Source organism: Crinia signifera, chromosome 5 (assembly GCF_055691185.1).
Source record: "Crinia signifera chromosome 5, ASM5569118v1, whole genome shotgun sequence".
Lineage (NCBI taxonomy): Eukaryota > Metazoa > Chordata > Amphibia > Anura > Myobatrachidae > Crinia > Crinia signifera.
The window spans coordinates 150,900,415-150,972,503 of record NC_139221.1 but is presented as its reverse complement, the minus strand read 5'-3'; the positions used below and the strand labels follow the sequence as shown (position 1 = coordinate 150,972,503).

At 43.3% G+C, this 72,089-nt stretch overlaps 1 protein-coding gene across 2 annotated transcripts; it reads right to left on the bottom strand.

The window, feature by feature from the left end:
- Window positions 1–35,224: 35,224 nt before the first annotated feature.
- MED10 (mediator complex subunit 10) lies at window positions 35,225–49,657 on the bottom strand. Of its 2 annotated transcripts, none has more exons than XM_083188119.1 (4): window positions 49,536–49,657; window positions 42,324–42,407; window positions 38,616–38,718; window positions 35,225–35,818 (listed from the first exon to the last, which is right to left on the bottom strand). In XM_083188119.1, exons 1-4 carry the CDS (start codon window positions 49,589–49,591, stop codon window positions 35,720–35,722), a joined length of 342 nt encoding a protein of 113 aa, XP_083044245.1. In that variant the 5' UTR covers window positions 49,592–49,657; the 3' UTR covers window positions 35,225–35,719. The 2 variants fall into 2 exon arrangements, with proteins under 2 accessions (XP_083044245.1, XP_083044244.1); XM_083188118.1 differs by lacking the exon at window positions 49,536–49,657 and adding an exon at window positions 48,925–49,379.
- Window positions 49,658–72,089: the final 22,432 nt, after the last annotated feature.

Here is a 72,089-nt window from a genome sequence, read left to right as displayed (position 1 = left end):
TTGCAGTGTAAAAATAAAGCAGTCAGTATTATTTTCCCTGCACAGAAACAAAATAACTCACCCAAATGTAACTCTCTGCACATGTTACATCTGCCCCCTGCAGTGCACATGGTTTTGTCCATCTAAGAAAGATTTTGTCAGAAAGATTGAACCAAAATAACCCCCATAGTCTCTCTCTCTCCCTGACACTTCCTCTCTGACAATCTCTCTAATCAAGACTACATTGCTTTCTCTGTGTCTCTCTCTGCAGCTCTCTCCTTCTCTATGGGCAAGATGTATCAAATGGAAAATGCGGTAAAACCCTGGTTTTACTGCATTTTCCAATGTATCAAAAATGATACCGCACTGAAGGGTATTGCCACCTTTGGGTGGCGATACTCTATAGAAGCCTATGGGCTTCTTTTTGCCGATGCCGACGTAAACCCGCCACCTCGCCGACCCCCCCCCCCCTCTGGCTTACCTTTCTGAAGGGTCCTCCTGGACCCCGGAAGGTAAGCCCTGCCTCCCCCTAGTGAAGCAGCCGGACATCCTTCCGGCTGCAGGGGGGAGGAGGAAGTGCCGGGGACAGCATGCATAGCTGCCCCCTGGCGTGAGGGGAGAGCGTGGCGGCAGGGAGGTGACGGAGACCCCCCGCACACCACAGTACAGGTATCGCGGGGGGCCTCCGTCACCGCACCGCGATGCCAGCCGCATATGTTAGTACATATGCGGCAGCATCGTGGCGGGAGGGTGGCAATGTATTTTAATACATCCCGCCCTAACTCCTTGACACTACCTCTCTGTGACAGTCTCTCACTTCCTGCCACTGTCTCTCCTGGTATTTCAATACTGTATTTTGCTATGTGGCCCACCAAGTTCTAGTTATGCTCCTGTCTGCAGTTACCTATGTGCAGTACATGTCTCAACCAGCAGTCTACACTAATTGCAGAATACACATACAATTAATGTGTTATACTATAGAGTACATACAGAGTGAAATTTACTAAGAATACGATTTTTCGTATTCATATTCTTAATACAAATGAATACAAATGCATACAACTGTTATAGCCGTATGCAAATTTGTATTCCAGAGGGGAAGTTACAAAGCAGTCAAATACAACTACTTTGTATTTTCTGATGGCGTATGCATTAGTATTTAGTGGCCGTATATACGGCCGCTAAATACGAATTTGTATAGGCAGCCTGCATGGATTAGTCAGATCAGTGCAGGCTGCAGTGTAAAAAAAATAAGATAAATAATTAGATAATTAAAAAAAAACTGTGTGGGGACCACCCATGGCCTTAACAAGCACCAGGCCCAAGGGCTTGCTGGGACTCATAGTTCCACAGCAAAATACATTTTTTTTTTCTATTTTTACACCATTTATTAGCCCGGTACCCACCACACAGGGCTACCAGGGACAGTCCCAGGCTTCAACCTGGGCATGTAAATTCTGGTGGGAGGGTACCCTTCATTGGGGGTCCCCACTCCCGCAGGACCCCTGCCCAGGCTGACCGGTCAGGGGGATAATGTTTTGTCTTATATAATAAGTGTCCCCCCGCTGTGACATTACCCTGCTGGCTGGTTGGGCCTGGTGCTGGTTCTTAAAATACGGGGGACCCCTATTCATTTTGTCCCCTGTATTTTGGAACCAGGACCGGCCCTTGGGCCTGGTTTAAAAAAATAAGAGGAACCCTTACTCGATTGTTTCCCTGATTTTTCCCTGATGGATCTGACTGATCCATGCAGGGTTACTCCTACTCGATTGTTTCCCTGATGGATCTGACTGATCCATGCAGGGTTACTCCTACTCGATTGTTTCCCTGATGGATCTGACTGATACATGCAGGGTTCTGCCAAATACTCCAGGAAAATGAAGTGTATTTTCCTGGCATACTTGGCCGGCAATTAGCAGCCTTTTCCCGCTTTTTACCGGCCGTATTTTCAATACGGCCACTTAGTAAATTAGGAATCACCATTCTTTTGAATGGTGATTCCTATTTGGATTCTGTCGATGGCATATACATTCATATTTGTAAATTCAAATACGAAAGTGCCATTTATACGAATCCCTAAATACGAATTCTTAAAAATTAGGTGTCATTTTGTATATGAATATACCTATTTTTTATGATTGTAGCTTAATAAGTTTCCCTGCCAAAATACCGACAAGGTCAAAATACTGACATTTAAAATCCCCACAAGGTCAAAATACCGACATATAGAATGTAGACAGGTGAAAAAGTCTATATGACTTTCAGTCGACAGGTCGCGAGGGTTTTTTCAGTTTTTTTATCCGACATGTGCCGACAGGTGTTATTTCATGCCCTACCATCCACTAGGGCGTGGGGGGAGAATAAAATAGTTTGCGAATGAAGCGAGCGATGTGAGGGGCTGCAGTTGACTTCCAATTGTTTCCCTGTCGACTGTGTTGACATTCGGGTAAAAAACTGGAAAAAAAAACCATGTCGACCTCACGACCTGTCGACCGAAAGTCATTTTGACTTTTTCACCTGTCTACACTCTATATGTCGGTATTTTGACCATGTTGGGATTTAAAATGTCGATATTTTGACCTTGTCAGGATTTTGACCTTGTTGGGATTTTGACCGTCGGTCAATAGCTGTTGGTATTTTGACTGTAGGGATTTTGACCGTCGGTATTTCATACCGAATCCAAGAGAACAGCACAGTAATGTTCTCAAAGCAGCTGCTGCTGTTTTGTTTTTTTATAAGTTTTTTACTGAAATACTGATTGTGGTACTAGAGATAGTTTTCCTGTGGTCATATTGCTTTGTTTCTTTGATAATATCCCATTTTATAACAACTATGAATTTTTTACCCAGTAGTGTCCCTGTAAAATTTCATTGCATTGTGCTGCAAATAATATGACTCTTGACAGCTGTATTATTTCTGAACAAGTAACTGAAATATCAGAAGTTTTTCATTATAAATTTTAAAGGTGAGAGCAAAATATTAAGCAATCTTTTTTTTTTTTTAAATACAGATATCAAAACCTGCTTGATTTGGGAAGCAATCTTTTCTGCATTAAGCACTTGGAAAAGCAGTAATTAGCAAGAATATAAAGCTTTAAATGGATGTGTTTTACAGTATTGTATTATGTGTATTAATTCATTGTATTGAAGCAATTTTGCATTTTATAAAAATAAAAAAACACATTATATATATTTTATATATATAATGTACACTACTGTTCAAAAGTTTGGGGTCACTTAGAAATGTCCTTATTTTTTAAAGAAAAGCACTGTTTTTTTTAAAATCAAGATAACATTACATTAATCAGAAATACATCTATACATTGTTAATGTGGTAAATGACTATACTAGCTGCAAACATCTGGTTTTTAAAGAAATATCTACATACTGTAGGTGTACAGAGGCCCATTTCTAGCAACCATCATTCCAGTGTTGTAATGGTAAATTGTCTTTATGAATCACATTAGAAGGCTAATGGATGATTACAAAACCCTTAAAAAACCTTGTGCAATTATGCTAGTACAGCTGAAAATGTGACATGCTATAAAACTGGCCTTCCTTTGAGCATGTTTAGTATCTGGAGAACAGTGGCGTAACTATAGCTCCGCAGCCCCCGCGGTGGCGGGGAGGCGCAGAGAAAGTTTGGGCACCGACAGTGGCGGATTCAGGGGGGGGCACCTGGGCACGTGCCCCCCTGTCACCAGGGCTTTCCAATGAGCCCAGCCCCGTGTCTCTAGCCCCCCGGGAACCAGAGATATCGCCTGGCAAACCTGTAACGTTTTTTCCCCATAGGAAATTCCGACCCCCACCCGGTTCCGACGGCTGCCAGTTCCCGCGCTGGCATTACAGAAGCTTGTGGTTGATATCATTCAATTCCAAATCGCTGGGCCTTCAATATGATACCAGGCTGGTCCAAATCGGTCAATCGGTTCCAGAGATATTGCGTGTAAACCGATGTTTTTATTTTTGAAATGTAATTTCATGGCTGTTCATGATTTTGAGGACCAAAATCATTCAAAGCCCACTCAAAAGTTCTTCAATATAATACTTGTCTCATGTAAATGGGTCAGTTGGTTCCGAAGATATAGCCGGTTAAATGAGATAACTGTTAAAGGGGGGAGGGGTGGTTTTTTCTCCCCCTCACACCAGAAAATGCAGGGACTAGGCTGGTGTAAAAGGGGCCAACCTGGGAATGCATTTTCTGGTGTGAAAGGGGTATTATTTCAAATAGCCGGGACCTGCAGTGCTCTGAATACAGCCAGGCTCTTCCACTGTCAGTGGCTATCACTTCTGCCTGGCAGCGGCTGTCCCCATTTACCACGAGCATGTATTCCCCCTTGGCAATGAGCATGTAATCCCACATGGCAACGAGCATGGAACCTCTGGCAATGAGCATGGAACCCTTGGCAATGAGCATGTAGAGAAGCAGCACTTATGTAGCATAATTTTAAATAGGCATTATGGTGTTTGGCATAACACATAATGGACATAATGGCGTGTAACTTAACGTGTAATGGATATTATGGTGTAAATGTTTAATGCGCGCCTTTGGTGGACAATGTCCCTCTTTATGAAGTGTATTGTGAATTTTGGCTTAATCTGTGTGGCATTATGTGAATTCTGGCTCAATCCATGTGGCATTATGTGAATTTTGTCTCAATCCGTGTGGCATTATGTGAATTTTGGCTCAATCCGTGTAACATTATGTGAATTTTTTCCCAATCCGTGTAGCATTATGTAAATTTTGGCTCAATCCATGTGGCATTATGTGAATTTTGGCTCAATCCATGTGGCATTATGTGAATTTTGGCTCAATCCGTATGGCATTTTATGCATTTGGCTCAATCCGTGTGGCATCATGTGAATTTTGACACAATCCATTTGGCATTATGTAAATTTTGGCTCAATCCGTGTGTGTTATTATGTAAATTTTGGCTCAATCCTTGTGGCATTATGTGAATTTTGGCTCAATCCGTATGGCATTTTATGCATTTGGCTCAATCCGTGTGGCATCATGTGAATTTTGACACAATCCATTTGGCATTATGTAAATTTTGGCTCAATCCGTGTGTGTTATTATGTAAATTTTGGCTCAATCCATGTGGCATTATTTGAATTTTGGCTCAATCCATGTGGCATTATGTCAATTTTGGCTCATTCCATTTGGCATCATGTGTAAGGGGCAAGTATAATGGGGTCTAGTATTTTGTTGCATAATGTGTAGAAGTTGTATACGGTGTTGACGCGACCCCTGTTGAGTGGCCACACCCCCTTTTCTGGAGCGCGCCTTTGGCGGGCGCACAACTACATCCTTCACTTTTGTCACCATGGTGGGCCTGCGTACTTTAAATGCCAGGGCCTATTTTTAATTCCATTCCCACCCTCTCCTGCCGCTCTCTTAGCATGTACACTGGCACCACTAACACCGCCCCTCCCCCACCCAAACCCTTTTTTATCATGGTGCCCCCCCTGTCATTTTATCCTGGATCCGCCCCTGGGCACCGAGGGTCTGCGGGGCTATAGTTACCCGCTGCTGTCTCTGCCGGTACCTGCCTGCCGTGCCCGGTCCCATCACGGTCCCGTCTCTCGCAGCGCTGGCTAGTGGCTCCTGCTGCTATAATGAAAACGGACACCTAGAAAATGGCTGCCCCCATACTGCAGACAGTTTTCTGTCTGCAGTATGGGGGCAGCCATTTTCTAAGAGACTTTTCATTATAGAAGCAGGAGCCACTAGCCAGCGCTGGGAGAGACGGGACCGTGACGGCACCGGGCACGGCGGGCAGGTACCGGCAGAGACAGCAGCGGGGGGGGCGCCAAGGGGAGGGGGAGTGGGGGCACCCAAAAATTTGCGGCGGGGGACGCAAAATAGGTAGTTACGCCACTGCTGGAGCATCACATTTGTGGGTTCAATTATACTCTCAAAATGGCCATAAAAAGAGAACTTTCATGTGAAACTCCACAGTCTATTCTTGTTCTCAAAGCAAGGCTATTCCATGTGAGAAGTTGCCAAGAAACTGAATATTTGCTACAATGGAAGTGGGAGGCCCCGGTGCACAACTGAGCAAGAAGACAAGTACATTAGGGGGGGGGATGCTCTTACATCCACTCCCCCTTACCGCCGCCCATTGCCGGCTACCACAAACATAATTATCGCATATGATCTAACATATGCGATAATTATCACAAAAGACAGAGGATGTACAGTCCAGGCAGGAGCAGGTCACAGGTCCGGGTAGCACAGCTCTGCACTGCCCAGACACAGGTGAGGGGGGGTCGGTGCAGGACAGAGGTGGGTCGGTGCGGGTGGCGAGGGTTTGCGTTAGAAGCCCATAGGCTTCTATGGGGCATCACCAGATTTTTCTGGTGATGCCCCCCGCCGCGGTAAACCGGCGGGATATTCTTAGAGCATCCCAAAATGCGGTAAAAACCAGATAACGGGGTTTTTACCGCATTTTTTGTTTAGAGAATCTCCCCCTTAGTCTCTAGTTTGCAAAATAGATGCTTCACAAGTCATTAACTGACAGCTTCATTAAATGGTACCTGCAAAATGTCAGTGTCAACGTCTACAGTGAAGAGGCGACTCCGGGATGCTAGCCTTCTAGGAAAAAGGGTTAGAAAAAGGAGTGCTAAGGGTTTAAACTAAGGTGAACTTGTGGTGGTAAAATTAATAAGATAAATGGGAGGGAATGGTTACAGAGCCGGCCTTAGGCATAGGCCAACTAGGCAATTGCCTAGGGCATTTGGAATGCCTGGGGGCAGCAGCAGCTTCTGCTGATTAAAATCATATGCAGCACGCCTATATTCTGTGTGTGAGTGAGGCTGTATCTGCATATGAAATAGTGTATTCATGGAAATCACTGTAACATAGCATTCTGTATGCAGGTACAGCCACAGTCGCTCACAGAATATAGGCATGCCACATATTATTTTAATCATTGGAAGCTCCTTGTGTGTGCTGGTCATAACAATGCAAATAAGACAAATTTTCAGCAAAAAAGGCACCCAACGTTAGCAGAACTGGCCAGGAGCTGCATGGCCTATTGAGGCAAGATGCATGAGGAAACATCTGTATCCAAGCAGAGGCAGAGGTCACAGTGTTAGTGGCTGTGCGAGTGCTGTCTGCGGGTGGGTTGGTTGTGCAATAGTGTTCGGCATATGTGTAAAGGGCATTATGTGTGTCATGTGTATAAGGGCATTAATAATGTGCAGCATATGTGTAAGGGACATTATGTGTGTCATTATGTGTATGAAGGGCATTATTAAAGTTTGGCATAATGTGTAAGGGCATTATTTTTATATGGACATTTATAATGTCATGTGTAAGGGGCATTACTGTGTGGTATTATCAGGGGTGCCGAGAGAAAGGGGTAGGGGGTACAAATTACCCAGGCCAAAGTCTGATGGAAGGGCCCAGTGGGGGCCTCGGCCTCCTCCCCTAAGGGTATAATGTGAATAATGTGACGAGTAATGTATATAAGGTAAAGTGGTACTACTGTGTGATGTAATGTGAATAAGGGACACCATCGCATGATATAATGTGAATAAAGTTGCACTACTGTGTGGCATAATTTGAATTGGGGGTACTATTGTGTGGCCATGCCCCTTCCCAGCAAGAATACACCCCTGTTTGGGCTGTGCACCGAATGTGTGCACTGTTTCTATCTAAAATATTGCGGGTAGGAGCACCAAAATGATGACTGCTATGATGAGGATTGATGGTGCTGGGAAAGGGGAGCAGGGTCAGAGGCGGAACTAGTGGCGGTGCCAGGGGGCACCAGCCAAAATCTTGCCTAGGGCATCAGTTAAGCTAGGGTCGGCTCTGAATGGTTATATGGTTATATAAAAAATATATTAAGTGGTACCTGTAAAGAATAAAAATGGTTAATATCAATGTTTACACCCTTTTGGGGAAGAATTGTTTTTTGTATTATGGATGGTGATCAGTCCGGTGTAACTGTCCCTATCTTACACTGGTATCTGTGATTGGTAACTTCTTTGGGTGGAAGGCAGACTTTGGTCCAACTTGGCTTGTAGTTGTTGTGCTGGGAGGGCTTCTAAGCGCAGAGACCGGCTGGACCACGCTTGCACGTGGCAGCCGCTGCGCCGATGCTCTGTCTTTGCCAAGGAAACCGGAAGTGGCCGGAAGTTGCGCTGCTGCCGCAGAATGACTCGGAGACGGGTGTGGGTGACAGCTTGCCGGGTGATCTTTGTTTGATCCAACGCGTTTGTGCGTCATGCGCACTTTTTCAAGGATATTTCAATGTGCCAGCATTGTGGGTATTTGTAGGGAAAACTTTATTAGTAAAATGGAAGTTCTATTCCAGAAATTGGGTAAAATCGGTGGGAAGCACATGTTATGTCAGTTGCATTCTCATGGTTCAATATATATAATCGATGAAAAATGTATATCCTGACATTTATACTTTCATGGCTTCAAATATATTAAATATCTGTCATTATTTCGTGACTTTGAAATAAAAATATATGTATAAAACAGGTGCCACTTATAAAAATGCATTTAATTCTATTTCTATTTTAAGACTTAATGGCTCTAAGGTTTTCATGTTGTAGATCCATTTTGTTTCAGCTTTGCTTAGCTCTTTTAGAAAATCACCGCCCCGCCAGTTTTCACTTATCTTCTGAATTGCTATGCATTTTAGTCCAGTCAGATTTTTATTATGTTTTTCCAAAAAGTGATTGGAGACGCTGTGAGTTGTTAATCCTTTAATGATATTATAAATGTGTTCTGCGAACCTGATTTTAACATTTCTTTTTGTTTGAACGATGTATTGCAATCAGGGCTAGTGCAAGGCACCGGAGAGCCCCAGGCGAGTCGGGGTGGGGGCGTCCCGGTGCCGGGGGGAGGGAGGGGGTGGTACCTGTGTATAAAAATTGCTGCCCCGGCGTCCCTGCAGTGCTGGGGCGGTCAGGGGTGTCCGTGCCATAGGGGTACCTGCGGCGCCGTCATGTGTATAAAGCTGGCTGCGGCCGGCGGGGTCCCTGTAGTGAATAGCAAATAACTAGCGCTTCCCGCGCCGCCGCATGCATAGCGCTAGTTATTTGCTATTCACTACAGGGACCCCGCCGGCCGCAGCCAGCTTTATACACATGACGGCGCCGCAGGTACCCCTACGGCACGGACACCCCTGACCGCCCTAGCACTGCAGGGACGCCGGGGCAGAAATTTTTTTACACAGTTCGCTGGGGGTGAGGGGCGAACGGCCGCCCTCCAGGTGATGGTGCCCTAGGCAAATGCCTAGAGCTGCCTAGTGGTGGCGCCGGCCCTGATTGCAATCCGCAATGACATTCTAGCAAGTAAATAACTCCTTCAGTATTGCATGAGAGATGTTCTTGAATTTTGAAGTTTTTATTGTTTGATTTGAACTTAAACTCTGTTATTGGCATTGTGGATCCTTTATTATTTTTACATGCCTTACAGTTTACGCAACTGAAGAAGCCTTTGCTGTGGGCATTATTGGAATCTATGTCGGTTTTGGTGAAACTGGAAACAAGTTGTTGCTTGATATTCTTTGCTCTATGGTAGATGATTTTTGGTCTTGTTGGCAATATTGCTAATAGAGTTTCATCTAATTTGAGTACATGCCAATGTTTTTGCATGAAGTTTTCTATGATTTTGAAATGACTGGTGTATTTTGTGAAGAAGGTGAAGTTGTTATCTTGATTCTTTTTCTTGGTATTGTATGTTAGCAGGTATTTTCTTTCAATTCTCTTGATGTCTTCTAGTTGTTTTTGTAGCAGATCTTCTTTATATCCTTTCATTAGGAACTGGTTCTTCATTGTTTCACTTTGAGTTTGGAACACCTGGTCATCTGTGCAGTTTCTCTTTATTCTTTGGAACTGCCCTATGGGGATGTTTTTAATCCATTTGTTATGGTGATTACTTGTCGAGGGCAGGATGTTATTACCACTCACTTCTTTGATATGGGTTCTTGTTTTCAGGAGTTGGTCTTCTGTGAAGATTTTTAGATCTAGGTAAATTACCTGTTCTTTACTGTAGGTTGTGGTGAATTCTAGGTTTAACTGGTTAGAGTTGATTTAGGTGATGAATGATTGGAGCTGTTCTTCTGTTCCTTGCCAAAGAAAAAACATGTCTATATAGCGGTACCATTTTACAAGGTGGTTACTGTGTGGGTTTGGGGACCATATATAGTCATCTTCCTATTTTGCTATGAAAAGATTAGCGTAGCTTGGGGCTAATGGAGTCCCCATAGCGATTCCTCACCTTTGTAAGTAGAAAGTTCCATCATGCCAGAAATAGTTATGTGTGAGAATGAAGTTGATATTTTCCATGATGAAGTTGATTTGTGCGTTATTGAGAGTTGAGTTTATGGAGAGGTAGTGTCGTGTGTGCTCGCATCCATTTTCGTGCTCGATACACGTGTAGAGTGATTTGAGAGTGTAGAGTGATCGGCTGTGCACATTATATATTCTTCTTTCCATTCAATTTGGTCCAGGACTTGCAGTATGCTGGTTGTGTCCTTCAGGTAACTTCTTTGTTGAGTTACCAATTCTTGTAAAAAGAAGTCTGTGTATGTGGAGAGGTTTGAGCTGATAGAATTTATGCCCGAGATTATTGGCCTTCCTGGGGGGTTGGTGAAATTCTTGTGCACTTTTGGCAGGAAATAAAAAGTTGGAATTTTGGGATGTTTTTGGAAGATGTAGTTAAATTCTTTCTGGGTTAAGATGTTCAGTTTTTGCTGTGTCTGGAGCTGGGGGATGCAGCTGCCAAACTCCCTGCTGACTCTCATGACCAGTGCTGGGGGAAGGGGGAGCTGCCAATTCCAGTTTCCCACCCCTCCCTGTGTTGCTGGGTCTCTCGCACAGTGCTGGAGCTGGCACTGGTGGAGGAATGGAGGAGTCACATTGTGAGAGGAAGAGCCACCAAGGTCATCCCCCCCACTCCGCCTACCCCCCTGCTGAGTCTCTCTATCAGCACTGGAGCTGGCCCAGGAAACGAAGTGATGTGTTGCTGGGTCTCATGGTCAGTGCCAGTGGACGTGGAGCTGCCAAGTTCAGTCATATGTCAGTGCTACAGCCGGCGGACAGTGACAATGCACGGGGGGGGGTCTTCTGCTGACATCATGCAATGGCGGTAGGAAAGGTGGAGGAGACCACAGCCACTGATGGGGGCCTTACCTTAAAAAAAAAACATAAATTTGAAGAGGGTGAAGGGGATTTTCTGCAGGGCATCCCCCCCCCCCCCCCCCCCCAAGCCCCCTGGCCTGCTGAACCCTCTATAGTTGCAATACTGGTCTTTCTAGTCTCTAGTAGATTTAATATATTAGATCATAAGCATTCCATATGCGGATTATGATTAATTAACTACAGTATAATGTACATGATGTGCTGTTGCCGCAGGGTTTTAATAACAACAACATTTGAAGTCACACCCTTCAATGGCTTAAATCAGCCCCACTTTGCACAAAAGTGTTCTGAGCCATATGAGGCAAGTAACATTTTTTCTTAGTCGCTGTAATGTGCACCAATGGGCACACCCAGGAAACGCTGGGCCTCCCCATACGCCTGCCCCATCTGTCCCAATGATTGCGAATAGCTCAGCAACTATGGAATTCGCAGAAGCCAGGGGGCTGCACATGTGCATAATACTGCATGTGCAGTCCCAAAAATATCAGGACTCGCAAAATTGCAAGTCATCGTGAATCAAACCCTATGTGTGGCCCAATAATTATCTAATAAAACTCTGTGAGATAATTTAATGGAATGTTAGCAAATCTTGTGGGAAGATGACAGCTACCTACATGTGTTTAACATCTATGGCCAGCAATATGTAATTTAATACAGGTCGAGTCTACCATATCCGGAGATCTCTTATCCAAAATATTCCAAAAACTGTGTTTTTTTTAGAATATTTCGGATTTTTTTTTGTGTTTTTTTCCCCTCTGCCCCTGTTTTCATACTTAGCAAGTCCCCCGGCCTTCTGGATCTTCTTCAGCGGTCCCAGGAGTACATTGCGCGAGTGTGCAGGCGTGGCGATGACATCACCAGCCTGCCCGTGAACTCGCGCAATGCACTCCTGGGACAGCAGAAGAGGATCCTTAAGGCCTCCGTGGACGCAGGGTGACAATGTGGATGTAGTGGGACCATCGGGGCACCACCAGGTAAGTATTAAAATAACAAAATTATTCCAAAAAATGTAAATATCCCTTATCCAAAATTATCATGGTACCGAACATTTCGGATAAGGATATTCGAACTGTAGTTGTATCTGTTAAACCTCTGGTTTCAGTGACTCCTAGGGTGTAGGTGGCCCATTAGGAACAATGGGGGAGTTGTATTAAGCCTGGTAAAGTGTTAAATTTGTCATAAAGCCATTCAGCTGTGTTTGAAAAATGACAGCTAGGAGTTGATTGGCTGGTGTGTTATCACCACTTCTATCTATCCAAGCTTAATACATCTGCTCCATTGTTTTATAAAACAGGGAGACCAGGAGGATCTAGGTTGTGCTTTTCAGTGTGACTTGTCACATCAATATCAGCGACAGCTGGGGCCTCTCTCTCCCTCTTACTTATCAATATACAGTCAGGCAGTCTTGCGTGCATACAATGGATGAAAGGGGAAATGTTGAAAAGTCAGACAAAAGATAAGTCCTGTAGTACTGGCCTCTAGAAAATAGGGTCTATGAACACAAATAGACTCTTGATTTTATAAGGGTCATCGGTGTGCTTTGTGTTGTATAATACTGCTATCTGCACTGATTACCAACCATTAATGGGCTCTGTATTGTATAGCAGTCACCATTTGGCATTGACTCACGATTGCTTAGTGGACACCAAAATTGCCTGTGCATTGTATAATGCTCATCAGATTGGGCTCTTTTTGTATTGTGATAACTAGAATTCGTTCTGCTTTCTATATTGGCCATTGTGTTCCTGACAGATGGCACAAATTTCATTTGACTATATTACTTTGAAACAGCAATTTCATACATCTTATGAACTGTGCAAAACTATGCTGCCACAATACGGCAAACCATGGCAACAGAATTTGGCCAAGCTAATATTGATGTGTTGCAAAAGTCTCCATTATTTAAAGCTTTTATCTTGATTTCTCAGCTCATTGTCTTCTGTTTAAGTGACTTAAAGAAGGAAATTTGGGTTCAGCAGTCCTTTCTCAGGTTTAATATAGTACATTACACAATTATTTACCACATTATACTAATCAGCTTTGTTAACTGTCAAGTGTAATATCTTAACCAATGGATATTAAGTTTAACAGTTTCATTTATTTCAAGTATCTTGCTTCCTAGACTCTACAAAAAAAATCCTTTTATATTATTTAATAAGTAGATATCTATCATTCATTGTCACAGGAAAAACTAATAAAAATGACTATAAAATATGTATTGTTTAGGAATAACTGTAGATGAACAATATAACATGGACCAAAAAGATTAAGTGTAATATGCGCCAAGGTATGTAACACAGGCGCTTACTGTATAAATTAATTCCCATATAGCGCACTCCTCTAGTTTTATGAGGTGTCAGCTAAGTCCAAAACACAGTGGTGGGCTGTTTGAGGGTAAAAACAATGTTACGGGCATTGTCCAACACCACAAATCCCCAGGAGAGTCTAAGTGGGGTAAGCCACTGCGAGATGATTTCCCTCAGTTTCTCTAAGAGGTAGTCGATGCTGTGCCTCTTATTAAAACCGGTGATGCACAGCGTAGCCTGCTTTGGAAGGAGCTGGTGTGCAGGAGATGCTGTTGCTGCTGTGGAAGGCGATGCATCTACCCAGTGGGCTGTCACAGTCAAATAGTCCTTAGTTTGCCCTGAACCACTTGTCCACATCTCCGTGGTTAAGTGGTCAGCGGGTACAACTGCGTTTTTCAGGGCACCGAGGACACTTTTTCAGACGTCTATGTACATCTTCGGGATCACCTGCCTAGTGAAGTGGAATCTAGATGGGATTTGGTACCAGGGACACAATACCTCCATCAACCATCTAAATCCCACTCCACTGATGCCGAATGCACATCTAACACCAAAATAGCTGTCAAGGCCGCAGTTATCCGCTTTGCCATCGGATGACTGCTGTCATACTTTGTCCTCATGGCAAATGACTGTTGGGTGGTCAATTGCTTAGTGAAAGACAGCAGTGTTACGACTTCCCCTCTGGGATGATGACTGACTCCCAGCAGCAACAGCCGCAGCAGTAGAAGGCATTCCACTGCAGGATCCTCCAGAGGAATCCCGGATGGAAGAGGATTCAGTTATGACAGTGACATGGCCTGCAGGACTACCTCCGATCCAGATGGAGGAGGAAATTGACAAGGAATGACATGCTGGTGTGGTTTTCAGGAGCTTGAATACAACTGGATCAAGGGATTTAGGTGTCCCTTGACTGCTTACGGTGACTTAAACTCACTTCTGGTGAAACATGCGAGGATGTCCCTAGGTGACCAACGTCCCTATGCCTGCTTATTCCAGCTTTATATAATCTACATATGGCGAGACAGTTGTTGTCCGGATCTGGATACATATTATTCCAGACCAAAGAGGTGGATTTTTGGGTCTTCTGCCCAGGCATGATGATGGCCTTTTGCAACCCACGGACAACAACTGTCTTGCCCGGTGCCTCATTTTAAGAAAACCACATCACTATCAGCAGCACCCTCCTCCTCAACTTCCTCCTCAGTGCCAGGCACATCAATTTACTCCTCCTGGTGTTCAACATTGACAACTTCAAAATCCGGAACTGGTCTGTGGGTAATCCTTCCATCATATGCAGAGGGCATGCTGCAAATGGTGGAAGGAGCCACCTCTTCCCGTACAGTGATGGGAAGGTCAGGCTTCGCAACCACCAACACCCTTGGACTCTCCTTGGGGATTTGTGATACCGTGTCTTTAGAAGGCTGAGTTGTTTGCTGTCTTTTTGTTGACAGCTTAACTCTCTTTACATTTCTAGGGGGGGGAGAGGAGGATGAGGGCTGTGATCGTTGTGTGAAGCTGGACCACTAGTCAAGAACATATGTCAGGCCCTTAGCCGTTCCTTGCCACTCCGTGTGGTAAATGGTATATTGGCAAGCTTACGTTTATCATCCAAGGATTTACATTAATTTTTTTCTTAAACGTACTCAACTTTGCCTTTTTGGTTTTCACAAGCCCTCGACAATAACATTGGGCATTGGCAGACGACGTTGATTGCATTTCATCATCATGTTCTATGTCTTGACTAGTGGTGCAGCACCGATTATTTTTCAGTACCGGCGTGCACACAGGTGAGGTGAGACTTGTAGTACCTTGTCCCAGCTAACAGTCACACAGCAGCAGACACAGAAAAATTTAAAAGGATTATTATTAAGGAATTTAAGTCAGTATCCCTTATTGTCTAAAAAAATTAGATTGATTATTTTGCAGCACTGATTATTTTGCAGTACCGGAGTGCACACAGGTGAGGTGAGACTTGTACTACCATGTCCCAGCTAAGAGTCACACAGCAGGAGACACAGAAAAATTGAAAAGGATTTTAAGGAAATTAAGTCATTAACCATTATTGTCCAAAACAAATAGATTGCACATAGATGAGGTGAGACTTGTAGTACCCTGTCCCAGCTTACATACACAGGTACTAATCTATTACAAAGGTAGATTGACCAAAAGTGACAGCAGCTGGCGAAGAGTAATTATGCCCTAACCCAGCCCATTATGATCATTTTGGTCACATGTGACGTGTCAATAGCCCAAATCGAGACAGTGTGTACGGTGGTACAATCTTTTTCTTGCGACTATTTGGACGGGAGTACATCAGACGTCGCAAGTAAAATTGTACAGGTGTGTACGCACGTGTCGGCTGTTGTTTGTGGACGGTCCGACGGGAGTACGGTCGGCCGAACGGTTGCCAGAAATAGGGATTGTATAGATGTGTACCCAGCTTTAGCCGCATGGTTGCACATCTTCCTCACTCGTGAGTATAATCCCGGCGGTGGGGTTAACTCACATAGCTCCACGCCGGTTTGAGTTAACCACCTCATTAAATCATCAGCCTGATGCCCAATTAACATTAATTACCCTTCTATGGAACTTTGCTGCGGACTTAAGATAGGTAAAGTTACAGTTTTTGATATGGACATTATCTCCATTCATCTATACCATATCAGTAAATTAACAATCTCACCCTTATCCATAAATTGTGCTCCACGCTTGTCATTGGACATACCATCTACCAACAAATGCGGGGAAGAGCTAAATTGGACCATATTCATTTGTTTTGTTAATTTTTGGTGAATATCCTTCTTATGGACTTTGATTATGGTTTCTCAGGAAGTGATACCAGTTGAATTTTTTAGATTGTGTGGTATTACTAATTGTTTTTTATATAAACATTTTTACTTTATTTGAATGCAATTAAACTGTTATTGTTATTATTTTGAATTAAAAACGTATTGTGTGAACAATTCAGTGCGCTCTCTAAATTATTCTGAATAATTGTTATATTGTTTTTTCACTACGGATCAAGATGTCCTCAATTTGGGAGCTGCCCTATAACACTAGCTTTGTTAATAATAATTTTAAATTATAATCATTTTGCGCCTGATTAATTTGGTTTGAGACTTGTAGTACCCTCTCCCCGCTTACACACACACAGCAGCAGACACAGAACATTTTTTAAAGGATTATTAATAAGTCAGTATTAACCACTATTCTAAAATAAAAATGATATTTTGCAGTGTGCACCGACGTGTGTCCTGCACAGGTGAGGTGAGACTTGTAGTACCCTGTTTCAGCTTAGTCACACAGCAGCAGACACAGAAAAATTGAAAAGGATTATTATTAAGGAATTTGGTGGTAGGGACTGGGAGTGGGACTGGAGGACAGGTAAATCAATCTATATGAGGCACAGGCCATGTCTAGGGTCTTTGGTGTTATGGTCACATTATCAAGTAGTGGTTTTACTTCGGCCTGCCTAGCCGTGTAATCTGTGTGGGTGTTTACAGGGACTGGTGTATTCTCTCTAGTGTGCGCTTTCACTTACATTACAGCCAATTTCTTAGGCAATTGAAAGGCAACAAACAATGAGGGTTATTCTGGTTGATGCACAAGGCTGTGAACTTGCAGCCTTGCAAGTCCACCAAACTCCACACGGCGAATGCCCCCCCCCCCCCCCCCCCCCATCGAAAGACGTGGAAGAAGCACGCATATAAAAGTGACTTTCAAGTTACTTACAGATGCGTGCACACATGGAGGGAAATGGGCAGGCGGCTGACATCCGGTGATGTCAGCTGCCAGCCCCACACAACCGCGTCACGGCCTCATTACTATGAGAATGCCCAGCGTTCTCATGGGTATGCCCAGGAAACACTGGGCTTTCCCATATGGTAATGGGGCAGCCCGCCGCTCCCCGCCCGTTCTGTTGAGTGCATGCACCCGGCGAACAAAAAAGTTTGCCATGGGTGCACGCAACCTGCGTATACACATGTGCAGAAATGTGCATGCGCACTAAAGAAACATCGTCCCCGTGCGAACGCAGACTAGCTGCATGCAGACCAGAATAAGGGCCAATTCTCTTATACGATCTGCACTTCTATAGCCCTGATCAATCATACATGACTCCAGATCTGCATCTAAAATCTGTGTACATAATATTAAGTTACTTCAAAAAAAAATTGTCAGTGTGTTTCTTTATTTTTCTTTTCTCAGTACTGTCAGTTACTTGTACGTGGAGAAATATCATCAGTTCTCCAGTCGTTTGACTCTTGCAGTGATTAAAGACTCAGGAGTCAATATTACAGAATCTTAAAGTGACATAACGGGGTGTCAGCAGCGCTATTTCATATCTAGTAAGTTTAGCAGCAGACAAATGCTTAGTGCTGAAGCACTAACAATGTATTGCTTCAACACATTGAAAACTTTAACCTGTACGTCATACAACAAATGTAAATTTACTGGATGCAGAAGGTATCCACTGTCTGCAGTATGTGAGACAGTCTAAAAAGGCCCTAAGCTGTTTGCATATGTGTTAGCAGGGAGCTAGCTGGTTTGACAGATACAGTACTGTAACCTGCATGGATGAGACAAGGTTGTTTACTCACAACTGGCCACACGTAACAATACGTAAAAGATGACACACAAATGATGTACCTAGAGTATGGTACAGAGATGTAGGTAATATTACTGATCTCGTAACAATACGAAGGATGGTATAAGTAGTGAATCTGATACTCCACCAGAGATAACAAAGATGAAATAATCACCCTGATGTATACAGATCCCTACTAAATAAATGTGTGGTGTTTTACACAGTATATAATCTGGAACACACCAGATGGAGTAGTGTGTTACCAGGTTTTGATGAGACCGACTGGAGGTACCAGAACCGACTGTGTCGGCAGAACCACCAGCTCGACTGAATCGCTCAGCTGCAGGTTTACCTGTACTGACACTAAGGAGTAATGGCAGGGAGAACACACCACTCCAAAGCTCACATACAGGTAAAGGCTGGAACTCTCTGCAGCTGTTACAATTCAGTGTTCTAGTCTCAGGCTGAAAATCCCTCTCAGAGAACAGACTAGCAGGATTAGTCTAACAATTTGTACACAGATAAACTGGCTGACTAGCTGACTAAAGTCTCACAAATTGCTTCTCTAATACTGCTAACTGACTGACTAGACAAGATTTCAACTAAGTACAGGCTGACTAATTAATCACACAGGAATAATCACACAGGATAAGGCTGACTGACTACAGACAATTCTGACACCTAAGTGAAAGCAGGAAATATCAGCAGCACCTGTTTGCAGCAAAAGCCTCCCTGAAATACACTGCTACATTTCCTGGTCTGATGTCAGAGCAGGATGGTGGCCTGACCAGACCAAAGTTAGCTCCAGCATTGTGGTTGCATCTGGGTTGCCATAGCAACCTGATGTGACTGCCGACGGCAGCTAACAATATGTGTAAAACATCAGCGTTTTTCTCTCCTCTTGGTGATGTTTGGTTGGGTGCAATTTGCAATGGTCAAGTAAATTCTTGTTTGTACAGGTCGCAATTTGGACACCTTGCAATTCTTGCTGTGTAAAAAGTCCAGTAATGATATGTTGTCCTGTAAGTAATCCTACTCTGTATCGCCACACACTATTACAACTGTGGTAGAGCATTGGCAGGAAGCCAGGCTTTTCTTTTAAACCTGTGTCATTATGTCTGAACAATTTGACGGGCTTGAAAAAAATAACTGGTTTGCTTAACTTGAAGATGAATCAGTTGTTAATTCAACCGCTGCAATATATTACGAGAAGCGTGGACTATCAGACCTGAACTCGGTTATTCTTTCTGGCCACATATGGGGCTGTTTGCTTAGATTTAACTATGAAATGGACCTTTCCCGTGGGTTGCAAAACATACACAGGCTGTAGTTGTAGGGTTTTCTTTTTATTCAGCCTGTTAGCTTCTTCCTCCTCAAGGGACCTTAGGATTTGGAGAAGCACATCAGTGGCTAGTTGTCAACTCTGGGTGGCTGATTTTAAGGACTCAGGTTACAAACTGAGGAATGAGTTTTTAAACAATATCTGATCACTGGAGGTATCAAAATTGGCTCCATAATCACCACATTGCTGTCTACATTGCTGATAGTAATCAGTGATTGATGGGACATCTTGTGTAGGCATGTTGCATTGCAATATGCTTCACATTCGTTAACCAGACATCCCCAACTCGAGCCTCCTTCTTCATAGCATCGTTTGGTATAGCTACTGCAAGACCAGCTTTATCTATGGGGTGTCTTACTATTTGGTCAGCCTCAAAGTTACCCATTGTAGGCTTTGTCATCTGATCCAAGTCTAGCCAAGTAGCTTCATAGACTTGGAGGTGTTAATGCCATCTGATCCTTGGGGACCAAGGCTTTTACCAGTTAACTTGTCTGGCTGGTGTTGGGTTACTTAACATCAGAGGCTGCACCATCTGCAATTCATGGGAGTGTGGTGCGGAGGGAACAACCACATTGTGTCTTTTGCAATTACATTCTGTGCAATTTACACTTTCTACAACTTAATCTGAGGACATTTACATGAATTTTGTTTATGGGGATTAACCCATATCTGTTCCCCATTCCAGCTTCTGTTATCTTTCCTGGGTGAAGTGTATGTCACCCCTAACTTACAAGGTTTACATTAAATAGACCAGTGAGCACCACAATTGCAACAAATCTGATCATGAGGATCAATACCTGCTTGACAATATCTATTTGGACATCTCCATACCCTTCCACATGCATTACCCACTGATTGACTTGGACCTACTGTCCTTGCAGATAAACCTATAGAAAGATCATAGGCGGATGTGCTGTCCATATCCTCATCTACCTCTTGTGATTCCTTTTCTAACAGGAGTTGTTCAGATATCTTTATACAATTCAAAAGTCTGCTTTCAAGTTTATTTTTCTTTATGTAAGTGCCATATGACTTATACATCTACCGCAATCTAACTGGGTTAAGTGTGCCACTTCTGTGGATGCCAGCTTTGGTAAACAGCTTGGACATTCATAGGCAATGACTGTCTGTGTTACCGATAATTCTGGATCAACAAAACCCTATTTATCTCGGATCAACCAAACCCTATCTATTCTTGGGTAAGCCAAACCCTATCTAAACTTGGGTAAACCAAATCTACTCTGATGTGCAAGATAACCGTTTACCACAGATATAAATCAGGCACAATTTCTTCAGCTCTGGACACACTTATGACCTTCCTGGAGAACATAAATTTACAAACAGCTGGTTTGCAATGAAATATTCCCCTGCTCTGGTTTGCATACAGGTACTTTTCTCGTAATATGGCAAACAACAAAAAGACAATAGGCACTTCTACTGTTATTTAATCTGTCTCTGAGAATGCATGGATCACAAGAAATATCAATGGATTAGCACATCCAACAATCAGGGAAACAAATACAAGTTTGTTGACCAACAATGATACATTAGCACTAACACTTTAGCACCCTGAGCATTCAAAGCTAGTACTGGGTGCAAAAGAAATTAAGCGTGCAAATAAATGTAAAAGTACCTTAGAAATTACAACAAAAAGTTACCAACTTAAAAATCAATTCTAAACAGGCATCTGAGATACACAAAATCAGTTATTTTGTACCTGCATCTCTGCACAGACCAGACAACCATCAATACACCAGAAGCCAACACCAAGTAGAAATATATATGTACCTAGGATTTTAGTGTTGAAATCCAACGCCTCTATAGTGCACCTTCATGTCTGTACACAGTGTAGGCAAGAAAATCTCAGGGAACACTCCCAAGATTACAGATCCAAACCAATGATCAATGATGATCTGGGAGAGATTGCATGCAACACAGATTGGTGTGAAAGCTATAGCTTAATTTTTTCCAGGCAGAGACAAAATTCTTATAGGGTGCAAAACAAAGAAGCCTCTCACCAAGTCGGTGCGAGTATAGTATCGTATTGTGTTAGAGTAACATGTCTTATCTTCCAGCAGCTATTTGAAGATAAGTGCCAAGACATGAGCCACCATATTGTATGAGTCCAATGATGAGGTGGAACAAAACTTATTCTATGCCCAGTGCACAAAATAATTCTAACTACACCTCTGATTACAATATTTAACTAAAATTACGAAACATGATTCTTATTATTTAACCTTGCTATATTCCCTTAAATCTTCTACACTGTATAAACAAGAACAGTTTTGCAACCCCAGATGGCGCCAGTGAGTAAAAAGTGATACAATGGTGGGTTGATGTGGTGAGGACACAATACAAAATTGACATATACTTCCTTTTGTACAATGGTCTGAATCCCACAATCAGAGTATCTTTGCCTGATGTTTGTGCTCCGGTATATGCAAAAGAGGAAAGGCTTATAATGGTGAAGCCAGTTTTTTAATATACATATACATTCACAAACAGACAAAAACACTGTACATAAAATAAATCAGATAAAAAGTCCAGCAATCCAGTAACACAAGGGCACAATTACCAAGATGTGTATCAGAACTGGGTGTTAATCAGTTCATGAGCATGGGTATAATAGTCACCAGTCTGGTCCCGGGTAGCAGTCCTGGATCTCCTTATACCGATGGTATGTCCCTGGCGTTCAACTCTGCTGGTCCAAAAACGTATAGTCTACAGCACGGGTGTCAAACACAAGGCCCGCGGGCCAAATCCGGCCCGCCAGACCTCGTCATGTGGCCCGCGCGATGAGATAGCACGCAGGGGCAGTGTGTCCCAGCTCCTGCCTAGGCCACCTCCTCTCACCCACCCCCCACCCCGCGATCACTCGCTCGCTCGCCGGAGCTGTGGGGTTGGTTGCTGGGACTGGGACGTCACGCAGCTGGCGATCCGTGCTGGACTGGTGGTAGTAGCGGTAACCGTGTGTGCGAGGCGGCTGACTGAAATAGGTTAGTAGTGTATAGCTCGTGCTGGTCGCTGTACGTGGGAATCTCTGTCACTGAGGGTGACATTTACACATCAGGCCATGCTCTCCTCTAGTCACTGCGTGTCTATCTTGCTAGCTCACATTAAAATGTCTTTGCCAAAATGGTGTCACCTCCTCTAGCATCCCTAAGAACGGTCTTCAGAAGGTGGTGACCATTTCAAGAGAGACACTTTTAATGGACGGGTGCAACGGGACTGCAGACCAGTATCTGCAGGACCAGGTAGTGGAATGGCTGTTGGCAATGTCCTAGTTCAGGATGCTGAAGCCATGCCTCAGCTGGGGGTGCACATACTGTACACAAGCCCCCTGAATAGTTGAGCAGTGTTCAGATAATTGTCAGTGTTAATGTGTGACTGGCCAGCTCATTTCAATCCTCTCCCCTGCAGCTCTTTACCTTCTGTCCCTGTTTACCACTGAACCCTGCACCTCAATATAATTAGTACTGGATGTGGAATTACATTTCTGCAGCATAGCTCTGTGTTTGATGGCCCACCATTTTTGTTATCGCATTATTGTTATATGCATGTCCTGTTTCATACTGCTTTAAAGTACACCTTGTACAAGTTTTCTGTCATTTGTACTTTTTGGGGGACCGGCCCTTTGAGGGTGACCAAACTGCTGATGCGGCCCCCGATGAATTTGAGTTTGACACCCCTGGTCTACAGCATTGTGTCCCTCGTACAAAAGATTAGCGTGTCGACAAATTTTACATTTATTACATAGTAATCTTAAATCTGAAAGCAGCAATGGTTTGCTATGTTCGACCAAAGGCTTTTCCCCATGTAATAAATGTAAAATTTGTCGACACGCTAGTCGTGATAGACATAAGTTTTATAACCATGACAACAGAAAGTTCTTTGAGATTAAAAGCCGTATGTGCTGTACTACAACCAATGTTATTTATCTCTTAGAGTGCAGATGTGAGAGACGCTATGTGGGCAAAACCAAGAGGCAATTAAAATTGCGTATCTTAGAACATGCTCGAAGCATAAATAATAAGGTTGCTCTGCATATCGTACCCAGACATTTTATGAATTGCTGTAATTCCAATTTGGATAATTTAACATTTAAAGCTATAGAACATGTTACTTTGGACGAGCGTGGCGGGGATATCCAGAAAAAAACTCAGTAAAAGAGAAACGTTCTGGATCTATACGTTAGGAACTATGGCTCCGCGAGGTTTAAATGAGGGTTGCGACATTACCCCCTTTCTGTGATTGATCGATGTCTTTGTATCGTTGGCCCCCTGGTCCGATGGACACTGTTGAGCTGTGCTCTGTACTTCGGGCTAATAGGAGGTCATGATCAGACGTCGTGTTCACAGTGGTGGTGTCGACCCTTATATGTTGACATATTGTACTAATATCTGATATTATGTTTCCATCACTTTTCCATCATCCTCTTTGTATTATCTTTTGATTGTCTCTGTATGCTGCTATCGTTGTGTATATATATATATATATATATATATATATATATATATATTGTTTCTAAAAAATCACTTATGTAAATGCTCTTCATCAGAATGCTGCTAAATACACTTATGGTTTTATATATATATAGTCTTTTGTATTGTTAAGACAGCAAGACTGCATGCTATATTTGTTTATTTCTGCTGCTAATACAGGTTGAGTATCCCGTATCCAAAATGCTCGGGACCAGGAGAATTTTGGATAACGGATTATTCCGTATTTCGGAATATTTTAATATTTCAATGATGTATTTTGAAGTATCTTGCATTTATGCTGTATAAACACATAATATACACACAAATATATTTTATTACCACATAAAATACACACAAACATATTTTAATTGTTCAAAAAACAAGGTTTCAAAACGTGAAACAAAATGTGTGTACTATCTCAGCACTGAATTTGAATGCCAAGCAATCATTGTCTTGCACATATATAGTGCCAGTTACATATCATGTCCCCAGTGCTGCTGTTACATATGTCCCCAGTGAGTTTTTAGCAAAAAATAAAAAAAATTTCACTTTCTGGAATGTCCGTATTTCGGAATAATTCGGATAACGGATATTCGGATACGGGATACTCGACCTGTATGTATTTTGTTGTTACAGGCTGAGACCAAGCACCAGATTTTATATGCACCATTAACTGTTTTAAAAAAAATAATTTACTTTTGTATTTTTGTAATTTTCTAAAACTTTTTTTATTTATTATATATGTTTATTTAGAAACTTTTTATTCATGAATTTATGAAATATAAATAATGTTGGATGTGTATTTATTTGTTGCTGGGTGTCAGCCTGCTTGATATATTATTGTAAACTTGTATGTAATTGATGCTGTTGCTGCTTGCCGGCACTTTCAATAATTAGTGAATGATATAAACGATGACACCTGTGGATAGGATTGAGTATAAAAGCTGGATACGTACCTGAGTTAACCACACCCCTGACGAAGACCGTAGTCGAAACGCGTTAAGCGTGGCTTATTCCTGCTGATGGAGTGATGTCCTGTCTTCCACTTGTGGTCCTGGTGCGCCTGATCGTGTGTGGCGAGGTCTCTGCGGCTTGGTTCAAAGATCCCTGGGTCTGCGGCTGAGCGGCTGTACTCTGGTACATCCCGAGGAGGTCCACCAAAATTAAGTTTCTACTACGCTGGCAAGCATATTCATTTAAACTTTCAATGTACGTGAGCCTTATTGTGCAGTAAACTTGTCTTTAATTATATGCTCATGGTTGCGTCTCTTCTCTGTTTTTTTGCATATATATATATATATATATATATATATATATATATTGTATATGGAATTTTGTGATACAGTGCATGCTCAAAAAATAATGTAATTTATTAATGTAATGTAATAGAATACTCTTGCATAATACACTTTGATTACGACATACAAAAAAATGTTAATGAAAAAACATGAAGGGGTATAATGTACTATTGAATAGTAGGATAGATGTATCTGTCAAGAGCTCAAGACTGGAATGCACAAATGCAATAAATAAGGTCAAATGAATAAAATAAATAAGTAAATGACCTGGTTTGTCCCGAGTAGGACTTTTTTAAGACAGAAAAATTCTTGAAAAAGTCCTCCTTTGCGGATTAAACGCCTATTATTCAACTGATATTATATAGCGCCGGGAGCAGTAGTGCCATAGACACTACCCCCACTTTTTTTTCCACAGGTGAAGTTAGACTCATCCCTCGGTTGGAGCAAGATACAGTACACTACCTGGGCATCATGCTTTGTGTCATATACATTTTACTGCAATACTCTCCTTGAAATGATTGTGAAAAGTAGATAAGTATGGTAGATTGATATATAGCCTCAGTGGGTCTATCATATTTTATGGTACTTGTTTAGTTTCACGGCGGCCGATATATCGGATGCGATATCGCATCCGATATATCGGCCGATCCGATTTTTTACCTGTTCATAACCCCACTATCTACTACGCATGTAATCAGCGTCCGCTCGCCACACTATATGAAATCAACTCCATGCATAGTGGATAGTGGGGTTATGAACAGGTAAAAAATTGCATCGTAAAATTAATCTTATGTACAGACCATCCGACATCCAGATCTGATCTGATGCGCATTGGACCATGCATCGGATTAGATCGGATGTCATAATCTACGCGTTTTGGGCAATTTCACCCGATTTCTCTGCCCAATACTCCAGAATCGGGTGAAATCGAGCCCAAATCGTGTAGTGTATGGGGGCCTTATGCGACAGTACTGTTGAAATTTCATGACTCCAAAAGCTGAGACTTTAGACTGATATAGTTGTAAACCAGCAAGAATATTCATCTTCAACCGTCAAGTGTATTAATAGATGTTTCTCACATAGTGTTTCAACTATGGGTTATTTTTGTGGTTGAACTGGTTTACGTCAATTGTGATGTTGCATTTTTGCTATGCATCATGGTAGTATTTAGTAGAGCTATTATGCCAGGCTGCACTGGCGCTTCTCCTTGCATGTTAATGCTGGTCATACAATTTTCTTTTCTCCCACATCTCTGCTGGTTATCATATGAAAAGACTTTGATCAATATTTTAAATTGGTCTTTAGCAACCATGCTGACCAAAATGTATTTATATTGGGAAAGGCTCATTTCTTTGTGGGCTCTGATTAATGCTCTGGATAAAATGAATTACTTATTCTGTTATCATAGGCGTGCGCACGGGGGGTGCCGGGGGTGCACAGGCACCTCCTAATGCCCGTCGGCACCCCCCACGCGATTGCACGCAAAATGTTTCCAATGCTGCAGTTTCACTTGCCGCTGCCCGCTGCCGTTCCGTTCTCCAGCCTGGAAGCGCTGGCCGGGACGTGGGCTGTGCAGCTCAGTGAGCTCCGTGAGCTCCATTCACAACATTAGCACCCGGCCCCGCCTCTAATAACGTCACACACAGAAGTGGTGACGTCGTCCTGGCCGCGCTCCCTGCGTCGTCCTGGCCGCGCTCCTGCCGTCGTCCTGCCCATGCTCCTGCTGCCTGATAGAGAGAGAGCAAGCCCAGCAGAAGCACGCGCCCTGGGCTGGCAGCAGAGGGACTGCAGACAGTGAATGATCCACCACAGCGTGAGTGACCTGGCTGCCTGTAGTGTTCCTCCTAGGAGGAAGAAAGCTAGGTTAGCTTTTTATTCATAAGTGAAATATTAACAATTAACCCCCTTGGTTTTTGGTTTTGCTGGGGCAGGACAAACCTGGGCAGGTTTGTCCTGCCCCAGCAAAACACATCACAGATATTAGGAAGCTGTTGTGGAACTACACGTCCCAGCATGCCCTGCCACAGATTTTATATAATGCATTGCTAAAACTGTGGGAGGGCATGCTGGGGCGTGTAGTTCCACAATAGCTGGAGGGCCATGAGTTTGATACCACTGATGTACAGTGTACACACTAGGCGATATTGGTCACAATATCGCTCAGAAAGCCCTTTCTGAGCGATATTGTGACCAATTTGGCCTAGTGTGTATGGGGCTTAAATAATACATTTCTTTCAAACGGAATCTGCTGCGCTATATAAGACGCTGTAACGGAATCTGCTGCGTTATATAAGACCCTGTAACGGAATCTGCTGCGCTATATAAGACACTGTAACGGAATCTGCTGCGCTATATAAGACACTGTAACGGAATCTGCTGTGATATTACTGCTTTGTTATATACAAATAAATCATCTGTGTGAGTTCCTGCCAACACTGTATTTAATATAGTTTGCATTGATGCCCAGTGGGCGGTGATAGACACGCCCAGTGGGCGGTGATAGACACGCCCAGTGGGCGGTGATAGACACGCCCAGTGGGCGGTGATAGAAATGCCCCTCCAATTGTGCACCTACTAATAAAATGGGCTGCGCACGCCTATGTCTGTTATATGTAAGGCAAACAACAGATTTATACTGCTGAACGTGAATAAGTTGTCCTCAATATGCTGCATGCTGAAAATGTACGATTATGAAAAATAACAAGCTCCTGTGAAGCCGAATGCAAATGTGTTCCACAGACAATTGTACAAATCACCAGTTTTGTCCTGTCTGTCAACAGAGGTTTACAATGTTTTAAAAGAGTAATACCTAGTGCTAGCATGGAAATTTAATAGGAGATTTTTCACAGAACAAAAAAGTTATATATAATTAGGAAGGTATGCTGTACTAAAGTTGGCACTCTTTACCTAGCACGGCGCCCACAATTTTGATCGTGGTCATCGCAGGTAAAAAATCGCGGCCATCGCGGGCATTGAATGCACTAAAAAAATCGGGTGCGATGCGACCGACGCGATGCCCGCGATTTCCCATAGGGAACAATGTTAAATGTCTCAATTGACCCGATTTTCCTGTTCAATGCCTCAATTGACCCAATTTTTCCATAGGAAACAATGTTAAATGGCCCACAGAGGCCAAATAGGCACCCTGAAGTGTGAAATGGCCCCCAAAATTGTTAACGCCACCCCACGATCAACGTGAACCCGAAGCGTGGCGAGCGGACGTGGATACCTTCACAGGTAAACGCGTCCCTTCGCGGGCTTCACAGGTATCCGCGTCCCCTCGCCACGCTTCGGGCTCAGTGGCTCGCTACACTATTCTATTCTCAACTCCACGCCGACGTGGATAGTGGGGGTATGAAAAGGTCGTAGGACGCGTACCGCTGCGCTCGCCACGCTTCGGGTTCACGTTGATCGTGGGGTGGCGTTAACAATTGTGGGGGCCATTTCACACTTCAGGGTGCCTATTTGGCCTCTGTGGGCCATTTAACATTGTTTCCTATGGAAAAATCTGGTCAATTGAGGCATTGAACAGGAAAATCGGGTCAATTGAGACATTTAACATTGTTCCCTATGGGAAATCGCGGGCATCGCGTCGGTCGCATCGCACCCGATTTTTTAGTGCATTCAATGCCCGCGATGGGCGCCCTTCTAGGTAAAGAGTACCCTAAAGTTTGTACACATACAATACATACACACACACATATATATATATACTGTAATGTAGATAATACAGACACTACCTGCACAAAATATGTTTAGGCAAATTTAAATTTAAGAAGTGTCGCTGGTAATTTCCTCACATATTTAAATTGATTTCCAGTAACAAACGATTTATTTCATTTTTGCTCCATATAAAAAAATCAAAATAACTGGAAACCGCCAATCTAAAGCCTCCATACACGTGCGAGGTATCCGGTAACTGACCCGGCAGTTGGATTGCATGCTATCGCATTCACCACTGCGGGATCTGACTAATCATTGGTGCAGCAGTGACTATCGCCCGATCCTATCTGCAGCACACAGGACCATGTATCAGAATTGGAAGTACAACACATATGATTTGACACTTTTCACATAATTTATTGTCCAGATAAGTTAAAATGGCATGAAAAGGGCCTAAATTGCACAAGTGTATGGACACCTTAATAAACATTTACAATATGTAACTATATACAAATGAAATTCAAATTCTATGCGCTCTCTAAATGTATTTTTAATCTTGAGGTTGTGTAGCAAAGTGTAAGAGAAAAAAGGGGGTACTTCCATTTACGTAAATTTCTCCTCCACCTTGTTCTTCTTTCTCTCAGCTTGATCCTCCTTTATTTCCCCTTCCAATGAATGGATATGTGGAAGAGAATATATAATGGAGTTATATCTTTTTTTTCACAGCTTATATGATAAATCTTCTAAAAGCGGTTTGGACGCGTACCAAACTCACTAAAAAACGTGCTGGAGAAAGTGTATCAAGGTATCTTTCTACTGGGTGACACGCACCCGTACTCACGATGTAAACTGTGGTATCAATCACATCAGGGTTTCTTTCTCTTTCGGTATTTCCAAAAAGATTTTTATTGATAGATATACTCATAAAAACAAAGAATATTTCTTTAAAAAATTCCAACACAAAGACGACTGTTAGAACTGCAATACCTCCTCCAAACGGTGTTAATATGTCATCTGCACCTCCAAATGGAATTCCGGACCCAAATGGCAGCTGATTGGCACATATACACTCACCTGAACTCGGCAGCAGTCCCCCAGCATGTGCACACTTAAATCTGAGTCGACATGTTTCGAGACTAGGTGTCTCTTCCTCAGGGCTCAGATTACTTGTGTGCATTTTCCCATTTTATTCTATAAGCCCCTCCCACTTCCAGTTGTCACATCCCGGATGTAGGTTCATATAACTTATGTTAAGGGTAACTAAGAGATAGATAGATATATAGAGATATATCTATCTATCTATCTATCTATCTATCTATAGATAGATCGATATAGATAGATCGATATAGATAGATCGATATAGATAGATCGATATAGATAGATCGATATAGATAGATCGATATAGATAGATCGATATATAGATAGATCGATATATAGATAGATCGATATATAGATAGATCGATATATAGATAGATCGATATATAGATAGATCGATATATAGATAGATCGATATATAGATAGATCGATATATAGATAGATCGATATATAGATAGATCGATATATAGATAGATCGATATAGATAGATCGATATAGATAGATCGATATAGATAGATCGATATAGATAGATCGATATAGATAGATCGATATAGATAGATCGATATATAGATAGATCGATATATAGATAGATCGATATATAGATAGATCGATATATAGATAGATCGATATCTAGATAGATCGATCTAGATAGATCGATCTAGATAGATCGATCTAGATAGATCGATCTAGATAGATCGATCTAGATAGATCGATCTAGATAGATCGATCTAGATAGATCGATCTAGATAGATCGATCTAGATAGATCGATCTAGATAGATCGATCTAGATAGATCGATCTAGATAGATCGATCTAGATAGATCGATCTAGATAGATCGATCTAGATAGATCGATCTAGATAGATCGATCTAGATAGATCGATCTAGATAGATCGATCTAGATAGATCGATCTAGATAGATCGATCTAGATAGATCGATCTAGATAGATCGATCTAGATAGATCGATCTAGATAGATCGATCTAGATAGATCGATCTAGATAGATCGATCTAGATAGATCGATCTAGATAGATCGATCTAGATAGATCGATCTAGATAGATCGATCTAGATAGATCGATCTAGATAGATCGATCTAGATAGATCGATCTAGATAGATCGATCTAGATAGATCGATCTAGATAGATCGATCTAGATAGATCGATCTAGATAGATCGATCTAGATAGATCGATCTAGATAGATCGATCTAGATAGATCGATCTAGATAGATCGATCTAGATAGATCGATCTAGATAGATCGATCTAGATAGATCGATCTAGATAGATCGATCTAGATAGATCGATCTAGATAGATCGATCTAGATAGATCGATCTAGATAGATCGATCTAGATAGATCGATCTAGATAGATCGATCTAGATAGATCGATCTAGATAGATCGATCTAGATAGATCGATCTAGATAGATCGATCTAGATAGATCGATCTAGATAGATCGATCTAGATAGATCGATATAGATAGATATAGATAGATAGATATAGATAGATAGATATAGATAGATAGATATAGATAGATAGATATAGATAGATAGATAGATATAGATAGATAGATAGATATAGATAGATAGATAGAGATAGATAGATAGATAGATAGATATAGATAGATAGATATAGATAGATAGATAGATATAGATAGATAGATAGATATAGATAGATAGATAGAGATAGATAGATATAGATAGATAGATATAGATAGATAGATAGATAGATATAGATAGATAGATAGATATATAGATATAGATAGATAGATAGATAGAGATAGATAGATATAGATAGATAGATAGATAGATATAGATAGATAGATAGATATATAGATATAGATAGATAGATAGATAGATAGATAGATAGATAGATAGATAGATAGATAGATAGATAGATAGATAGATAGATAGATAGATAGATAGATATAGATAGATAGATAGATATATAGATATATAGATATATAGATATATATATATATGATATTCCCTTCTGGCTGGCTGCTATCCAAGAGGATAATGGCGTGGAGGCAGTCTCTTACTTTTTGAATCAAACAAACTATTCAGAAAATTTGAAGGAATTCATTATTGAAGGTATTAGGTTTATTTTACGCAATAATTATTTTTATTTCAACTGCCATTTTTATTTACAACGGGTGGGTACCGCCATGGGCACCAAGTTTGCCCCCAGCTATGCAAACCTCTTCATGTCATACTGGGAATTGAAGACCGTATGGCATGGAGGGGAGCTGGGGGCAGGCCTGGTGCTCTGGCGTCGCTTCATTGATGATATCATTTTCGTTTGGGAGGGGAATGATCAGGACTTGGATCTTTTTTGTAATTCCCTTAACATCAACAATATGAACATAAAATTAACTTTTTCCACTAGCAAAGAAGAATTATTCTTCCTAGATTTATGTCTATATATTAAAGAAGGGCAACTAAACACAAAAGTGTTTAGGAAAAAGACCGACTCTAACAGCCTGATTGACATCACCAGCCAACACCATGGTAATTGGCTGAGTAGTATCCCCTTTAGTCAATTCCTGCGAGTAAAGAGGAACTGTACAGAAACTGATGTTTGTAATGAACAGATGGAAGAAATGAATAATCGTTTTCTAGAGAAAGGATACACTCAAGAAAACCTGAATCTAGCAAGATCCAAGGTGAACGTCTTGGACAGAAATGATCTCATCAAAAAGGAAGGTAAAGAAAAAACATCTAAAAATCAAAATAATGACCATCAGTGGTCCTTTATTTCTAAATTGCATTATCAACACAAAGAAATCGAGAATATTTTCAATAAGAATTGGAAAATTAAAAAAAAATGACCCTATTCTTGGAGCCCACCTCCCTAATAGACCCAAATTTATATATAGGAGATGAAATACGATTAAAGATTCCCTAGTCAAAAGTGCCCTCGACGTACCAAAAAGGAATAGTATACGAAGTCAGGGCTTTCATCGGTGTGGCTTGTGCCTCATGTGCAAGACAACAAAAGGACCGAGCAAAATAAAAAAGAGTTTGAAGTGAAGGTAGTAAAATACCCCATAAAAGAATTCCTGACTTGTAACTCTAAAAACATTGTCTATGCACTCGAGTGCTCTTGCGGCCTGGTTTACATAGGCAAGACAACTAGGTGCCTTAAAACCAGGACAGCAGAGCATATTTATAATATAAGGAAGAACCTGGAGGGATATACAGTCTCAGCCCATTTAAAAAAAATACACCATTCAAATCCATGTAAAATAAAATCATTCTGGGGAATCCAACAAATCAATCCAAATTGGAAGTGCAATAATATAGACATCCGCTTAGCTAAAGCAGAGATGTCATGGATTCACAAACTAAAAACTTTGGTCCCAGAAGGATTGAATGGAGAGTTCGAATTGAAATGGTTTCTCTGAGGCTTAGTGTAATCCCCCCCAGGTTTCTCTGCTGTCTTTATTATATTATTTGTCTCTCTCTCTTACTGTAATTTTACTTTTAAACGAAGTTTAAAATTCATGGTCATGTTTTATATTTTTTTCATGTTGGAATCCTTTTATTATATTAAAAATGGACGTGCGTTCCAAATGGACTTGTTGTGAAAGGACTTCCGGGATTGTAGGTGCGCTCCACGGAGCACACTGTCCGGGAGAATGTATGACAGCATTGGAACGATGGTAACTGGAATACCTGGTAGAACCAATCTCCACCCCATTCCGGAGCGTACATGGACTTCCGGTACGCGAGATTTGCCTAATGAACTACATTTCCCAAGATTCCGGTTGGAACTATACATCATTTCCTCCAAGCATCATCTTTGTTGGAGCGTACATGAACTTCCGGTACGCGATGTAGGTTTGTTGAACTACGGTTCCCAGGATGCTCAGCGGAATTATACATCACTTCCGCCGGAGCGGCTTGGAACTTCCGCTGTGGGCGAGTGCGCCGAGCTGTGATAGATTGAATGTTTAGTGGGGTTTAAAAAGGGCCCCGCTCGACACCTGTGGATATGCTTCTGATGAAGGGCTGTTGTGCCTGAAAGCGCGCTAAAGCATATCACTGCTGCCGAACGGACCCCTGTGGACTGGACAAGAGGGAAAAACCTGTTGTTGTATATCCATCCCTTGGAGGACCCTGATACCCAGTTGTGGGTTACATGCGATTTTATTTCTACGAATATGTGAGTTTGTCCAATAAATATTTTTGCACTTTTATAAAAAAAACAATATTGCACTAGAAATTGTTTTTTAAGCTCCTCAGGATCCGTGTGGATTTTTTATGAAGATCAAAGACCGTTGATGTGCCTATGAAACACACTTGTTTGTGAGTGCATCCATTTATTATTAAATTGTGCAGATTGTGAAAACTATATTTGCACCATGGTCTGCTTTCTCTTTTAAATCCTAAGGTTACTGACAGTGACCCACACGGGGAAAAAACAAACTGTGATTGCTTGCCGATTACAGTGACCCATACACATATCAAAATTGTGTAAGTGTGATTGTTTTGTGTTTTTCGCCAAGGGTTGCACTACTCACTTGTTGTCAATTGGGGGGGGGGGTGTGATACATCTGTCTATAACGTTTGCCCGCTTCTCCACATTATGCTGGAGAAGCGGGACTCGTTATGTGCAAAACGGTATAGGCAGATTCATACATCTGCCCCTATGCAACACCCACGGCAAGCTTAGAAGTACTGATTTGTGACAAAAGTGCATAAGATTTTGGGGGTATGGTATTTCATTTGCTAATCTACCGCACAGATAAAACTGGCTTTTAAGCCCGATATGGAACGGCTGTGCAATACAATTACAGCCCATTTTTACTGTGATTAGTGACCTGGGATCCAATTAACAATAACTACCGTAATTGGATCCCAGATAAGTTCCGAGACCCATTGCCCAGAAAAAAAAATCTCCTGGTGCAGCTCATCGGGAATTCCGCTATGCAAGCCTCACGCAAAGCATAATGGGGCAGATGTATTAAACCTTAAGACATAAATGCAAGGGTAATAAAGAGATAAACGTCCAGCCAATCACCAGCTGTCATGTTACAGGCTGTGTTTGAAAAAAAGTCAGTAAGGAGCTGATTGGCTGGACGTTTATCTCTCCTCATCAAATTTGCATTTATCTCTTGTTAAGGCTTAAAACATCTGCCCAGTCTTTGATAAGTGCTGGTTTACAGGGCAAATTGGACAGCCCTGACTGAATCCATTAGCTGCGGTAATGTCATGCAGCTAATAGGATACCACCTTAAGTCTACAAAAATTGGAACTCAATTTGTTTATCGAGAGAAGATATTTAAAAAGTACTGCAAAACAAGCCTGTGAAACACCATATTTTTTATTATCATTTTAACAAAAGTACATAGCAAATTTATTACACTTTGCACGTAATAAATATAAATTTACAAAAGGAAAGGAGGGGAAAAAATATTAAACAGAAACTTGAACATAGCAGTACAAAAATGTTTTCTAAAATAGAAGGGGAAAAAAATAAAGTAAAATTATGTTTTTGTGCATCAGAAACAGCCAATTATTCTTAAAACAAGAATATTCCTTGGAAATGGTTTGTGGGCGTTATGACATGATACAGTAGGTGAAGGGTAACAGATCCTCAACATCTGCAAAGTATGTGAATCTTCAGCACACAACAGCTTCAAGTCAACCATCACACAGGTTGTCTCCATCCACAGTGATCGTGTAATCCATTTTCAGATAATGATGCCTACAAAGCGCTTCCAGGAATCCTCTCACAGATAAACATTATCCACATTGGAAATTATAATCCTCCCAAGACCGTAGGCAGCATTTAACATTTTGCTATGAGGGTGGGTGGTCTTCACCCCTGACTGCCTTGTATTTGGCCATATCTTCAGGAAAAACTTTACTCAGCTCTTGGATTAAAAGGCTTTTGAATTTCTGTAGAAAAGAAACAGTGGAAAACTGGCATTTGCTTATTGTTAAAAATACAGTTATGAAATACAGTAACAAAAAAAGACATAGTAACATCACAAAAGAAAACAAAACTTAATACCGTAAGTCTGGGTACACAATATGCCTGGAGATATGCTAAGAAACAGGTGCTTGATATGGCTGGGCAGACATGAAGCTAGACAGGCATTTGAATTTGCCTACCCACCTATGATGTCAGTACCTGCAGCCAGTGGGTCACCTGTACACACAGACGGTATAACAAAGAAATAAAACATAACAGGAAGGAGCTGGGGACTGGCTTTGAGGGCCACCTAGTCATCAAATCCGATACTGCATCTCTGCAAGTTTATTAATATGACATAGGATACTTCAGGATGTGCAAGTTCATTAATTTATACCACTGTGAATCTAGGAGTAACGTCTTCTTTAAAAGTGGATTTATTAATGTGTTTGTAGAGTGATTATTGGTCTGGTGTGGTGAGGAAAAATAAATAAAAAAAAAAAAAAAAAAAACTGACAAATGGGTCTTTGCCTTTATAAATATTAGCCAGACAAACAATAGGTCTTGAGCATGAAGTCTCACACCCACCACTTCTACCCCTTTCACACCAGCCTAAAATTCCCGGGCTGGGCCTGGGAACACCCCGCGACCAGCGCTGGTTTGTAACTTTCCCGGGCCAAAATCCCGGAAAAAAACTTGCTGGGATTTCAACCCTGCTGTGGAGCAGGGTTGTTCACGGGTTCGACCCAGGGTCCTGGCCGGTGTGAAAGGGGTACTCACCCGGGTTTGCCAGCCCTCGGTACGTGTGGTCAGGCTGGGGATCCACACTGGCGGGCGCAGATGACAGGACAGGCAGCGGATGAAGATGACACAGATGCATCATCTTGGCTCGCCGCCTGTGGGGGATCACCAGCCTGCACCGAGCATCAGCAACTCGGGTGAGTACTGTCCACCACCTCCTGCCTGCCTCCTCCTCCCCACACCAGAAAATGCAGGGACTTTTCAGGTGTGAAAGGGGCCAACCCGGAATGCCCAGACATGATCCCTGAGCCGAATTCACAGGTGAGTCCCTACATTTTCTGGTGTGAAAGGGGTATTATCAAATTAAACATACTTTCTTCTCTGAGACACTAGCAGCTTTGCGTTACGCTCTTGGTTAAGGAGGAAAGCAATTTTCATGGTAATATACTAGGGATGTAGTAGAGTACCAGAGACCCTGGTTCAGCACCTTACTGGTACCAGATATGGCAAAGCATGCAGATTTCTACTACTCTATACTCTCCATAATTTGTTATTGTACTAAAAAAACTGTCTGATTATATGAATACCTTACAGGCTTTAGGGTGAACACAGACAGGCGCAGAAGACTTAACATTTATTGGTGACTCAAATCATAATTTATCTCTGTTGCAAGATATAGTTTAGGAAGGGCTGTTTGAGTGATATCTTACACTATATCTTCTAGTGTGTACATTTAGGACCTTATTCTAATTGCCACGCTCCCCTGGCAATGCACACTTCTCGCATCGTTAATGACCCCTGCCAACTTTGGAACATGCAGGTCAATTTGGCTACCTAGTCAAGGATCTGCATGTTCAGCGACTGATATTCATCACTGAATGATATCGTTCAGGGTGTACACACAATATTGACTGGCTTTGAACGATATTGTTAACTATATTGGTCGCATCAAACATTGCTTTAGTGTGAATGTGGCTTTATACCTCTGCAAATTGGCTGTTGATATTAAAATATTTGGAGACCATTAAGGTAGGGGAAGAAAAGTGTTCTAGAAACAGTCTTAGTTACATAATCTAGGTAGAATGCCATTATTTTTGTCTCTATCCCAAAATATTTAGCTCCTCAATGACCTCTCATGTCAGTGAGCATTCATTGTGAGCATACACAAATATAATAAATGGGGTGTAAGCAACACTTGTGGGCATATAACTGCCTACATTTACTCTTGTCACATTAAAATGTTATTGAGATACAAATAGATAGTTGGAAGTAAAGGCTCACACACACTGGGCGATTTTGAGCTGAAAGCAGCTCTGTTTTGCCATTTGAGTTGATTTCAGCTCAAAAGCCGGCCAGTGTGTATGGGCTCCAGGACCGGCGCCACCACTAGGCATTTGCCTAGGGCGCCGGCCACTGGAGGGCAGTACTGAGCCGCCGAGGAGAGGTACCATAGCAGGGAACAGGTAGGCATTCCTTCCCCCCGCCAAGATCCCGCCAGTTAACGCTGCCCCCCCCCCCCCCGACATGGGGGTGCGGGCGCCCGCCACAGTATCGCCCGCACACCCCCCCCCCCCCCATTGAACCGCGTATAGAGCCTGCTGAAATTGCCTGGGGCGTAGAAAGGCTTGGCACCGGCCCTGATGGGCTCTCACATCAACACAGACCACTGCAGCTCAACTGCTGGTATTACTAGCAGATGAGTGACAGGGTGGATGGCAATGGAAAGGGATCCACCCTTGGGAAAGTCGCTTAGACACGTGAAAATTGCTCGGTGTGTATGCACCTTTCGAGTACACTTAACAAGAACAGCACAAGCTAAGCTTTCAGAAGAGGACCACAATGTTTTCTATGCAAGTGCCATAATGAACCTCCTCAATACACTAAGAATTAAAAAACCTCAATGCATAGTACATGCGATTAAGAAAACAATGTATCTGCAAATACTATAGGTATAAAAATAAAATGCATAAAAATAAAACACCCACACATGATTTGCACTAAACATCTAACAGTGGAGAAAGACAAACAAACTAAACCTACCTTCATTGTATCTATTTTCCCCTTCACTTGCTCATTTTTCGCCAAAGCTCTCTCTAGACACTCCTTTGTGTAAAGCTGAGGATTACGGCCTTGGTCAATGTAACTAGAAAACAAATATAAAACATATAATACTCCAAAAAAAAAGTGTCATTTAAAGTAGTATTCAGTAATAATATAGTAATGTACAGTAATAAATCAGCTCCTTTTGGAACGACAAGCCACATTTCCTAATATCCCTGTAATGGTCTACTTGAGGAAGTCCAGATCCTTGTCAGTTCGGAGTACTTAATGAGGGACCTAGGATAACCTACTCAGGTATACTGCTTCTGCATTCTCTCGGCCACATGGAATACCGCATTGTAAAGCTACCCAGACTATCATAGTTTTGCTTTCCTTCTGCCTTTCTGATAATTTAAAATGCCTGCACGGTTTTGTCATACCATGGCTCAAACATATTAGCTTTCAATTATAATATTTTATCGTTCTAGTATGATTATGTATTTCAACCCTTGTCCTTTATGTTATAAGACACATTTTGGGATGGGCAATGCTCCAAACTTCAGATGTGTTGTCTTGAGAATTCAGGCAATTTTCTTGTTTTTTTAAGTGTCTTATGGCACGGGTTAGAGTTGTGCAATTCAACTTACTATTTTGCATAGGCTCTCAGAATAGGAAAAGGAAAAAACGTATTTACCCTAAATAAGGGACCCACCTTTAATGTAGAAGGGCAGTTTATAAGCAGATTTAATATTCTGTTGATTGTATGGTTTTCTTATATATCGTATATATTTCCTATTGAAACTTTTACATTGTTCATGAGAAAGAAAATATCTAGGAGTAAATAAATGTTTAGAGTCATGGTGTGTGCACACTGTTAGATTCCTTTGCTATTCGACTTATGGCGTGTACACACTTGTACAATGTGCATGAGAAATCTCATCTGGATCACATGCAGATTGTATGGGTTTTAACCCTTGCGATCCCGATGTGCACTCCCTTATCGCAGCCAGAAAGTCTTGGCTGCATAGACTATATAGTGCAGATCTGCACTATACAGTCTAAATTGTATGCAGATCGTCTAAATTGTATATATAGTCTAAATTGTAATATAGGTGTGTACACACTTGTACAATTTAGACTATATATACAATTTAGACTATATAGTGCAGATCTGAACTATATAGTCTATGCAGCCAAGACTTTCTGACTGCGATACGGGAGCACGCATCGGTTTCGATTGGTGCTGTCCCGGGAGTGCAAATTGGGATCGCAAGGTTAAAAACCTGTGCGATCTGCATGAGATTTTGACTATATAGTCAAAATCTAATGTCAAATTTCACTGTGTGTACACAGCATCAGAGTTAAAGCTCCATACACACTGATCAATAAGATCGGAGCAATATTGGCTTAATATTGCTCAGTTTCCCAATTTCAACAGTGACCAGAGAAGGCTGCCGATAAAAATTAGACACTCTGCCTGCAGCAGCTGCTGGTTACAGCAGCATGCTCCTCTGACCAGCGACCACCCCAGGGCTGGTTGCAGACAAGTGCACTCCCAGCGACTGTCACCCCATACACTCTAGGGATATGGTCACTCAGCAATTTAGTATCACTTTACATAGGAGCTTAGTTGAAAAATGAAATGCCTGTAGAAGCCCTTCACTGGAATTCTTCCCATCACTGCCCAATGACAACACTATTTCAGGTTATTCTTCTTCCGGACATCCATATGGACCGCCTCTCTCCATAACTTTAAGGGTCTAGAGTAGACACTAAAGCAATGGAGCTACCCAACTTCAATATGGCTCCTGAAGTAATATATTTTTTCACTCTTGGTCTTTTAGTAGTCCCATCTTCATGAGGAATTGTGTTTCAGGCAGATATGTTATAAACAGCTGCATTTACCTTACAAACCAAAGTGAATGACTAGACTTTCTGACCATTAAATGGATACTTACATATTTGGCTTCATGTTTAAAAGATTTTACTAGTAAAAATTGTCCGGTACTTATGAGTTATCCGGGCGCCCGATTTCTAAATCGGGTCGGATCGGGCACATCGCATCGCATGCGACCATCGGATGCGATGCGATGACCCGATTTTTCCATAGGAATCAATGTTAAAATGGACAGAGTCCATTTTAACATGGAATTCAATGGGAAAAAGGGGTCCTTTTCATACCCCCACTATCCAAGTGGGCATGGAGTTGGATATAAACCTGTGGCGAGCGTAGCGAGCCACCGAGCCCAAAGCGTGGCGAGCGTAGCGAGCCCCGCGAGGGGACACAGAATACCGTCCCCTCGCTTCGCTCGCCACGCTTCGGGCTCGGTGGCTCGCTACGCTCGCCACAGGTTTATATCCAACTCCATGCCCACTTGGATAGTAGGGGTATGAAGAGGACCCCTTTTTCCCATTGAATTCCATGTTAAAATGGACTCTGTCCATTTTAACATTGTTTCCTATGGAAAAATCGGGTCATCGCATCCGATGGTCGCATGCGATGCGATATCGCATCGCATCGCATCTGATTGTATGCCTTAACTTAAGGCATACAATCAAAAAATCGGGCGCCCAGATAACTCATAAGTACCAATTGTCCTTTCAAATTCTGGGCCTGAACACAATTGGAAGCCCCTAGGTTTAAAACCTGACACTTCGCAAATAAGCCCCCAGGTGTTAAAAGCTCAATTACAAAGCATCAATGCCTTTTGACTAATAATCAAATAAACATCCTTGCATTGATTTTTGTTGCGGGAACAGGACAGTTCTGTCTCCTGATGGCCCAAGGGACACAAAGATCAAAAGCACCGACATCCATTATTCTTGGAGAAAAAACCATTAAGGTAATAAAACAAGAACATTTTGTCAGACTCAGACACCAGTTTTTACAGTATAATTTTTGGATGGGTGAATGTTTTCCTTAAGCTCTCACACAGTGCCTTTATTACCATGGCCTGTATCAGTGCTGCATGTGTTTTAGCGAAGGTTATTCATACTAGAATTTGGAGCAAAATGCTCTAGGCTTTATACCACAGGTTCTCAAAGTCGGTCCTCGGGACCCCACACCGTGCATGTTTTGCAGGACTCCTCACAGAATCAAGTAAAATAAAAAGCTCCACCTCTGGATCTTTTAAAATGTGTCAGTCAGTAATGATTGCACCTGCCGGGTGACCTGGAAAACGTGAACTGTGTGGGGTTCTATTATATTTAAAATAAACCACAACACCCTTCACAGTATATAAAACAAGTATATGAAAGTCAAAATGTGGACACATGAAAAGTGTTGACATTGTCCCAGTGAGCATAGAGGGAGAATCTAATAATGTGCTGAGCACAGCGACGCACCATACCAGAAGCATGGTGAGCGGAAGTGGTACACTAATATGTTGTACATGTGGAAATAGACACAAAAGGTGAAAAAAAACTCATGTCGACCAATAGTGACTATCGGCCTAACGATCCACACACATACAAACATAAGCTAGATCAGTGGTAGCCAGCTCCAGTCCTCGAGAGCTACCAACAGTTCACACTTTCCAGCTCACCCCACAGGTGCACTCATTACTGACTGACACCTTTTAAAAGATCCACAGGTGGAGCCAATGACTTCACTTGTGCTTCTGTGAGGAGACCTGGAAAACGTTAACTGTTGGTAGCTCTCGAGGACTGGAGTTGGCTACCCCTGAGCTAGATGCATTGGAGACTTACTCAAACACTTCCAAGGGCACAGTGAGATCATGCAGCTGTTGTCGACACTTGTCTATATCCTGCAATCCAGCGACCATGAAATTCCTGTAGAAATACAGCAAATAAAACAAAGTTAGGAGCTGCAAATCTAGAAATCAGTGCCATATTTTAGAAATACTAATGGATTTGACCTATTAGTTGAATAATGAAGTGTAAAAGGGGTGTTACTCAAACTTTTTAGCACATTCCTGCTGTTGAAAGACAACACCATATAACCTAGCATCAACTGCCTTCCAACTCCAATTCTTCCCACGCTGTCCTGCTCCTCACATAATTCAGAACTTGCTTAGCTAGACTCTTGGGACTGCTTAAGGATGATCACATTTTCTAGAATTGGGGCTTATAATAAAATGGTTCTTCACACATACACAGGAGCCACCGCTGTTAAGACTCCTGACAGTCAGTATGATCTTTCTTCAGGACAGTGTGAACCTATTCTGCATAACACAAGGTGTTTTTTTTTTTTTTAAGCAGAGCCAGCCGGAGTAACCATTTGTTTTTTTCTAAAATGCATCTTCCAGCTGACTGGGACTTCTTGACTCAGAGAGGAGGGGGACAGACATACGATACTTTATGGTCCTGAAGTCTGGGAGACCATTAGGAAACTGTAGCCCCTTAAGCTCACATGCTTGAGATCACCAGTTGCAAGATCATTGCGCTTTCCTTTCCTTTTATTCTCCTGGGCTCTCCCTTGTATCATGCAACTTTGTCTCTACATAAAAATCTACGTCCATCTTCTTATTGGCGATTTAGCCCAGCGTGTATTGATAATGATGAGAGGGAATATGACTGGGCTAAAAAACGCTCAGTGCCTACACACTGAGCGTTTTTCGATTTTCCCAGGGGTGGACGATTTTCCATATCAGGACCCTATGGAAAAGGCATGCATTCCCTCGATCATCTGCCGGTAATACCAGCAGATGAATGGCCTGGCCAGCGATGATCCGGGAGCACGCATCATGGCTGACCTGTACACACTGGGTGGCCTTCGAGCTGAAAGCAGCACAAATGAGTAAACCAAGTGGCTTTCAGCTTAAAGTCGCCCATTGTGTATGGGCCTTAAGACTCTGTTCTTGTTTTCCCTCTATATACCACCTCAGTTCACACTACAGTATCACCTTCGCGCTGTTGACATGCAAAGCCAACTACTTAAGGAATTGACCAAACTTCTCCTTTACACACCACATCAATCCCACCTCTGGAACATCCACAGCGCCTCACTGAGGACTGTTCCCACCCCATAAATACATGGCATTATGTTGTCATGTCAAGGAGGCAGGGCCGCAAGCATCAGGAAGTACAATACTAAGGACATCCCGAGCAGCTGTACAGATGCATGCCTGGAGCGTCCAATGAACGTTCTGGGCAACATTACAACAGCTATATTGGCTGTATGGTACTGTGATAGGCACCCCCCTAGTAAAAGCCCAGATTTCTAGTCCCTTAATCATGTAGGAGGATACTAAACAGCTTAAATCATACTATTGTCATCGCTTTCATGGATTATTGCAATCTCTTCCTATCTCCTAAGAAATCCATTCTCAACACTGAAGCTCATCCGCTCTTCCTAATGATCTGAGTTGAACCCTACTCAGTCATCGGCTCCACTTCCTTAACAGAACCCAGTTGAATTGTAGTGGTTAGGATGCTGCCTCACAGCACGGAGGTCATGGGATCAATTAGCATGGCCCTGTGATGAGTTTGTATATTTAGCAACTTCTAGAATATAATAGTATGCGATTGGTTGCTATGGGCAACACCCCATCTACAATAGAACTCCCATATCAGTAAATTCACCCCTAAATCCCAGATGATGTGCCTGGAGTTATTCAGTTGTAATACACTTTGCACATTGCCCAAATAACATGGGATATTGCAGTAAAGGTGCAGTGAAAAAGCGCTAAAGTAAAATAACCCGGGTCAGAACCACACATTTGAACCAGGGATTGATACCGATTGTTAAAACATGAGTCGGACCCAGGTCGATGTACAGTATGAAAGGGTCTGACAGGTTATTTATCCTGGAAGTCAGCAAAAGGTGCTTATTGGCTGTTTCTGTGCATCCTTAGACAACCTCTCGGCCATGACGTACTAAGAACAGATTTTTGCGGCCTGGAAAAAGTTGCTCAAAGTTGTATTTAGATTGTATGACTTTACAGGAAATTATCCAATGCAATGGTGTGCATCTAAAACTTCAAAAGCTGAATCTGATCTGACCTGACAAGTACAAGATTACAGAATATTTGTAATACATAAACAATTAAAAAAAAGTCTAAAACCTAAAAATACTAAATAGGCTTTGATTTGTAAAAAAAAAAAAAAAAAAAAGCTTATGTGCTCTGTGTCAATTTCCTGTTTTTACTTGTTTAATGCATCTTATGCACATCGTTATACTAACTAAATGGACAAGCGGCTTTTGTTGATTAAAATAAAAACACTGCATACCTGTATTCTATATGTAATTGCACATGTATCGTCATAAAAAAAAAAAAAAATGAAGATATACTGTTTGGCTGGGAAATACTCTAACACAGTGGTTCTAATACTGTGGGGCAGATGTATTAAGCCTTAACAAGAGATAAATGCAAGGGTGATAGAGATAAACATCCAGCCAATCAACTCCTTACTGACTTTTTTCAAACACAGCCTGTAATATGGCAGTTAAAGAGAGATAAGCGTCCAGCCAATCACCTGCTAACTGCCATATTACAGGCTGTGTTTGAAAAAAGTCAGTAAGGAGCTGATTAGCTGGACGCTTATCTCTCTATAACCCTTGCATTTATCTCTTGTTAAGGCTTAATACATCTGCCCCTGTGTTCCTAGGCACCCTGGCGTGCCCCGGGACAGTTGCAGGGGTGCCTTGGATTGGTGATCAAGAACAAATTCATAATAGTTATGGTAAAGCAATAGGCAAAACCAGAAATGGTGGCCGCCGATCATAAAATATGTGGGCAAACAAATGCAAATCTTGTTCCTCGCTACGTAATTGATCCTAAGGATGACACACACACATACAATTTACTTAATTTAATATTTTTTCTAACTTTATCATCAACAAGAAACTTTTAAACCTAGGAGCGCTTTAAAAAATATTCTGATATTCCCAACCTCGGTCCTCAGGGACCCCCAACGGTACACATTTTCCAGGCCACCTAACAGACACACAAGTGCACTAATTACTCACTGGCACATTTTAAAAGATTACAGGTGTAGCTTATTATTTCACCTGTGATTCTGTGTGGAGACCTGGAAAACATGCACTGTTGGGGGTCCCTGAGGACCGAGGTTGAGAACCACTGCTTTAGGGCACCGTGGATTCAAAAGGTTTGGGATCCACTACTGGTACACTTTATAAGCACACACAGGATCTCACCGCACTCACCATTCCCAGGTTAGGGAGCAGTGGCCTGTGACAGTATTGCTTAAATAAAAGAGCTCAGGACTCACCATAGTAAACTAACTCACATTGATAAATATTGGAGTTTTGGTTCATGGATTGATCAATGCATTTTAGCTTACAGCCAGTTTGCCTTTGAGGGCCCCCTGCAGCTCCGCGGGAGGCTGCTTACGATTTGGCACTTGATGCGCCAAATTATACATGCAATAAATCGCATGCGATTTATTGCATGTATATCCCTGGGGAGCTGGCAAGGGTGGGGGGCAGTAAGGGGAGTCCGTGCAGCACGGGGTGGGCAGCGGGGTCCCTGCTGAACTGGGCAGTAAGTCAGTGGGGTTCGTGCGGCGGCTGGGAACTAAGTAGCGCTATTTGCTGGGTGACGCACAGGAAGCTCTTCTGAATTTGAAAACATTTTGAAAAGACTGTCCGGATGCTCATTGGCTGAACCTCATCCAATCAGCGTACGGCCAGAGTTTTAATATTCGGCAGCACTTCCCGTGCTGCTGCTCGGAAAATTTAGCTCACAGCCCCCTCATAGACCCCGCTACTGCACATAGGTGTGTGACAGCGGTGCAGCAGGTTCAATCTGTAGGGTGCGCCCCAATGCGCACAAGTGGTCGGACGAGGTATCAAACACATCGGATTTGGGACGATTTCTCGGCCAGATCCATCTGGATCTGGTGAAATCATCCCTAAGTGTATGGGCACCTTAAGACCTACTATCGACTATTGCGAATGTGGAAACCGCCATCACATTATATATACATGATATAGTTATAGAAATTTGGTTGGTTATATTGGTAAATCTTCCAAGATTTGAAGCTGATAAGTCTTAAGCTGAATACCGCCTAGACCAGTGGTTCCCAAACTGTCCTCAGGACCCCTCTCAAATCCTGTTTTCCAGGTCACCCTACAGGTTTAATCATTGCTGACACATTTAAAAAGATCCACAGGTGGAGCTAATTATTTCACTTGATTCTGTGAGGAGACCTGCAATAAAATGCACTGTGTGGGTAGAGAGGACCGACTTTGAGAAAGGGGGGGGCAGCAGCACAGTGCCAGGCGGTGCAGGGGGGGGGGGGGCAGCAGCACAGTGCCAGGCGGTGCAGGGGGGGGGCAGCACAGTGCCAGGCGGTGCAGGGGGGCCAGCAGCACAGTGCCAGGCGGTGCAGGGGGGCCAGCAGCACAGTGCCAGGCGGTGGCAGGGTGGCCAGCAGCACAGTGCCAGGCGGTGCGGGGGGGGGGCAGGGGGGGGGCCAGCAGCACAGTGCCAGGCGGTGCAGGGGGGGGGGGGCCAGCAGCACAGTGCCAGGCGGTGCAGGGGGGGGGGGCAGCAGCACAGTGCCAGGCGGTGCAGGGGGGGGCCAGCAGCACAGTGCCAGGCGGTGCAGGGGGGGGGGGGGGGGCAGCAGCACAGTGCCAGGCGGTGCAGGGGGGGGGGGGGCAGCAGCACAGTGCCAGGCGGTGCAGGGGGGCCAGCAGCACAGTGCCAGGCGGTGCGGGGGGGGGGGGGCAGCAGCACAGTGCCAGGCGGTGCGGGGGGGGGGCAGCAGCACAGTGCCAGGCGGTGCAGGGGGGGGGGGCAGCAGCACAGTGCCAGGCGGTGCAGGGGGGGGGGGGGCAGCAGCACAGTGCCAGGCGGTGCAGGGGGGGGGGGCAGCAGCACAGTGCCAGGCGGTGCAGGGGGGGGGGCCAGCAGCACAGTGCCAGGCGGTGCAGGGGGGGGGGGGGGGGGGGGGGCCAGCAGCACAGTGCCAGGCGGTGCAGGGGGGGGGGGCCAGCAGCACAGTGCCAGGCGGTGGAGGGGGGGGGGGGCAGCAGCACAGTGCCAGGCGGTGCAGGGGGGCCAGCAGCACAGTGCCAGGCGGTGCAGGGGGGCCAGCAGCACAGTGCCAGGCGGTGCAGGGGGGCCAGCAGCACAGTGCCAGGCGGTGCAGGGGGGCCAGCAGCACAGTGCCAGGCGGTGCAGAGGGGCCAGCAGCACAGTGCCAGGCGGTGCAGGGGGGCCAGCAGCACAGTGCCAGGCGGTGCAGAGAGGGGCCAGCAGCACAGTGCCAGGCGGTGCAGGGGGGCCAGCAGCACAGTGCCAGGCGGTGCAGGGGGGCCAGCAGCACAGTGCCAGGCGGTGCAGGGGGGCCAGCAGCACAGTGCCAGGCGGTGCAGGGGGGCCAGCAGCACAGTGCCAGGCGGTGCAGGGGGGCCAGCAGCACAGTGCCAGGCGGTGCAGGGGGGCCAGCAGCACAGTGCCAGGCGGTGCAGGGGGGCCAGCAGCACAGTGCCAGGCGGTGCAGGGGGGCCAGCAGCACAGTGCCAGGCGGTGCAGGGGGGCCAGCAGCACAGTGCCAGGCGGTGCAGGGGGGCCAGCAGCACAGTGCCAGGCGGTGCAGGGGGGCCAGCAGCACAGTGCCAGGCGGTGCAGGGGGGCCAGCAGCACAGTGCCAGGCGGTGCAGGGGGGCCAGCAGCACAGTGCCAGGCGGTGCAGGGGGGCCAGCAGCACAGTGCCAGGCGGTGCAGGGGGGCCAGCAGCACAGTGCCAGGCGGTGCAGGGGGGCCAGCAGCACAGTGCCAGGCGGTGCAGGGGGGCCAGCAGCACAGTGCCAGGCGGTGCAGGGGGGCCAGCAGCACAGTGCCAGGCGGTGCAGGGGGGCCAGCAGCACAGTGCCAGGCGGTGCAGGGGGGCCAGCAGCACAGTGCCAGGCGGTGCAGGGGGGCCAGCAGCACAGTGCCAGGCGGTGCAGGGGGGCCAGCAGCACAGTGCCAGGCGGTGCAGGGGGGCCAGCAGCACAGTGCCAGGCGGTGCAGGGGGGCCAGCAGCACAGTGCCAGGCGGTGCAGGGGGGCCAGCAGCACAGTGCCAGGCGGTGCAGGGGGGCCAGCAGCACAGTGCCAGGCGGTGCAGGGGGGCCAGCAGCACAGTGCCAGGCGGTGCAGGGGGGCCAGCAGCACAGTGCCAGGCGGTGCAGGGGGGCCAGCAGCACAGTGCCAGGCGGTGCAGGGGGGCCAGCAGCACAGTGCCAGGCGGTGCAGGGGGGCCAGCAGCACAGTGCCAGGCGGTGCAGGGGGGCCAGCAGCACAGTGCCAGGCGGTGCAGGGGGGCCAGCAGCACAGTGCCAGGCGGTGCAGGGGGGCCAGCACTGGACAGGGGAGACACATGAAGTCACTTACAGTTTCTGGTTCAGACCGGCCTGACTGCTGGGCTGGAAGTCACTGACTATGATCCCCAGCTGGCGGATGTTCTCCACAAACTTCTCCAGGTGCTCCTCCAGGTTATCAAACTTGTCCGCCATCATCCCCCGGTTCTCCTGTCTATGCTGCGCTCAACGCTCTTTATCGCAGCAACTTCCCCGCCGTCACCCGGTAACCATACCACGGGGAGCACAGCGGCCTCACCGGGCGCACAGGGGCACCTACAGTCACAGAGGAGGGAGCAGCCGCCTGTATATCGCCAGTTCCTTCCCACTGCCGGATGCTCCCGCTCCGTCCTCATCAGCTTCCTGTATGCTCCCCTCCCCGCCCAGACTCAGCACCAGTACTGCTCACAATACTGGTAAGGATCGGGGACGAGCTGCGTGTCGTTCCCAACACGCCCCTGTTGCTGCGCGCGCATCCCCCGCACTCCTAGCTAGCTGGGCTGTTGTGATGTCAGCTTTGGGCAGTGTGCGTGCGCAGTGCGGCACCTGGCTCGTACTCGTATCTGGCTGCAACCTCCAGCTACTAACTGTGACTGATCATTGCGTCACACTGACATTGCGTGGTAAATAAACATGGTTACTCACCGGAGATGTGTGGCTGCATCTCTGAAGAGCTTATCGTGATTAATTACACGATGCATTAAGCTGGGTACACATCAGACCAGTGTTGGAGTGGAAATGTTGAAGTGGGGTATTGAAAAGTGAATATCCTCCAAAAACAGGGATGTAGCCATTCAGAAGGGGGCGTGTCCTTAAGTGTAGCTTACCACACCATGGTGCTGATTCAGATCCGTTCAAAGCTGGCAGTTCCCTGCAGAAGCCTATGGCAGTGGTTCCCAAACTGTGTGCCGTGGCTCCCTGGGGTGCCTCGGGACACATGCAGGGGTGCCCTGGGTTGGTAGTCCAGGACCAACTCAAATTATTAATGGTTAATTATTTATAAGCAAAAGCAATGCTGGTGGCTGCCATTAATAAAATGTGTACAAACAGAAGCAAATCCTGTCCTTTACCACATACCTGACCCAAAGAATCACATATAAACCCAATCTAATAAATTTATTTTTGGCCTAGGGGTGCCGTGAAAAAATTTTGATACTCTAGGGTGCCGTGATTCAAAAAAGATTGGGAACCCCTGGCCTATGGGCTTCTTACTGCAGCGATGTGTGAGGGATCTGTCACAGATCCCTCCCAGCATGCCCTACGGCTGGCGCTCATGCGCAGGCAGACTCCCGGGCCTCAGACCCAGAAATCCAGCGCTGTGGCCGCATTGCAAAGGGCAGCTCTTCTTGGGTTAATAATCGCATATGTTAGAGCATATTATTAACAATGCGATACACGGCAAAAGGGGGGCATTAGAGGGCTGCAGATGTTAGAACATCCCACCCTTAAGCCTGTGTCTGATGGTAAGGGGTCAGTGCATGCGCCTGTGCAAACGCCTTCGTCAGTATTACACTTGCTGAGGTGTTCACACACATATACCCCTTTCCCACTGCAGCTCTTAAACGGTATATTGCCGTTTTTTTAGCCTTTTTAAACGGGTAGAGCTGCAGTGGGAGAGCTCCAGGGTGCTTTACCCGTTTCACAAAGTGACGCTCCGGGTACTCAGTCCGTGGAGCCAGCAGGACAGAGACCAACGGGCATCACGCCCGCACACAGCCGCACCGTCTGCTACACACCCAGCATGGACGAAGCGGGTGACAGCAGCAGCAGGGAACGACAGTACTTACTTTGCCACAAAGCTCCGCTGCGCATCTCTGCAAACCACTTACAGGGTAAGAGGCTAGTGAGCGGGACGCCGCTCACTGCCAGACAATCTCACACAGAGGCACAGCCATTTGTACACCAGGACATAGACCTCACATCCGCACAGACTTATTGTATGAGACATATACCAAGGAGGTTTATGGTAAAAGGGTTCTGTTGACACCCCCATCCCCGCAAGGGCTCATTACATCAGACACTACCTTGCCACAGAGGCTCACCACTTATACCCATCAGAACTTCCTGGGTCCACACATCCCCCTAAATTGCATGAGACATAAACCACAGGAGGGTTATGGTAAAAGGGGTTCTGCTGACACCCCTATCCCCGCAAGGGCTCACCGCATCCCCCCCCCCCCCCCCCTCACCACAACACCTGCTTTGAGACATAAACCACAGGAGGTTTATGGTAAAAGAGCTCTGCTGAGACCCTCATTCCCCACCAGGGCTCATAGCAATACCCATCAACACCCACAACGACCTGTAGTCACCTTCCAGGTCACAGACGGACTTTTTCATGCACTATACCTTTTTGAACATTTATATTTACCTACATTAAACGTATTTTCACTTCAACAGATTGTATTTCATGTTATCTGTACACTGTCAATGCACACCAGGTGAGCGCATGACAATTTTTTCCTTTACCTATTAGGACAGAGAGAGTGACAGCAGGGACATGGATGGGGAGAGTGACATCATGGAGACAGGGAGAGAGAAAGCAGGGACACAGAGAGGAAATAGTGACAGCAGGGACACACGAGTAAAGTGACAGCAGGGAAATAATAGGCTACTTGCTTTGCAATATTTACTTTAAAAGGCGTTTGAGGAGAGCCAGGCCACCCCACATAGCTGCCTCGCGGGAATCCATCAGTGGTAAAAGGAGAGAAAAGAGCCAAGCCCCCCCATGTGGGTGTCCGATTAAACATGAAACCAACAGTGGCAGTGCCTGTAGGGCAGGTGTGGGGAACCTTTTTTGTGCCAAGGGCCGTTTGTATGGGGGAAAAAAATCCTTCGGGGGCCATATGTAAAAATGTCTCTTACAAATTGTCCTGCTGCAGCCGTCCCACGCTTCGGCGGCTGCCTCTGAATAGGACTGACAGTCTCCAGTTGCTGTTGATTAGGAGGAATCTTGCGAGAACTACCGACCTCTCGCCAGAATTCCCCTTTACTTGACTCCCGGCAAAGCCGCCTGGTGGGTAGGAGGGCCACTCAGAAGGCTACGGGGGCCGCATACGGCCCCAGGGCCTGAGGTTCCCCACCCCTGCTGTAGGGGGACGAGACCAGCATCCAACAAAGCTGTGTCTTGTATGTGCAGCAGGCTTGACACTCTCATCACTTCCTGTTGCACAGCAATGCCTCTGAACATTGAAAAAAAAAACACTTCTGGATCAGTGGGGAATAAGTGCTGGTATACCAAGCAGCCGCATACCGGCCCACTTTGACCACTGCATCAGAGTCTATGTGTACCCAGTAAGATTTTGGTGGCAACAGGGATCCAGCTGGCTGCCAGAAATGTCAAGTGCATGCACACTTGAAAATGGTGTCGCCATCCAGCCTTAGGACCTGTGCAGCTCAGCTCACCCCCATCTTCACAACGATATTCAACTCCTCCCTGGACTTGTGCAAGGATCCTGCCTGCTTCAGAAAATACCCGCAAAGAACCTAAATTACTTCAGGCCTATTGCACTAACTTCAGTGGCCATGAAAGCATTCAAAAGACTAGTACTGAAGCACCTGAGAGAAGTGACAAACTCTCACCTTGACCCCATGCAGTTCGCCTACCGGGCGAACAGAAGTGTAGAGTATGCGGTCAACCTAGGGCTGCACCATATTTTACAACACCTCGACCACCCAGGCACCTATGCGAGAGTCCTATTTGTGGACTTCAGCTCAGCATTTAACACTATCGTCCCGGCACCCTGCAGCCAAAACTCCTCTCCTTAGGAGTCACAGGATCAACATGCTCATGGATAGTGGACTTTCTAATGGCAAGGGAACAGGTGGTCAAAGCCGTCACCTTCTCGTCCAGCACACGAACAATCAGTACTGGAGCCCCCAAGGATGCGTCCTCTCCCCTCTGCTCTTCTCTCTCTACACGAATGACTGCACCTCAGCTGAGCAGTCAGTGAAAAACCACTATCATCGGCCTAATCAAGGATGGTGATGAGACCGCGTACAGGCATGTAGTGGAGAAGCTGACAGTAGTGCAGCAGCAACAACCTTGATCTAAACCCCACCGAAACAGTTGAGATGGTGGTCGACTACAGGAAAAAAACAAATGCACTGGTCCCGCTAACAATAGCCAACACAGTGGTGTCGCCGGTTGAATCCTTCAAGGAACAACCATGTCCAGCGACCTAAAATGGGGATTAAACATAACCACAAATATCAAAAAGGCCCAACATCCTACAGGAGCTGCTTCGTGTAATCTACACCGCCATTGTGGAGTCTGTCTTATGTTCCTCGATCACAATCTGGTATGGTGGCGCAAGCGAGAATGACAAACAAAAACTGCAGAGGGTAGTGAAGACTTCGGAAAGGATCATAGGGACCAACCTCCCCCCCCCCCCGATAAGGGATCTGTTCTCATCCAGAGTAAGGAAACGTGCTGAGAAGATCTCGAAGGACAAGCTGCATCCTGGTCACAACCTGTTCAACATCCTACCATCCGGAAGACGGTTCAGGTCGGTCCCCGCCAAAACGTACAGATCCGCAAGAAGCTTCTTTCCATTAGCCGTCCATCACCTGAACAATCCAATGAAAGCGAATGCAATCCTAACATCAACAGCCAAACAATGTGACCCTACTTGGCGACCTATCCACCATAGTCGTAGCTAGAAATGGAATGCATGTAATGTCTTTATGTAATATATGTAATGTCTCCCCCCCCCCCCTTCATCCCTGCTTGATGCTGCACTGTAATCCACAAAACATTCCTAATGTGCGCAAGCATACATGGCCAATAAAGTTGATTTTATATATATATATATATATATATGTATAAGGCTCACTACCTATTGGCCAGTGTCTCTTCTGTTTGAATGTCCTTCATACCTACCTGTGATCTGATCAATTCGTCTGACAATTCTCTTTAACTGTTCATATGGTACTGCTTCTAGTTGTCTACCTGGTTCCAATTTGTTCTTTCTTCTGACCTGATCCCATCCCCTGGTAAGACATTTACAAAAAGAAATTCCCAAGGTGCAATCAAGCTCTTTTTGCCTTGCCTCCAATTGAGGACCACCACACAGTCCCTCCAAGCAAATAATATTTGTTATAAGGGTAGGTGGCGATGGGGCTTGTTCACACAACAGGGTTTCACCAAATGAGGATGCTAAATTAATCGTCATAGATCACATAGGGATGTAAAAAGAAAGAAGACAAAAAACAATGTCTAGTGGGTCTACAACTTAGATTAATGGGGAAAGGGGTGCGGGTACTAGAAATGCATACCCTCTGCATAAAGGTTTCTTTTGCAAATGTCAGGGTCACAATAGTCACCAAGTGGATAATCTGGATGGAAGCGTACCGTACTCACAAGAGCGAAAGCTTTGCTATTCATATAAATGTATCTTTGTGTATGGCGACACATCTCTAAATTTCCACCTTGCGTTTAACCCTCATAAAGTGGTTTAAAAAAGAGAGAAAAACACAACAATTTCTAGTATATATCTATAACAAGCTCACATAGAGGGTAGGATGCTGGTGCCAAAAAAGCATACCCTCGCTCACACTGAAGGAAGAGTGACCCTGTGTATAGCGGTTTCTTTTACACATATCAAGGTTACACAACATGCTACAAGTTGATAATCTCCATCACAGAGTAAAATTGAAGCATACCGTACTCACAAATTTGAAGGCTGGACTATTCAAATAAAGGTATCTTTGTGTCAGACCATGTGTCTCACAGCTTCCTTATTTCAAATAGATGCTCATAAAATAGTACAAAAAGAAAGATATATCTCTCAGTTTCAATATAAAATTTGTTGAGTGCATAAACAGTTACAGATGGAAGTTGTGAAAAGATGGTGCCTGGAAAAACGCTATGGTCATTAGCCGCAGATCCCATATCAATAAGGAAATCACAGTCTACAATGCAGAAAACACCTTTCTCCACCATACTTCTGCTCTGGTATATGCATATCCTGCAAGTGTGGTCAGCATCCATATTATCCTTGCCAGCATTATTTTGTGGCTGAAGCAGGGAATCCAATCCATGAGCCAATATGCTGTAAGTTTGATTTCGGACTCCATTGGAATAATGGCAGGAGTTATGTGAACAAGTCAAGGACTAATGCAATATCCTAGGATGACTTACAGTATCATCCCTCTGCATCAAAGTGGAGAGAGCGCAAGAAAGTGAACAGTCTCACCATTTCAACTACAGATTGGCCCCAAGGTTCTCAGTCCCTCTTGTGACCCTTGAATAACCCATGCAAACTGAGAAAGAACTGAGGATCAGAATCAGGCTCTAACTGTATTACAGAGAGCCATATTTCCTAGACAACTGTCACGAGAATTCATGAATTGAAGAAGTTTAATTGAACAAGAGGTAGTTAGATTAGGTTTAGGTCAATACATCTCAAAAGAAAATGCTATTTCACAATTTTCTATTAAAGTGTGCAAGTTGTTGAACAAGTGTCACTAGTGGCTTTCTCGGAATCCAAAGCAAATGGAACATTACCATAGTGAAGATAAAGGAGTTTGGAAGTATAATTGTAGTATATTTTATAAACTCCCACATACAGTAGTGGAATCACTTACTGTCTTTTTTAATGATATATTGTGCCCCATATTTTAATTTGGCAATCATTTGGATGATACCAAAGCCAATCAGAGATCCCCTTCTATCCTATTAATACTGAATACCTTTGGTACTCCATATATTAGAGATGAGCGCTGGGGCAGAAGATTTGGATTTGGATTCATTGCCGGTATTTGAATTTGGCTTTGTCAAACAGCGGTGAAAGGCTTTGGATTTGGATTTTTTTAGAAAAATTGTCGAAAATTACCAAATCGCGTAATGTTTGCGTTTTTTTCCCCTAGAGTAATATTGATCTCAATAACATAAATGTACAGCCCTTTCCAGACAATTTTGACCACTTTACAGCTCACAATGTTGTTTTCACTCAATGTAGGCCAAGGTCTGCATCAAGCTGGCTGGTTATTAACACACAGAACTTATGACAGTATTAGTATGGTGTATTGGGGTGCAGTACACACAAACAATGAATAAAGAAGAGACAAATTGATTTGGATTTTTTACTTTAATTAATTTGATTTGTTTTTAATGTGAAGCTTGTATAATGCTGCTTGGAGGCTGTACAATTACACACACACCTTCTGACAGTATATACTATGGGTGCAGTACACACAATGAACAAATAAAGACGAGAAAAATTGATTAGGATTTTTTAAATTTAATTTGTTTTTAATGTGCAGCTTGTATAACGCTACTTGGAGGCCGAACAATCACACACCCACCTTCTGACAGTATATACTATGGTGCAGTACACACAAAGAATGAATAAAGACAAGAAAAATTGATTAGGATTTTTTAAATGTAATTTTTTAAATGTAATTATTTTTAATGCACAGCCTGTATAACGCTGCGTGGATGCAGAACAATCACACACGGAACTTATGGTGCAGTATACAGCAGAAAAATAAAGAACAGCAAAAAAATTTTTTATAAACGTGTACCAAAAGTGGGTGGTTACACTACTGTGTAAACCCTTGGGAGCGCTTGGATTGAGTTGCTGACTCAATAGGAGCAGCTGCTTGAATAGGGAGGGTCAGTCCCTACATATAACAGAAAAAAAGACAACACAAAAAGCAGCGCTCATGAATGATGAGTGAATCAGATTTGAAAATTCATGTAACAATTTATTAAAAAACAGTTTTAAAAAATATATATAGCAGCATGTAGATCAAATATAGTATTTTGACAAGTGTACACTATTGCAATAGGATTTATGGTAGCGAAAAAATGAGGGGGGGGGGATAAAATCACAATTAATAACTGGTGCCCAGATCTCACGTGTGTCTGGATGACCCCGTCCGGGGTAGGGAGGATTGAAGAACCCGCACTGTCCACTTATGAAGTACAGTCCCAATGATATGTGGAGTCCAAGAAACGGCGATTTGTAATCCTGAAAGCACACAGAGGGAGTGGCTGATGTTGTGATAGCCTACCTCCAACCTCGTGGCCGGGTGTCCAGGTAAATGATGATGAAATTGAGCCGTAGACTTCCAGGGGTTGTGTGAGAAAAATTGTGGTCAGATAATTGAGCAGGTGAAACCTCCAAATGGTTGTCCAGGATCCGGCACCAGTGTTACCAACGCGTTTCGCTGTCCAAACGTCAGCTTTGTCAAGGTATCAAGGTACCTTGACAAAGCTGACGTTTGGACAGCGAAACGCGTTGGTAACACTGGTGCCGGATCCTGGACAACCATTTGGAGGTTTCACCTGCTCAATTATCTGACCACAATTTTTCTCACACAACCCCTGGAAGTCTACGGCTCAATTTCATCATCATTTACCTGGACACCCGGCCACGAGGTTGGAGGTAGGCTATCACAACATCAGCCACTCCCTCTGTGTGCTTTCAGGATTACAAATCGCCGTTTCTTGGACTCCACATATCATTGGGACTGTACTTCATAAGTGGACAGTGTGGGTTCTTCAATCCTCCCTACCCCGGACAGGGTCATCCAGACACACGTGAGATCTGGGCACCAGTTATTAATTGTGATTTTATCCCCCCCCCCTCATTTTTTCGCTACCATAAATCCTATTGCAATAGTGTACACTTGTCAAAATACTATATTTGATCTACATGCTGCTATATATATTTTTTTAAACTGTTTTTTAATAAATTGTTACATGAATTTTCAAATCTGATTCACTCATCATTCATGAGCGCTGCTTTTTGTGTTGTCTTTTTTTCAAAAAAAATTTTATACTGTATTTTTTTTCATGGATGGGCCTTGGATAGCACTTCATGGACCGTGGAGGCAGAACTATCACACACGGAACTTGTTCTGCTTCTGACAGTAGTATATATTATGTATGGTGTATTGGAATGCAGTGCAGCACACCACAGTGACCACACACCAAAATGGAAAAAAAAATGAAACAATGAAAAGCTGACTGACAGCCTGCCTGTGTACCCCACTACACTGACTAACAGCCTGCCTAATACACGACCAGTACAATTAGTAATTACTACAATAAGTATATTATATAACCTAGCACACAAACCCCTCTGCAGTCTGCACTGCAACAAACCCCTCTGCACAACACAAACCCATCTGCACTGCACAACACCCCTCTACACACTGCACAAACCCCTCTAGTCTCCACTGCACAATACCCCTCTGCACTGCACAACACCCCTCTGAGTCTGCACTGCACAAGCCCCTCTGCATTATGCACTGCACAACACCCCTCTGCACAACAACCCCTCTGAAAACTTGATGATTGATGTGACAAGTGATTGATGATTCAAGTTCAAGACAAGTTCAACACCCCAGGCTCCTGCATGCAGCACAACTAGACCCACCGGGCACGAGCAGAGCTGTGTGCAGCTGGAAGCGTGAGTGTGAAATGGCACCGAAATCTCGGGACGCCGAGCTTTTATAGACTCGCCAAGAATCCAACGTCAGATTCCTGCGTTCGGCCGCAAAGACGGAAACTCGTGAGCACAGCTCGTGGGCTGTTGGGCCGGCGATAAAATCCCAGATTAAGTGGATTCCCAGCTGATGCAATCCTTAATAACACGTATCTTCGATTTGGTAACATGGCAAAACCATACATTGTAACTGACTGTTCCTTTAAAAAGCCTCAGAGTTTGCCCGGCATCCCACACAGGCGCTGAACTCAGATGCTATTATATTTGTCCCGTTATGTTGATAAATCTTAAAAAAAAAATGTATGTTTGAATTCGGAAGCGTTGCAAACATTACATGAACATAAAATAATTATGGGCCTTATTTTGGTTCACTCCTTCTGGCAAATTCCTTCTTAGAAGAACAAAACCATGTGCACTGCATGGGAGCAGATGTAAAATGTGCAGAGAGAATTAGATTTGGGTCGGTTATTTTGTTTCTGTGCAGGGTAAATACTGACTGCTTTATTTTTACACTGCAATATAGATCTCACTTTGAAGTTAAACCCCACCCAAATCTAAATCTCTCTGCACAAGTAACATCTACCCCAACTGCAGTGCACATGGTTTTGCCCATCTAAGAAGGATTTTGTCAGAAAGAATGAACCAAAATAAGGCCCATGGTTTTGTCCATCTTAAGAAGGAATTTGCCAGAAGGAATGAACCAGAATAAGGTAATAATATATTATTAATTCAATCAAAATTAACTGGGATTTTTTTTACATTGTATTTCAGATAACACCTTGGGTGAGATTTAATAGGATGAGAGATTCAGTGAGAGATTTGGGAAGAAATCTCCATTTTTTTTTAAAACGGCAATCATTTACACTTCAATACCAATTTGATTTTGAAGTTTAAATATTTGCCGCTTTAAAAAAAAATGGAGATTTCTTCCCAAATCTCTCTTTTTCTGAATCTCTCATCCTATTAAATCTCACCCATGGTTTCCCTCCCACCCCTGAGAGCAGCTACGGCCTTTGGAAGCTTTCCTGTTTGGTGCGCCACCTCTTGTTGGAATAAATTTTGTATACTAGCATTGAGGTCTTAATGTTTTAATATGCTATCTGGAGGTGAAATTTAGGTTATCTTCCATGAGCCTCCCAAAACGATCATGGAGCCTGTTCTGGTCCTGGTGCATTAGTTTGACTGTATAAGCCGGGAGTGATAGTTGTATATTTTGGTGGCCTCTATTTTTGTTCTCTTTTTTGGCACTATTGGCCTGGCTTATTTGTTGGAGTAGCTGGGCTCCCAATGATGCGTCATCCCCTACCACCATCACTAAGACTATGATTGCATTTCCCATAAGGTGAATGCAGTTTAAGCCCTCGCGCATGCACGCTGCAGTCTGCGCCGCATGCACAGAATAGTCGTTAAATCCTCTCATTTATGGTACCACATGCTGAGGTAAAACGAGGGGTTCAGAAATATCAACCGATTTATTAAAAAGCTTAAAAAACATAGGTAGATTCAGCGTGAAAAAAGAATGGTGGAAATTGGTCCCAAACCCACCACTCACTGACCAACACTTTTCCATATAGAGCTAAAAACATTAAAGATGTATTCTCAACCAACGTATTTACAAATGGATGTACTGTAGTCTTTTTCAAGGTTAGAGAATAAATGCACATCACGGCTATTTATAGTGAAGATCAACGTTAAACTACCAGGAACCAGGTGCCAGAATTTTGAAGTGTTGTCCAAAAAGGATTGTTTAAGAATACAAACAGATAAAATAAAATAAGAAGATCCTGCGGTGCTTAAGATACAATTACATGTGCCCAAATTTGTATTACAACCGGCAGGAGTTCCATGCGATGGTTAACATAAAGTTAAAGATATCTTTATGTACACAGAACATTCCACTTGAAGTGTTAGTTTAGTACACATTGTGGTATCTTCTATCAATACGTACTACACCATATACGTTTTGTTTTCCTTTCCATGTCCTTTCTTCTGGAGTCATGATCTGATACCCTCTAAAGTTATGGAAGCTTTAACAGGATCTTATGCTATGGATTATCAAACTGTTAGAGGTAACAGCCAACACCTAAATTATTGTTTGATATACTCTTCTTTTGCGATTTGGGTGGTCATTCTTTCTGATCAGCAAGAGCTCTTTGCATCTTGGTACATTTCTATATATTTTTCCTCCCTACATTAGCACAATTATTTATAGCCTGAAGGGGCTCCTCATATTCCAGGTAGGTGGCAACGTAAGGGTAGGCATGCGTCCCATTAAAGGGCTTGCTGTGACTTTTAGCAAAACCAATAGTTAAATAAAAACACACTGACACATAGAAAAAATAAAACTTTAATACACACATAGCCCATACATACTGAAACTTACCTATCTTGAGCCCGTAGGTAGCCCTTGGTCTTGGTCTGGTGTCGGCGTTGATAGAGGCCCCCCTGGGGTCTGCATATTCATATAGGTAATAGATAAGAATTATCACAAAGCACATATGAGCTAATAAGTTAAACAATGTGATTTGTAAGCTGATATTTGGCTTTTGCAGCGTTTGCTGAAACATTAGAAGTTACACCCAGGTTTGAGGAAGTACTGTATTTCCAGACAGTGGTCAACTGTCTGTAAATAACCACAGAGGCAGCTAGAACCAGATTTCTGCCTATGTAAGGCATTAGGTACTTTCCAGACAAACAGCATTAGGGGGCAGAAATATGGGAGGTCTAGGGTAATCCAGTTTACTGGAAGACCACTCCTTTGTTACAAAATGGAAGTGCACGTTTGCTACGCAGATCATGTCTGAACCAATATTCTGGTTGAAGCCCAACCCCATTGAGGAGGGTCATAATAAATATGTATGAATTTCCTGTAAGACCCTACCCCTGAAGGGAGGGGCGTGCTTCTATTTCTTCTATAAATATATGTGTCCGTGCAAATAAACGATAGAATACTTGAAATTATGATCCTGTGTGGTATCTTATTCTTGTATTCTCCTGATCAGATCAGTAAAGGTAAGGTAAAGCAGAGGTGACTGAATATATTGAAGGTAATTATTCACGCTATTATATGGGGGCTCCAGGTCCGGAATGGCAAACAAAAGGGAGACATCTAATGGTCTCAGTTCTATGCTGGATAACGCAGGGAGACTCTGACAACCCCGGGTAAGCAAACAGAAGATTGGTTGATTTACGATTACTGTTGCTTAGTCAGACCCTCTCTGTGCATCAGTCTAGCCACGTTTATATAGAACAAATTATACATTTATGTCACCCTTTTACGCCATTTTTAGTAACCCGAAATATTCAGTTCACACATTTAACAATGCATTGTATTTTGAAATAGTTTTTTGTGACAGTAGAAATGTTTCTTATACTGTTCTGTCTAAAGTAAATGTTGAATGAATGATGGACCACTATGGTTACCTTCACGGAACCAGCATGAAAGATTAAACCCTGTGGTATCACTCCGCAAAAGGAAATCTGTAAAAGTGTTTTGTTTTGTCTGACTGTCTGGTAAATATTCAGCGTCATCTAATGGTGTGTACACACGGTGAGATTCCCTTGCTATTTGACTTAAGATTCTACTGCTATACAATCTTTGCTAAACTCTGTACAATTCATGCTACCTACATTATGGTATGATATATAAAAAAAAAAAAGATTATCATAGGGAACCAAAATTAATTGCAGTAACAAAACAAACAGAGTTTAAAACTACAGTTAATGTACAAAATTATGTGATCAGACAAACTGTCCTAGTATTGAGTTGTCATATTTGAAACAGAGGTTTTTGAAATAAATATTATGAGGTTTTTTAATAGTGAATAAAGAAAAGAGACTTGCAGATTCACATTGTCACATTGTTCCATGTCACACCTTGTTCAGATTGTAAATGTAGTATTGTATTTTGTTTGATAATTTTAGTGGGCATTATTTTAGGACAAAAATAACGGCTGGCATTAAAGAACCAGTATAAATTCAGTCAACTGTTCAGGTCACTGATGAACACAAAGTAGTAGATTTTGTTATTATTGTTGGTTGCCATTTAGAGACAGAATTGGTGGGAAAAAAGTTGTAGGTCAAATTTATTCTTGGTGTTTAAGTGCATTCAAAATAGCAGCACTCTCACAGGTACTATTGGTCAAGGTCTCATTCATAGAGATAGATTGAGATGGTGGAAGAGGTTTGTTGTTTTTCATACAGCAGCCTTAGACAGATCCATAACAAATCCTAGCTACTGTAGCAATACACAGTTTTACTTCCTTGCACACAGACATATCCCGTCTCACCACAGGTGGATAAGGCCACGCCCTTGAACGAATGGTTCGGCGACAGGTGACGGGAGTGAGAATATGGAACGTTCCCCTTTAGAAATTGTTGCATCGAAGGTCGGAAGAGAAAAAAAAAATCAGGAATGTCAATGTAATCCTGAAAAGGGCCATTTTTCCCGAACAAGGGATCTTGGATTCTCAGGCTTGGCAGAAATTCCTAATTACAGATGGTTGCTAGTCACAGTTACAGGATTATATGGATATTTGAGATTTACAATATCACAACAAGTATAAGATGTACTTACAGTATTGTGATAAATGAAACCCACCAAAAACAGCACAATATTACTCAGTTTTTACTAAGACAGAGATATATTTCATAGATGTTTCCTGTTACACAATCAAAAAGAGGAACTTCCTGAAGTTTCGAGACAACCTGAATTGTTAAAAATATGAATATTTTTTAAGTCCTCTAGAATTTAGTTATAATAAGCTATTGTTATGTGTATGTATATATGTATATACATGTATGTGTATATATATATATATATAGAAATGAAGAAAATAATAGGAGTGCGCCCTAAGATTAGTTTAACACCACAGAACATGTACAGTTAACCCCTTCACGACATATGACGTATATATACGTCATATGTCGGTTGCGGGGGAATCAAGCCAGCTCACGGAGTGAGCTGGCTTGAAAGAGAGCAGGTAATGGCTGTATATTACAGCCAGGTCCCTGCTCTCACGGCCACGAGCGGCGAGTTCGCCGATCGTGGGCGTTTAACCCTTTAAGCACCGCGGGCAAAGCGCCCGCAGTTCTTAAATAGCTGATCGGAGGGGGGGCGCCCCCCTCCGGCGCCGATCGGGGCCCCCCGCAGCGAGATCGGAGGGTGCCGATCGGTTGCCATGGTAGCCAGGGGTCTAATGTAGACCCCTGTGCTGGCCGTGTATGCATACCTATTACATCCTGCCTCAGGCAGGATGTAATAGGAAGTGCATAAAATCACACCGTTCAGCCATAGAGCTCTATGGCTGAACCTAGTACAGGCGATCGCGCCCCCTAGTGGTCAAGTACACTAGGGGGCCTTGTAGTAAAAGTAAAAAAAAAAAAAAATAAAGTTTAAAAATAAAAAAAAAATAAAAAAATATTAAAAGTTCAAATCACCCCCCTTTCCCCATTTCCCAAATAAAAATAAATAAAAAATAAAAAAAAAAACATATTTGGTATCGCCGCGTTCCTAAAAGTCCGATCTATTAAAATATAACATTAGTTATCCCGCACGGTTAAAGGCGTAAACGGAAAATAATCCCCAACGCCAAAACTACGTTTTTTGGTCGCATCGCCTACCCAAAAAAAAATAGCTAAAAGAGATCAGAAAGTCGCCCATATCCCATAATGGTATTAATTAAAAAGTACACTTCAGCCCGCAAAAAATGAGCCCTCACCCAGGTCCGTAGGTGGAAAAATAAAAAAGTTATAAGCCGCAGAACATGGCGACGCGACGCAAATTCGAAAAACCGTAACATATTCTATTTTTTTTTTTAGTCGTAAAACGTAACGAAAACTATATAAGTTTGGTATCACCGGAATCGTAACGACCCATAGAATAAAGATAACCCATCATTTTAAACGAACTATGAACTCCAAAAAAACCGTAACCAGCGCAAAATTGTGGAATTGCGTTTTTTTTTCTTTTTACCCCACATTGAATTATTTCCTGATTCCCCAGAATATTATACGGTATAGTAAATGGTACCATTAAAAAGTACAACTTGTCCCGCAAAAAAAAAGCCCTCATGTGTCTATATAGCCGGAAAATTAAAAAAGTTACGCTTATTTGAACGCAAGGAGGAAAAAAAAAAAATTACCTTAAAAGGCAATGTCGTGAAGGGGTTAAAATATCTGTATTTATTACAGCAATTAGATACATAAAAAAACAACAACAGTTTTTACATAAAATTTGATCGGTAGATCCAACAAAATGATCCCAGAACAGGAAACAACCCTACGCGTTTCGTCCGTTAGGACTTCATCAGGGGTGATCTGGATCCAATTAAATTTTATGAATCGATTATTTTCCCGCATGGGATGATAAATGGGGGAAAGAGCCGTTAATGAACGGTCTACAAGAGTTTTAAGCTTCGATTCTTGGGCGTAGTATCACAAAGGCTCCATAGTAACCAAAGTTTTTGCACTTAGATGTTGAACGAAGATGCAGATGAACATAGGCGACAGTAAACAATCGATATGGAGTGAATAATTTCCAGTTCAGTTTTCACAAAATATACTTCAGAGAGCCAAAAGTTATGTGTATTCCAGTGGAAGGTACGCGGTACTTCCACTGGAATACACATAACTTTTGGCTCTCTGAAGTATATTTTGTGAAAACTGAACTGGAAATTATTCACTCCATATCGATTGTTTACTGTCGCCTATGTTCATCTGCATCTTCGTTCAACATCTAAGTGCAAAAACTTTGGTTACTATGGAGCCTTTGTGATACTACGCCCAAGAATCGAAGCTTAAAACTCTTGTAGACCGTTCATTAACGGCTCTTTCCCCCATTTATCATCCCATGCGGGAAAATAATCGATTCATAAGATTTAATTGGATCCAGATCACCCCTGATGAAGTCCTAACGGACGAAACGCGTAGGGTTGTTTCCTGTTCTGGGATCATTTTGTTGGATCTACCGATCAAATTTTATGTAAAAACTGTTGTTGTTTTTTTATGTATCTAATTGCTGTAATAAATACAGATATTTTAACTGTACATGTTCTGTGGTGTTAAACTAATCTTAGGGCGCACTCCTATTATTTTCTTCATTTCTATTTGTATCCATCGTGCCTTTATTAACAGCAAGGCATTATAGAAGTGCTGCCCCCATATTAGCGCAGAAAAAAGGCCACTACCCCCCTGCTTTCGATATATATATATATATATATATATATATATATATATATATATATATATATATGTGTATGTGTATGTGTAGATTTTTGTTGAATAGATTTAGAGCAAATTGTCAGAAGCAGACCATTTAAAGTGGTACAGTAAAACACTATAATGACAAATGCTGCTAACTATAGTTTGTTAGAGGCTTGTGCCAAGGCTTTTTGAATCACGGCACCCTAAAGCATCAAAATGTTTTCAAGGCACCCCTAGGCCAAATGTTTCTTATTCAGAAAATATATAAAATTATGTACATTGTGTTTATATGTCACAGTTATCTGGTGAGGGACAGGATTTGCTTCTGTTTGTCCACATATATTATAATTAGCAGCCACCAGCACTGTTTTGCCTGTTACATTGCACATAACTAATATGAATTGATCCTGTTCCACCAACCCAAGGCACCCCTGCAAGTGTCCTGAGGCACCCCAGGGTGCCTAGGCACACAGTTTTGGGAACCACGGCTTTATGCCCTGAATTAAATTAGCTCATATGTAATATTAAGTGTAATTACAGATTTTTAAAGATTTAGAGGAAGTTGGAAAAAAAATATATATATATATAAAAGAGGAAATATGTATATATATTAGAACAAAGCACCCGTATAAAATGTTGTTCAACTTTGGGACAGACCTTATAGTCTAAGCATCAAATAAACCCAAAAGGTAATGTTTTAGCACAGATAGATATTCAAGGAGAAGAACATCTTGACTAACCTCGTGGGAAGGTATGAAGACGCAGTACTCCATGTTGATGGAGCAGGTGTGTTATTTCCACAAGGTATGATCTTCACACAGGGCAGAAACTACAGTCTCTTAGTAATACATGTGTAATGTCTGTGTGTGAAATAGAAATATCAAATGAACTAAATGAGGAAGTACATTACTAGGCATTTGGTTGGGCGGACAGACACTCCTACTCCAGAAGAGTAAGCCAACCCCTTTACCTATCAATGATAAATGAACGCCCATACAAAGTTTAATTCCTCACATCATGTGACATCACGTCACAACATGTTGTATTAACCTATTAGGAGCTGATATTCTGCAATTTATGCAAGCATCAAAGACAGGCATGAAATAAAAGTCAAATAGTATAAAAAAAAAACTATATGCCAGAAATAGAAGTTGCTGTGGTTTTGTGTTTTTTTTTTAGTTTTTTTTCCCCTGCAGACTTTGCTGATACCATGCTGCCCGATTTGGAAGGAAAGAAAAAAATGAATATTGGATGTCAGCATGCAACTGCAATGTCCACTCACCACAGAACAAACAGCAGCCAGCAGCCATCAGCCATCAGCAAACAAGTCCAAGCCTACCTGTGGTCTGGTGTCCTTGTGCAGTCACCGGTTCTGGTGAAGTTCAATACAGACTGGTACAAGAGAAGTAATTGAAAGACTGCTAATAAACTGTCCCATTGTGCCTAAAATCGACACACCTTGCTGGATCAGATCCCACCATCAGGGGCCTGGTTTACGGTGAATGATTGGCCAATGCACTCTGCTCTCTGCTCTATGCTTATCATCAAAGACTCACAAGAACTGTTAGCAAACAATACTGTTGTACATGATTAACTGAAGTGACTACACTGAGGCCATGTCACTGGTTCTCCAGGCTTGGAGACCCCTCTAAACAGAAGACACCCAGCTTGTGATGATGACCTCCTGTTAACCACAACAACTCAAGCCAAAATGCCATAAGGAAACAGTGTCCCTACTCAAGTTCCTGGAAGAGCAAGACTGCAGGGCATCGAAAGACAAATTACAGCTCTGCAAACACAAAGTCATATTCTTGGGCCACTGCATTTCTCAAGGCATCAGATACCTGACAGAAGAGAGGAATAAGCTCATACTGCAAGCCAAGGTACCAAAGACTGTTAAACAAATAAGGTCATTCCTAGGCCTGGTTGGCTATTGCAGGGACTGGATCCCTCTTGTATCCGTTTATATGCAAACCTTGTACGATGCTACAAAGTCCATGCCCATCAGATGAAGAAATGTCTCAAGCAGGTCAGCAACGAAAGGCAGCCATAGCTTCTTCACTGGCTCTAGGCTTTACAGACTATTCAAAATCCTTTTCCCTCTACTGTCATGAGGAAAAGGAACACGCACTGGGAGTCCTTACACAGCTACATGGGACAAAACAAAGACCTCTTGCTTACTACTCCAGCAAGCCTGAAAATATTATCCAAGAAGCACCTGCAGCTGTATTAAAAGACATTGTTCTCAATCATGAACTGACTATACAAGTACCACATGTGGTAACTGAAATTCTGCAATAAGCCAGAACTAAGCACCTATCAGCAGCCAGACTCACCAAGTATGAAGTTCCATATTGAGTGCAACCAATGCGACAATAAAGAGATGCATCTTAATCCGCCAACAATTCTCGTGTGAACATCAAATGTTCAAAATGGGGGAGAATATTGGAACAAGCACCTTCTACAAGCACACCTTTATCTACAGCAGCCCAGAGAATGGAAGTAGATTCGGAAGAAGGTGGAGGTGAGAAGCGAATATTCATGTCATAAATTTTTCCCATGATTGACTTGCTTTGATGAAACAAGAGACTCAGACATTCCCATACGTCCATGACACCCCCATTCCCAATGCTCATTATGAACTGTATGTTGATGGGTCCAGATATTATGAAGATGGCACACCCTACACTGACTATGATGTCACCACAGAGAGTGAGGTGGTGATTTCTAGAGCCTTACCAGTACAGCTGTCAGTATAAGCAGCAGAACTTGTGGCCCTCACTAAGGCATTGGAACATGCGAAGAACACAACAGCAAACCTTTATACAGATTCCAGATACAGCTGGGGAGTGACGATGGGCTATGGGTTGATCTAGAAAAGCAGAGACTTTAAAACAGTTACAAGCAAACAGATACAGCACGCTGACCTCATAAAAAAATGGGGTCATAACTCCCTATTGCTGCCCATCAGGCTGATTACTTTTCTAATCTCAGTCAGTGATTCAAGGAGTCTGGAACATCTGTTGAATTGTCTGTTATTCTAGACTCCTTCCATCACTCTGTGCCTTCATAATGCTGCCATGCATGTGCTGTCTGCTGACTACACATGTGATGTTATGACCTTCTGCAGTAACTTGCTGGGGTCCAGTCATTATTTTTATTTCCTGATGGGATCCCAGAGAAAGATAGTTTGAGGAGCCCTGCTATAGAGGAACACACAGCTAGAGTCAAGGATTTGAAGAAGCAGATTATTAAAGGGAATTCAGGATGGTTAATTTAGCTTAATCCAGCAACATGGTTCTCAGGAATCAGTGGATGGGTTATAGGAATTCTCATGTTCGCCCTGAAAATTATAGGATTAGGTATATTTGCTTATATTGCCTTCAGAATATTAATGTGTGCTTTTTCTGTTTGTCAGAAAAGATGTCAGTCTGCTGAAACTTCAGCCAGGCTCAAGAAACTCACAGCTGCGAGGATACAGAAAGCAGAAAATCAGTCTGTTCCGATGGATGTGAGAGAGCGGTGAACAACCTCCTAAGTTTGAAGCAAGAAGTGCAGATGGCTTCAGGAAAATATCCACTAGAACCATCCGATTAGACTGATACTTTGCATATTATAGGTAGTTTGTATTGTAAGATGTCCGACCAGTGTGAGCTTTCTCATGAGCTTCCTTCCCAATGGCATATATACAGCTTTTTGCATATTCATATCCATAATGTATATATTGGTAATTGTAAAGGATTATTAAATTGATTGTGATATCATTTACAAAATGGGGGAATGATAGAGGCCCCCTGGGGTCTGCATATTCATATAGGTAATAGATAAGAATTATCACAAAGCACATATGAGCTAATAAGTTAAACAATGTGATTTGTAAGCTGATATTTGGCTTTTGCAGCGTTTGCTGAAACATTAGAAGTTACACCCAGGTTTGAGGAAGTACTGTATTTCCAGACAGTGGTCAACTGTCTGTAAATAACCACAGAGGCAGCTAGAACCAGATTTCTGCCTATGTAAGGCATTAGGTACTTTCCAGACAAACAGCATTAGGGGGCAGGAATATGGGAGGTCTAGGGTAATCCAGTTTACTGGAAGACCACTCCTTTGTTACAAAATGGAAGTGCACGTTTGCTACGCAGATCATGTCTGAACCAATATTCTGGTTGAAGCCCAACCCCATTGAGGAGGGTCATAATGAATATGTATGAATTTCCTGTAAGACCCTACCCCTGAAGGGAGGGACGTGCTTCTATTTCTTCTATAAATATATGTGTCCGTGCAAATAAACGATAGAATACTTGAAATTATGATCCTGTGTGGTATCTTATTCTTGTATTCTCCTGATCAGATCAGTAAAGGTAAGGTAAAGCAGAGGTGACTGAATATATCGAAGGTAATTATTCACGCTATCAGCGTCGGGGTCCATGTCGGCGTCCGGGTCGGGGTCCGAAGTAATCCATAGGGGACCTGTGAAGGCAAATTATACTTACATGTCTCCTCTGGTGAAGATCTGGTCCTCTTCTCTCCTGAAGTAGTCCAGGTCTTCGGAAAACAAAAAAGCGCAAGTGTCCCGGCGGTACCCTGTCGCTAACTAACAGGAGAGATGCTGATGGTTCATGTTCAGTGCCTCTCCTCCGAATGATTCTATTGCGAAATTCGGCTCCTGAGTGGCCGCTAGGGATGTGACCATGCCCCCTTTCCTTTTTTTTAAATAGATCATCATAGGAGGAGGCAGCCATCATGGCGATTGCTGGGGGGGGGGGCGATTGTGCTGTGCTGTGTGAGCCACACATTGCTGGCGACAAGCCTATGACAGGGGGTTGAGCAGAGCCCTAGTCACTGTGTGGCAGCTGTTGTGTCCCCCCCTCTGCGCTCGTGTAAGGTAGGAGGATGTCTTCTACCCTGCAGAAGCAGTTCCCGGGCATCAAATGGAGGCTTTCTGTCTCTATATCACCCACCTGCCGCCACCTGCTTTTACCTGGCCCCAACAGGATGTTGCATGCCATACTTGCCCGGGTGTTCGGTTTCTCCAAACTGCTGGATTGTGCATGGACTGGGTTCTGCATTCTGAATACCTGTCTGCTGAGCATTCCCCTCATCTCCTAGCAGATGATGCTGCACCAAGCACGTGCGCCGGCATCTCAAGGAGGCTTTATGTTTATATTTACTGTTTTTAAGGGCCAGAAATACATTCTCTACGTACCGCCGGGCCCAAACCATCATCAACGCCTGTCAAGCCGTGGAGGAGCCGCCTGAACCCCGAAAACCAGAACCATTGGTACACTTTTTTTAAGCCGGTACAGAATGTTAAAAAACGATACTGTATCGACTAAATCGGTACAGTTGGAGGGTATGTTCCAGTCCAATATCTCACACCATCTGTTCCTGTTTGATATCCCACACAATTGGTTCCAGTTTGATAATCTGTACCAGTTTCGATAACTAGTAGCACCAGTTCCTTTACGTTGTATGTTGTTTCAGTTTCATCCCAGTGATCCAGCATCCAATACTATCCTGGTTACTGTTATTTCACTCCTGAGATATTCTGTCACTAGTACTGGGAAACCAGGTCAGAGGAGCATGACCTGCACATTGGACACAGCCAAAACAAACTTGCGGGGGTCCCTGGTGAAGACTACAAGTGCGACTTATTGACTATCAACCTAGACATTGTCTGTCAGCCACCCAGATTCCTACATAATCAAATCAAATTAAATTTTATTTGTCACATACAAAATCATACATAGTACAATACTGTATGTAGTGAAATGCTTATTATACAACTTTCCTACTTTACGATAAGTAGATCGGCTGATGAAGAGTGTAGAGAGAATGTGTCAGGTAGGTCTAGAAAGAAAGAAAGAAAGAAAGAAAGAAAGAAAGAAAGAAAGAAAGAAGAAAGACCCGATATTAGGAGGTCTGGTTGAGAGCACTAATGGCCTGAGGGAAGAAGCTCCTTTTCATTCGCTCTGTGTTTGCCTTCAATGAGCGGTAGCGTTTCCCTGACTGCAACAGAGAGAATAGTCCATTGTTGGGATGGCTGAGATCCTTCATTATCTTCCTGGCTTTGGTCCAGCATCGCTTGCTGTATATAGTGTCCAGGTCAGGAAGCTCGATACGGATGGTATGCTCTGTCGATCGCACAACCCTCTGGAGAGCTTGTCTGTCCTCTTTGGTGCTGTTTCCAAATCAGGCTGTGATATTTCCTGTCAGGAATGGTGCAGGAATAGAAATTCTTTAGTACTCTTGAGGATAGTCTAAAGTCCTTCAGTCGTCTAAGGTGATAAAGACGCTGCCGGGCCTTCTTCGCCAGGGAGTTAACATGACAGGACCAAGTCAGGTCCTGCGTGATGTAGACACCTACAGGTACCTGAAACTGTCTACTCTCTCCACTGGGGTCCTGTTGATGGTCAGGGAATGGTAGTTCCTCTCCTGCTTTGTGCTGAAGTCCACTATTAGCTCCTTAGTTATGCTGGCGTTCAGGTAGAGATTGTTGACCTGGCACCAAGATTCCAGGTTGCTAACCTCCTCTAGG

Excerpts from the sequence above, each read along its gene's own strand:
- MED10 (XM_083188118.1), bottom strand. The coding sequence starts at position 49,049 with ATGATGGCGGACAAGTTTGATAACCTGGAGGAGCACCTGGAGAAGTTT. Across the intron at positions 38,719-42,323 it reads GTGCCCTTGGAAGTGTTTGA|TTACATTGACCAAGGCCGTA; the intron begins GTAAGTCTCCAA and ends TTTGTTTTCTAG. Across the intron at positions 35,819-38,615 it reads GGAAAATAGATACAATGAAG|AAATTCAAAAGCCTTTTAAT; the intron begins GTAGGTTTAGTT and ends TCTTTTCTACAG.